The sequence below is a fragment of the Xenia sp. Carnegie-2017 genome, unplaced genomic scaffold (genome assembly GCF_021976095.1).
Source record: "Xenia sp. Carnegie-2017 unplaced genomic scaffold, XeniaSp_v1 HiC_scaffold_6, whole genome shotgun sequence".
NCBI lineage: Eukaryota > Metazoa > Cnidaria > Anthozoa > Malacalcyonacea > Xeniidae > Xenia > Xenia sp. Carnegie-2017.
In genome coordinates, this window is record NW_025813526.1 from 11,988,153 (window position 1) to 12,047,278 (window position 59,126).

General features: G+C 33.5%; 4 protein-coding genes and 1 long non-coding RNA gene across 9 annotated transcripts; 1 reads left to right on the forward strand and 4 right to left on the reverse strand.

The window, feature by feature from the left end:
- Window positions 1-6,691: 6,691 nt before the first annotated feature.
- Window positions 6,692-10,894, reverse strand: LOC124457438. 3 transcript variants are annotated; one of them, XR_006952581.1, is made up of 4 exons: window positions 10,717-10,894; window positions 10,496-10,544; window positions 7,520-7,614; window positions 6,692-7,087 (listed from the first exon to the last, which is right to left on the reverse strand). It is a non-coding gene; the product is annotated as an uncharacterized LOC124457438 (long non-coding RNA). The 3 variants fall into 3 exon arrangements; XR_006952580.1 differs by lacking the exon at window positions 6,692-7,087 and having other exon boundaries at window positions 7,364-7,614; XR_006952582.1 differs by lacking the exons at window positions 6,692-7,087; window positions 7,520-7,614 and adding an exon at window positions 9,131-9,201.
- A 656-nt stretch (window positions 10,895-11,550) lies between these two features.
- Window positions 11,551-19,999, reverse strand: LOC124457436 (sushi, von Willebrand factor type A, EGF and pentraxin domain-containing protein 1-like). Its single transcript, XM_047007699.1, has 4 exons — window positions 19,878-19,999; window positions 14,688-14,815; window positions 14,352-14,583; window positions 11,551-12,175 (listed from the first exon to the last, which is right to left on the reverse strand). Exons 1-4 carry the CDS (start codon window positions 19,940-19,942, stop codon window positions 11,788-11,790), a joined length of 813 nt encoding a protein of 270 aa, XP_046863655.1. The 5' UTR covers window positions 19,943-19,999; the 3' UTR covers window positions 11,551-11,787.
- Window positions 20,000-23,692: 3,693 nt separating this feature from the next.
- On the reverse strand, window positions 23,693-31,927 carry LOC124457435 (C-reactive protein 1.1-like). Of its 3 annotated transcripts, none has more exons than XM_047007698.1 (4): window positions 31,844-31,927; window positions 26,794-26,921; window positions 26,458-26,689; window positions 23,693-24,497 (listed from the first exon to the last, which is right to left on the reverse strand). In XM_047007698.1, exons 1-4 carry the CDS (start codon window positions 31,900-31,902, stop codon window positions 24,113-24,115), a joined length of 804 nt encoding a protein of 267 aa, XP_046863654.1. In that variant the 5' UTR covers window positions 31,903-31,927; the 3' UTR covers window positions 23,693-24,112. The 3 variants fall into 3 exon arrangements, with proteins under 3 accessions (XP_046863654.1, XP_046863652.1, XP_046863651.1); XM_047007696.1 differs by lacking the exon at window positions 31,844-31,927 and adding an exon at window positions 31,357-31,548; XM_047007695.1 differs by lacking the exon at window positions 31,844-31,927 and adding an exon at window positions 29,853-29,953.
- A 4,786-nt stretch (window positions 31,928-36,713) lies between these two features.
- Window positions 36,714-40,194, reverse strand: LOC124457629 (ADP-ribose glycohydrolase OARD1-like). The gene is made up of 3 exons (XM_047007838.1): window positions 40,105-40,194; window positions 37,704-37,947; window positions 36,714-36,944 (listed from the first exon to the last, which is right to left on the reverse strand). Exons 2-3 carry the CDS (start codon window positions 37,935-37,937, stop codon window positions 36,729-36,731), a joined length of 450 nt encoding a protein of 149 aa, XP_046863794.1. The 5' UTR covers window positions 37,938-37,947; window positions 40,105-40,194; the 3' UTR covers window positions 36,714-36,728.
- Window positions 40,195-40,282: 88 nt separating this feature from the next.
- Window positions 40,283-54,922, forward strand: LOC124457929 (arylsulfatase B-like). Its single transcript, XM_047008072.1, has 12 exons — window positions 40,283-40,344; window positions 42,084-42,189; window positions 44,575-44,887; window positions 46,707-46,822; window positions 46,954-47,113; window positions 47,988-48,100; window positions 48,565-48,711; window positions 50,136-50,349; window positions 50,594-50,824; window positions 50,984-51,301; window positions 51,990-53,422; window positions 54,301-54,922. Exons 4-11 carry the CDS (start codon window positions 46,715-46,717, stop codon window positions 52,385-52,387), a joined length of 1,689 nt encoding a protein of 562 aa, XP_046864028.1. The 5' UTR covers window positions 40,283-40,344; window positions 42,084-42,189; window positions 44,575-44,887; window positions 46,707-46,714; the 3' UTR covers window positions 52,388-53,422; window positions 54,301-54,922.
- The last annotated feature ends 4,204 nt before the right edge of the window (window positions 54,923-59,126 follow it).

Genomic DNA, 59,126 nt, shown 5'->3' on the forward strand with positions numbered 1-59,126 from the left:
TATAAACTAAGTATAATTATTTAAAACGAGCAAAATCATTTATATCATCGGTGAATTAGTTGGTTAACAACCTATAAAAAATGATGATTTATAAGATCGAATTTTACCAAAATCCGGCTCAATCTGTGTTGTATGTAAACATAATATACTTCTTTTGATATGTAACGAATTAAACTGCGTGAGCAACCGAATAAAAATCATCCTAAGAATAAATTGTTTTGGAATAATAATACTTAACAAAAATTTTTATGAGCGAGAGAAGCACTAGCGAAAAAACAAAGCAAAGCTTCAGTGTATCGATTATTGATTAATAAATATTTATAAATGATTTTGAAATAATGAAAAAGCATTTATTGATAAAGTTTGTTTCCAATACACAAAATATATAAACATTTCAAATGCAGTACTTTCCAAAAAGCGTCGTTATAAGAGGGACCTTGTCACAGCAAACGCATTTGCTTACAAAACGTCCTTAATAACAAAAAGATACAATTTTGGTATCTATTGACGGATTTCGTGTTCTGCAGTTGCCTTACAGCAGGCAATAGAGAGCTTAAGCAACAACGTTTTATCCGACAACGGCGTCGTGAGACATCGCGAAAGACTGTGACGAGCATGACGTTCCCGCGTATATTTAAAACAGTTAAGCAAAGTTCGTAATAAAAAGCGGCGGTAGAAAGTGAACTCTTTTTATGTCTTCGTTTAAAACAATACGAAACTTTTGTCTTGTGCTTATTGAAGAAGGTTACATTACAGAATATGAATTGATCATATTATACAAGGCATATAAATCAAGGAACCCAGAGCTTCCATTCAAAAATTATGAGCCATTTTGTTTAGATAATCTAAGTGAGGATGAATGTAAAGTAGAATTCCGAGCCAACAAACACGATTTGATTTTCCTCCAACAAAATCTTCGAATCCCTGAAATAGTCAAGTGTCCACAAAGGACAACATGTTCAGGACTGGAGGGGCTATGCATTCTTTTAAATCGTCTTGCTTACCCTTGTCGATTTTCAGATATGACTGGCAGATTTGGGCGACCAGTTCCTGAGTTGTGTATGATTGCAAATACCATCATTGACTTTATTTATAATTATCATAAGCAAAAAATTACAGAATGGAACCATGATCTTTTAAGCCCAGAAAATATACAAGTTTATGTCAATGCCATCCATGAAAAAGGAGCACCTTACGAAAATTGCTTTGGCTTTATTGATGGAACGGTCAGACCAATTTCACGGCCAACAAAACATCAGCGAATTGTTTACAATGGCCATAAAAGAGTTCGCTCTTTGAAGTTCCAGGGTGTGGCATTGCCAAATGGTTTGATTGCACATATTTTTGGTCCAGTTGGTAGGCTTATATAATTTAAATGAAAACATTATTGTACACACTATATTGTACAAGCAAAAATAGTCTATAACTCAGGCAAGTACTTTCTATATTACAGAAGGAAAAAAACATGATGCTGGTATGCTGGCTGACTCAAACTTCCTTCAAGACCTGGAACAAAATGCTTTTTCTGTGGATGAGAGTCCATTATGCATATATGGGGATCCAGCTTATCCACAGTGGATTCATCTACAAGCTCCTTTTCGGCATGGGGTAATCACAGACAGAATGAAAGAATTCGACAAGCAAATGAGTTCAGTTAGAGTGTCTGTGGAATGGTTATTTGGAGATGTGATCAACTCATTCCGGTTCATGGACTTCAAAAAAAAACCTCAAAATAGGTCTAAGTAGTGTTGGGAAAGCATATATTGTCTGTGCATTGTTAAGAAATTCACTCACTTGCATGTATGGAAATATAACATCCAAGTTTTTTCAGTTAGATCCTCCAACCTTGGAGAATTACTTTATAACTAATTAATGAATGCCATAATGACTCATTATTAAACACACAAACAATTAGCAAGTATGTAACTTGTTATGTAAATACTGACAAGTGTAAGTGAGAAAGTTATTATAAGTCAAATAACAAAACATTAAAAGTTCATAGTTACACAGATTGCTAAAACACAACAGTTAAGAATTTTTTCCTTGTAAGTGACAACACAATCTTACTTGGTTGTGAACCTCTGAATAATGTCAAGAAATGCTGTTGACAATTGCTGTTGTTGCTGAAGAAGTAAAGCTTGGCTGTCCATCATTTTTAGATTTTGTTGTTGCATCATTTTTAAGACTTCTGTTTGTTGTGTAGCTGCTTGGGTACTCAATTTATTTTGTATTTCTTGCTCATTTCGCTTTACTTCTAATTCTGCACGACGGATTTCAATTTCCTTCCTTGATCTTTCTCTCAAATATTCGACTAACTCACAACTTCCGCGGCGTACTCCCTTAAGCTTAACATCTGAGTTTTGCCGATCAGATTTTCTCTTGCTTGTTTCGCCCATTCGTTCCAATGCTTTTGAACTGATGCTACCTCAAGGAAGCTGTCCTCTTTTTGGCACAACTCTTCAATCAAACTTTCTTTAAAGTAAATGGTTTGAACCCGGGAGTATCGTTATATGTTTGTAATTGATGATCGTCCAGGTTTATAAAGTCCTGAGAAGGACTGTTTTTGTTGTTGTAGACTGACGTTTCGACAACCTTAGCGGTAGTCATCTTCAGAGTCAAATGAGGAGTAAACGTCAGGTTAGCCGTATTTGTTATCTGGTTCTTACGTCATTGTATTGTGTGTACAGGAAATGTGTATTGTCATTGTGGATTAGTGTGAAGTGAAATATTTTATTGTGATGTGTGATTTAGGTGTGACGTTTTTAGTTGTAATGTGTGGGTGTCAATTGTGTATTGTCATTGTGAATTAGTTTGAAGTGTAATGTTTTTAGTTGATCGTTTGTTTGTATTGTGAATAAGTCGTTTGTAAGGTGCCGGTAATTGCTGTGATCTGTTCAGGGGGGTTTGTTCCAAGTTGGTATACCAACTTTCTAATGTAAGCCGTTGTCTATAGTCAGTACTGTAAGTGATGCATTTTGCCGAGTCCCAGTCAATGTTGTGCTTAGTGATTCGGTGGTGTTCGGCAATGTGATTAGTTTTGTTTTGTTTCTTAGTAGCTCATTTGTGCTCGGTAAGTCTTATGTTTAAGTTCCTGCCAGTTTCCCCGATATAGGAGGCGTGGCAGTCGGAGCAATTTATTTTGTAAGCTGCACCTTGTCGTTCGTTGGGTTGTTCTTTGTCCTTTATGTTCGTTAGTACTTGTCGTAAAGTTGTGATTGGTTTATGTGCGACACGTATGTTGTATGGTCGTAAGATACGCGAGATAGTCTCAGACGTACCTTTGATGTAAGGTATCGTTGCTGTTGTCACTGAGTTGTTCGTTTCGTTGGGTTCGTTGGGTTTGTAAGTGTTGCGTTTGATAAAGTCAGAGTTATAGTTGTTTTTGTGAAAAACACGTTTGAGGTAGTTGTTTTCGTTTTGTAAAGCGTCCGGTGAATCACATATAATTTGTGCACGTCTTGTTAATGTTCTGATTGTGGTGGCTTTGTGTGATGTAGGGTTGTAAGATGATTGGTCAAGTAGTCGGTCAGTATGTGTTGGCTTGCGATAAACTGTTGTTCCTAGTTTTTGATTGTCATGTTTTACCAAACAGTCGAGAAAAGGAAGAGTTCCGTTTTCTTCAACATCTTTGGTAAATTGTATGTGGCTGTTCTGTTTGTTGATGTGAGTATGGAAGTCATCAATCTCGTCTGCATGTAGTGCTGTGATTGTGTCATCTACGTAGCAAAACCAAAAAGGTAGTGCATGTTTGTAAGTCAAGAGTGCCCGTTCCTCTATAGATTGCATTACAATTTCAGCAACTACAACAGAAACGGGCGAGCCCATTGCTGTCCCATGTAATTGTTTGTAGTGTGTTCCTTTGTATTGGAAGTAAGTCGAGGTGAGGCAGAGCTCTAGTAACTCCATAATGTCTTCTGTCGGTAATGGCAGTACGTCCGTGGTGTTTGTAATAAGGGTTTTTGTACAAGTAAGTGCCAGATTAAGTGGAATACTGGTGAACAGTGATTTCACATCAAACGACACTAGTATATAGTTGTCCGGTATTTGTATAGTGCACAGTTTTTTAATGAAAGTTTCAGTGGATTGTAGCTTGTGTTTTGATTTGCTTGTAAGTGGTTGCAGTAAGTTAGTCAAGTACTTTGAAAGTTCGTAAGTTTTTTGTGGTCGTGGTACTGAACATCTGAGTCGATAGTAAATACGTTCAGATATGATGTTAGATTTTCTCATAGAGAAGATCTTGCTGTTAAGTTTGCGTACTAGTGATGGTGTTGGGTCTCGTTTGAGTTGTTCGTACGTTTGTCTGTCGTTAACAAGGGTGTCCATTTTGTTAAAGTAATCATTCCTGTCCATGACCACAGTCACGCGTCCTTTGTCTGCTGGTAAAATGACGATGTTGTTGTCGTGTTTTAGTCGTTTGAGTGCTTGTTCTTCGTCTTTTGTCAAGTTGTTGTCACGTATAGAGGACGATTGTAAAGTGGAGGCTATCCTGCTTCTGATCTCGTCTTTTGTTGTCTCTGACAAGTCTCTTTGATACGCTAGGACAGCCTCGACACTTGATACTATCGTCTCAGTCGGGATTTGTCTAGGTGTTATGGATTGTTTTAGTCCGTAAGATAGACACCTTCTTAAATAACTCTTATGTAAAACCAACTTCAACCTTCTTGCTTCAAAATCATCGACACTGTAGACACCACATTCTCCCTTAGAATCAAAGAAAATCTCCACCTTAACAAGACTAACCTTGACCTCAATGTATAAGTTTTTAAATTCAAAACAATATTTAGTATTTAACACGCTCTCCATTAATTCATCTCATTTTCTTATTATTTAAGTTTGTGAAAATTTACCGATAGATGAACAATTTTGCCGAAAGAACAAAGATTGGGAGGTTCTGCTACCCCTGACCCACCAATTCACGACAACCATGCTTATAATCAATGCATGTGCTGAAGATAAACGTTTATTTTAAACATTGTTTGCAAAAACACAACATCGTCAAAACAAAGCTTTTCAAATGAAATTGAAAAAGTAAGAATAAATAGCATGGACTGTTCTCTACCACATAAAAGCATCTATACATGAAATATAAAACATGTAATAGGAATGTTAATTTCTAGAATGTGTGAACGACATTTCAGACACGTCAGGAAACTGTTTTATAACACATCTATAGCAAATTGAATGGTTTTTCGATAAAAAAAAACATTAAAAGCTGCAAAATATCTAAATGACGTCACTTTTCTGGATGCAAGCCTGTGACAAAAGTTATGCGACTTAAAATATAAGCTAGGGCATTCGAAAAATACAGAAAGGTTTGAACAATTTCTGGGTCGTATAATTTAAGAACATTTTTATATTATGATCATTAGTCTAAAGCAAGTGTTACTTAATAAGAAAGAGACGGCATTGCGTACTCGTAGGCTGCTCTTTAAGTAAATGGTCACAAAACGATAAGGGTCAGAGGGTCCCAAAAAACAAAACCTACATAAATAAATTTTTAATTTTCTGAAAACATTATACACAACAGTTTTATTCGATGGACAGTTCTGTGCAGTTTCCGTTTGTGCGGTTTCAATTTTAACTGAATGATATTATGCAGATTTCATTCAATGAAAACATACTTTTTTGCATGTGAAGGGTCTTTATTTGAGACTTATGTATATTGACTATGGTAAGAATTTTATTATTTCAGATTAACTTCAAACCTTAAAAAAACTTGAAAACTTTTAATTTTTCATCAGATTACTTTGTTTGGAGAAAATAAAGCAATAAATAAACAATGCAACAAATTACTGAACTGAACAAAATACATATGAAATAAATCGTAGTATAATTGCATTGAATATTGTTCCCCCAAACAAGCTATAATTAAAGTTTATGGTCGCATAACATAATATATGCCACCATCGTATTTTTCTGTAGCGTTTCCAACACAAAATGGCACTTTCCGAAGAGATTGTGAAAAACAAAAGAGGTTGCAAAACAATAAAACGGGGAACAAAGGACAAATTGAGTTTTAACGCAAAAGAAACTATCATGCCTTCAATCAAAAAGTGCAATATATAATTAGCACAAAGCATCTAAAACTACAGTTGGTAAACAAACTTTAAAAACTAGTCAACTGAATCTAAAATTCAAGAATTAAGAATTAAGAGAGATGATTATGATGATGGATTTGAGAAATGTATAAAATCATATAATAGTATTACGAAAATACATATCTTACCAAAGCTTTTTCAGATAACTGTGATTTCCTATCTATAAGACGTTTTTTTCTCAATTCGTATAATCATATCATGATAATGACGAAGAGTTTGAAAAGTAGGTGGGTATTTAATAATCTAGCTCCATCGACCACCTAATAGCCTACCTAGTGAAGTGCACAAAATAATAGCAGGCTGCAAAAAATGGTGTTAGCTGTAAATTGTTTCTTATTAAAAATTGAACCACGTTTTTGTGTTATGACTTACCAGAAATCTTAGATCCGCTAATACAAATTCTTTTGTCAGCATTAATTTTGTTAAAAAAAACAAACACAACGGAGCAGCGTGGAGTAGAATTAACAGCAAATTAATTTCAATTTGGGTAAAACAGTGTATCATTTGACTGAGTGAAAAAAACATGGTCATTTCACAAAAAAAGACATGATAACTACTAGAATGTAGACATAGTAAGCTGCTGTAACCAGGGGCGGATCTAGGATTTTGGATACCATAGGCAAAACATTATGACGTCATTCAGTGCTAAACCTATGACGTCATACTTTGCAAAACATACTACACTATTTATGCTTTCGATAAATTGTTTAAATCAAACAGTCTAATCATTCAGCTATGCAGAATCTTGTAGATCTCAATCGTATAAATACATAAAAACATTGTATATTTATACTTACATATCACAAGGTCGTTGATTTTCACTATTCAGAATATTGAATGCACACAAGACTGTTTCGCCCCATATCAGGGCTCATCAGCATGCCTAGGAACACTTTAACGCAAAACAAAAAATCGTGATCCGGCATGGACAGCCCTGTGAGAGCCGAATTAAGCAGACTGGTTATGGCGCCAGAAGTTCGCCTACACACCTTTGAAAAAGGAGTTTGGTTAGAAATGGGTGACTATATGGGATATTTCATGGATGTGATATTGCTCAATTTTTCACACCATCCCAGTCAATTCCAACCCTTTACCCCCCACCTAAAAATGAGCACTCTGGTTTTTGAAGGCGCCAGAAACTTATTTATGCTTAACAATTTTTGTGAAAGTAAATTTATGTCGACAACGGCCGAGTACCATACACGTACTCAGCAGTTTTAAGATTGGAATGTATATAGGGAAAAAAACCTTTATCGGGCGAGCTATTAGTTTGATGCAAATTCTATTGACGTTACTATTGTGTACAACGCACAATAAATGGTTAACATATGGACATTTCAACAAAATAAAACTAGGATATGAATAAATTCATGCAAATTTTAGCCTTGTATTTCCAACAGCAAAAGTATTAATAACCTCACCAATATCTGGTACAATTTCCTGATGAATTTGCATCAAGGCCAAACCATTTAAGCGTTCCCCAACCATGGTACTTCGCTGATAGTTTTTAAGTGTCCTAAGGGAAGAAATAGATCGTTCACATTCACAAGAGGTAATGGGGAGCGTTCCTAAAATACGTAGTAAAATTTTAATGTTTTCAAATCCGGCGAAATGAACAGATTTTAAAGTCTGGGCAATGTTATCAGGAAGGAGGCCGCAGTGGGTCTCCCAATAAGTGTACCACAACCTAAGTTCAGCATCTAAGGCCAAAGGATTTGGCAAATCATCATAATAAAAGTTAGCCACAGTTTTGAATGGCTCTTTCCAATCCACCCCATCTCTTGTCATGGACATCATTTTCGTCGGTACAATGCTAAGGCCTTTATAGACATTCACACTCAAGGTCGAATCGTGATTCTAAAGAAGATTGCAAATGATCTAGTAGAGGAAGAGTAATTGCACGTTTATAATACTCAGAAATGGTTGTGTGGGAATATTTTCCCTGGTCGTTTGTTTGCGCACTGTTCTTGGTTTCCATTCTTCAATGCCAACTTTTGCTGCCAGTTCAAGCGCTTCGTCATACCAGGTGTCATGATAAAAATCAGAGGAATTCCTCATGTTCACCACCTCAGTTTTCAAAGTTGAAATTAAATGAATACCATCCATTATATCGATACTCTTACCCTGTAATAACTGTGTTACTGGAAGAGTTGAATCAAGAATATTTCTCGTGATAACTAAAGCAACGACGAAATCAAACCTGTCAATAAGTTGAAACAAAGATGAGGCATCAGACTGAAGCGACGGTTTGAACTCACCATCTAGATTTTCAGACATATCGTTAAGGGTGGTGTATACAGGTACAAAAAGCTCTTGGAATGTATCTAAACCTTCGATACGTTCTACCCATCTAGTTTTGCAAACGTCTGTTAATCTAGTCTTTTTCGAGTTTGTTTCTGAATTACGTATATGTTTTTCAAAGGGAATATTGCGAGTTTGGGAAATTTTAATAAAATTAGTGGCATTGTTAACATGTTTCAACATATCATTGACAACACGTATACTCAAAGAATCGCAAATGGATAAGTTTAACCTATGACTATAGCAGTGTGTATAAAGAGCCTTTGGGTTAAGCTTTAAAATTTGAGCTGCTAGACCATTAGTGCAACCAGCAACTGAACCAGCCCCATCATAACCTTGCCCCCTACAATCATCTATTGATAAAGTCAGTTCCTTTAGAGCCTCTAAAAGTAGCTTGGCAAGTTGAGCACCACTTAGTCCCCACTTACAAAAAAGAAATGAAATGAATTCTTCCCTGATATTCATATCGGTATCAACAAAGCGCAAAACAAGAGACATTTGTTCTTTATGTGAAGAATCAGATGCTTCATCAGCAATAACAGAAAAAAAATTACTTTTTTTGATATCAGAAATAATCTGATTACTGATTACCTGGCCACAACATTTAATGATTTTATTTTGACTTGTTTTAGAAATATAACTTCTATTCTTACCACAATTCTTTAAATGATTTTCTAAAACTTTATCCCCTCTCCTAACTCCATAATTGAGTGTTTCAATGAAATTACCAACCCTCCAGATGAATAACAACCAACAGTAGGGTGATACTTGGAATCATCACGATGCCCACGAAGAGGTAAACCTAGACGTCCACAAAAATGACAGAATCAATAATTGGAGATAGTATTTCCTATTCTGTTCTATTTCTTTCTTGATACCAGCATCCATGATCATCTCGATAGGCTGCAGAGTACCTGATATTTGGGAACGCAAAGCATCAAAATTGGTGATGTGGATGCATGCAAACCGACTTCCTCCCTTTACTTTTTCCAGCATGTTGAGTGAAAGAGCATTTAGCATTCTTCCAATCTTGAAGAGGTTCAGTAAACAACTTTTTTACTTTACTGGCCTTGCCTGGGAATCTATTGCCAAACAACACACACGATAGACAATACGCACCATTTTGTGAAGGTGAATAGCAAAGCCATTCATGCTGGTCTAGCCAATCATGCCTAAATGATCTGCCATTAGATTTAGGAAAATGATACTTTTTATCTGGTTTATATACATTTTTTATCAAATGACATATTTCAGAATTATCCATACCCTTAACTTTCTCCCTATACAAGGAAACATCAAAATTATGGGTTAAAACAGCAGGTTGCATATCACCAGAAGTTGGAATACCAGGCAATAGTTCCTGGGATGATGTGTGAAGCAAAAGACTATTGGCTTTATTTAATGTCTGAGCAAGAGCTGCAGCAGAAGAAAACTCTCATTGGGCATCCTTTTAAAAGTTGGTTGGGCAGCAGGCCTATTAGTTGAAGTAAAAAAATTTGAAATGTCAACTGTTTTTGGTGCAATATTTGGAAAAATTTTGACAAATTTTCGTTTCTCTGTTGTTGAGCTGCTAGAATTAGACTGTGTACAGGAATTAGACAATTTTCGCTTCAACCTGTGGGCATGGAAAATGAGAGGCACAAAATGATTAGACTGAAAAGTCTCACCTGGTTGTACAGATCCTTCATGACAAAACAAAATATTAATAGCATCCAAACCTCTTTGGCTTAATAACCGGGCTGAACAATACGATTAAATAACAATTTATATCTACTTTCACCAGAATCAGGATAAAAGTATGAATTTTTCTACCTAAAACAGAAGATAGGCCCAAAATACAAAGAAAAGATGACCATTTCTGGTCATTACAATTTAAAATAGCCTCCTGTTTTACCAGTTCATCTGTTGTATATCCAGTGTCTAAACATTCTTTAGACACTGACAAAGGCAAAAGATTGTTTAAGCTTTGGGCAAAGTAATCACTGTGCTCACTTATAACAGACAAAAGCATGGGTGTTGAGCATAAAAGCAGCATGAATAAATAGCTCAAGCGATGTTAAAATTCGCAAAGTAGGGACCAATGCATTGTTACCTACCAGAACTAGGGAAGCTGAACTGTAGAGGCAATTGCCAGAAGCTTCAGATCTTAAAAAATATTCAAGAAAAGAAATTAATATTTTGTTTGGTAGATTGATTGCATTGTATGAATGAATTGCTGACTGTAGACAAAGATATAGCCTAGCGAAATTGAGATTTAACCATTTTACACGTATATATAAATACTACAATACGATATATATAATTATAATATATTTACCTTATTGCAGTACAAGTCTTTCCGTCATGAGCGTGCTTTGGCACATATATTTCAGCTCCAAAATTTCGACACAGAGTATGGTCGGGGTCATAAATTCTATCTAACAGCTGCTCGTTAGTAAACATAGGTCGAACGTCGACCAATAAACGAGAATAAAGCTCATTAAGGCATTTTAAATCGTTTTGGCCAACGCAGACTGAGCAGTCTCGTATAAATTACCACAACACAATGAAGACATTATAAAATATCACAAAACCGTAAACTGAGCACAGAGGCTGTTCAGAAACAATACGAGTGTATGTTAATTTTCAATTGCCTAATTTGCCTAGCTCAACTATGCTTATCAACAGCAATGATTGGTTGGAATTGCTCAAGTTAGGCAAAAAAAATTGACCAATGAAAGCATACGGTTGCAAAAAATTGCCCAATCAGAATACCTATACACGATGTCAAGTTAGGCAAATTCATCTTGTTTAGGCAAATTGCTAACAACCAATCAAATGGCTAGATCGCCTTCTTGACTTAGGCAAAATGGCTGCTTTGCCTAACGACACGGAGCTTTATAGATAATCATACGCATCTGGACTACGATTCATATCAAAATTACGTCATTTAATTGCACAACATTTCTAAACAAAAGTCAGATGATTTGACTGCGATAAAGTGCTATTCATAGTTTCATAATTCGATAAATTCGTATCGAATCTAAGTCGAAGTATATTTTGGTAATTTCACCATAGGCACTTGCCTATGGTGCCTACCCCTAGATCCGCCCCTGGCAGTAACCAGAAAGTCCTACGTCTTACGTTTTCGAACGAAAAATCTAGAAAATCATTCTCAGAGAAAATTATTCTAAGTGATACTCAATAAATCAATCAACGAAACAATAAGCAATTATTGGAGAGCCTGTCATAACAGGTATTTCAATGAATGCTTTAGTGTTTATTATTTTATATTGGAGTTCACTAAATTTATTCTGAATTGCAATTAACACTTCATTACTAACTAATTTTTAAATTGAAATTTTGACATGTTTTCATTATGGCTTTGTCATTGTCTTTAAATTTAAATTTATTCAAAAGTCTTTGCACATGTTGGTTTTCTGAGGTTTGTTGCTTTTGAAAACTTGAAATCATCATAGGCAATAATATACCCATCCAGTTCTGAATTGCAGTCCTTTGCCAAAAATTTAATCTCTCTAGACGTAAGTTTCTCGTTCCAAACGTACACGAAATCTATTTCACCTTTAAAAGCATTTTGATTTTGAAATCCTCCTCCAACAAAATCTTGATCTTGCCCTATTACCCATTGTCCACCTGCTTTGAGACTTTTACTTTTTCCACCAGCTTTAGTACTACGTATCATGCCGTCCTTGTACACATTTATTTGTCCACTGGATGATTCCCAAGTCACAGCCAAATGATGTGGCTTTCCATCAAGAAGGTCATTGACTCCTGTCCTTCAAAAGACAATGATAAAGTGCTTCATGAGTATATGATTCTATTTATGGATACATAGAAACACCCATTATTTGCAAATTTAGACCAAACAAACTTTTCTTATTCAAAACTTCTATTAGTTATTAACAATTAATAAACCTTCTGATGTTTATTCGTGTAATTTTAGTATTTTAAAACTAGAAAATTTTGCCAATCATTCATTTATCTAGGTCAAACAGTGTAAAACTCAAAAAAATTATTTACTTTCTATCATACTACAGGATGTGCCAAAAATACGAGCCTACACAAAAAGTAATGTTATGCGTTAACATTTGATTGTAATAATTGTGCATTAAAATGATGATTGTATTAATGTTTGCATTAAATGCAAATGAAAATGACATGTTCATTGAAACGTATGGAAACTCTGACAATATTTTTGTTGTTATAACTCAGTAAAAATCGCTTTGATTTCATAAAGCATTTGCGTAATAAATGCAAGATAAAATTTAGTGTATACAATACTTATAAATTCTTTAGCTTTAGCTTCTACATAACAAACCTTATAAAACTTTAAAAAATTCAGAACTGTCAAGTTCTTTGAACTTTTGTGAACGCAAGTTATATTTTTTTGCATAATGACTTCAGTAAATACATAACAAACTATGCGGTTTCCTTTTTTATTGTAACAGTTTGTAGATTCCCCTCACTTTCTTTACTTATAATGCACTTAGCATTCTATTCTCAATTCTGATTGGCTTAGAAATACAGTGCAAAAGAATAAAGTAAAGTGCACTTTTCTTTTTTAAAAGTGGTCCTGCTTGATTTGTTAATTAAAGAAATAGTATAAGAGTACTAAAATAGAACATATAAAGGCAGGAAATTTAAATTATCACAAACAAAACAATTACAACGCCTGGAGTGTAGTATCGAGTAGATATTTTTCGGCAAACTAGCTTTTACAAGACACTTTTGGCTAAAGCTGCAAAATCTGAGGAAGGTAGACATAAGTCTGGAAGCTGCGTTGTTCTAAAATAAATTGTCCTAGAATTAAAAAATCATGAGCTTGTTCATATCTGACATGTACCTACACTGAAAATAAAAATCAAGAGAATTCCAAGAAATTATCATGCATATACCATCTAAAATTAATTCCATGGTTTGTCTTGGAATTTAGAAAATATGGAATAATGACTTTTTCCAAGACTTCAAATTGGACTTGTCAGTGAGACAGTATTTGAAAAACTCAGGAGTCCACGTTTTCCCAATTTGCAATCGAAGCAGTGTTATAACTTAAACAAAGACATCCTTTTTTATTTGGACCAAGTGCACAGGGTGCAAGTTTAAAGCACAGATGTTTACAGAAAGATGTATAAAACAATTTGATTGCTTTAAAGACTTCGTGCAAATCATGCTTGTGTTTTTTTCAAACTTTAAACACAAGAGGATAGTCAATACTTTGTTAAACTTGTATGACCTCTTGTGCACTAAAATGCATAGATCTAAAGAGAAGAACGATATATTGATTCTGACCCTAATACATGAACACAGAAATGAAACATAAGTTATTAGGCTTACAACTATTACACTGCAGCCCGTTGCCCAATCAGCAGTGTTGCAATCCGGAGATCAGAGGGTTGCCAGAATCCCAAATCATTGTTCTCTCAGCAAAAATATTTCTCTATCAATTATTTCTAAACAATTTTTTTATTATTTCTAATAAGCACGACCATACCACGTTTCATTTGTCAGGAAATTTTAAGCCCAGACCACCTTAAAAACACAAAATTTGATACGCCCATGTGCCAAAGGTTGTATGAGTATTTAATATAAGTAAAGTCTTCATTTCTAACTTCAACCATAACAGATTGCTTTTCAAGTAACCTTCTAAAGTACATTAAAAGTTCAAGATGGAATCGAACGTTTTAGCACGCTCAGGCAGACATTGCTGGCTTTGGAGTATACACATTTTAAATTTAAATATTTAAAATGTGTATACTCCAAAGTATATATATGTGTATAGTCAATTTGGATTTTATGTTTATTTGGAGATATTAAATAGAGCTCAATGGAACATGATAAGATAGGAAACAATATATCAGAATGTTTGTCTTGTGTTAGGAAAAATTGTACTTAGAAACCGTAAACCTACAATAATATCGTTCGATCTGTGTACGCATTTGCTTTTATACTCACTGAATTATGGCACCAACTATAAAAATATCCAAAGTAGAGTGGTGAATAGTCAGAGCAAAGGCGTTATCTGTCTGCTTATCTGCATACGATACCATTGCTACATAGGCATTCTTTTTGTAGTAGTCGTCATTCCAAACGGTAATCCATAAAGAGATTGTTAAAGTGTTCAATAATGGCGATGGCCCGTAAAAGATGCCATACTGGTTTATATTATTGCCATCAAAGGAGGTCGCTAAAAATGGAATTGTTTGGTTAGTATTTTATGTTTTTATACATTTTTACATTGTTTTTGGCATAGATAACATTAATGCTAATAGAGCCATATTCTATGATTACCTTTTCTGTTTCTGCTTTTACAAACGTCATCTTTATGTAAAACTTGTCCCTGATTATCACAGTACTTGCAGCAATTGTGTAGCACCCCCTTGCATGTATTTTCTGAATTGCAGTTCACAGTCTTCATACTAAATAAATGGAGAATGTTCATTTTTTATTTCAGTTATGTTTGACAAACTGTCAATGTTGTACAATTGTGCATAAAACAAAACAAAAAATATGTATTTTGTCTATAAGAATGAATCGACGATTCGTTAAATCCAGGAAAGATTTATACAATGACACAATATATTGGAAAATTCTTTCTTTTGATTGACCAAGTTCATGAAAAATCTGGTTTTATGTATATAGAGTCCAGGTTCCAATATAGCAGTATTTTAGGCCAAGTTCAAACGTCGAACTTACAAGTGAACCGAACGCAAGATAATGAGGAAGTTCATCTTATTTTATGTCTTTTATGCTTTTTGTACATGTAAAGTTTGACGTTTGAAACAGGCCTAACGTTATTTTGAGTCTGTGATGCTTTGCAGAATATAAAGTTTGTGGACTTTGCCAAGTACGTAGTGGTTGATACAAACCACTAGTTACAAGAAGGACAAAACAAGGCTCAAATTTATGCAACAAATAGGCCGAAAAACTGAAAAATATTTTTTATAAAACATGCTATTCCACAATGGTCACCAAAAAGAGGTTCTCAATATTCACAACTAAAAATTTTTGAAGAAAACCATGTAAAAGTCTAACCAAGAAAAAGTCTAACCAAGAAAATAATACAGTCTGCCATGGTGTTTTTCCTCGTGCATCCCCTTGATGTTTGTGGAAAGCCCCTCTCTCCCATAATTAGGGACAATAAAGTGTATCAACACAAGTTTTCTATAAAACTAACTACGCGGCAAAGTTCCACAAAATGCGCTCGTCACAAAATCATTAAGCTCAGAAAATCTAAATATAGCGCTTCTAAAAATAAGAAACACATATCTCAGTAATTATTAAACAATGATTTATGTTTTGTAAAATAAAATTATTAATTTATAAATTTAGCTAAAGAGAGGAATAATTTCGGTTAGGGAGTTTTCCGGCAATTCTTAGTCTCCTACGCGGCTTCTAACAATATTAACCAATCAAAATAAATCTTGGCCGCATGTGATTTATTTCTTATCATATAATCGGCGTTCAGTGACGTACAGTAGAACCTGTCTTAAGCCACACCGTATTAAGCGGTCACCCTGTGTTAAGCGGTCATATGGCAAAGTCCCGACAATTTCATAGTATAAATACTATTAAAGTGACCTTTATCGCTTCCGCTTAAATCATAACAAATCGAAATCCAAATGAGGTTTTGGGCCTGATGAGCTCTGTTTTCTGTGCGCATGACATTCAAGAGTACTCTCTTTGGGGTAAATATTGGCAATGTGTGAAAGCACATGCTGATTTATTAAAATAGAAATAACAAGCATAACATAATCTGAATTAATTATTTTACATGATTTAATTAAAAAAATCTTTACGAATAAAGTTTTTCTGTATACCACAGAAAAGGTGGGGTGATAAAAACGCTACCCCGGAAACAAGTCTAAATACTACATGCAAATCGACAGAGAGAAAGGGAAGAAGGGGAGGGTGGATTTTCCGGTAAATTTCACCTGTCGACGGCCATCTGCTGAATGATATTTGATTTGTTTGTGCATTACCTATAAGGCTAAAGCCTGGGCCACACTATCGTCTATATTGACGAAAACGAAAACGAAACGAAAATTCGTGAACGAAATGCATGCCAGACACGACGAAAAATTTCAAGCATGTTTGCAAAGCCAAAACATTATTGGCCAATAAGCAAGCGGCATTTTTGACGGATTAGAAACAATGGCGATCTCTAAAAGAAAAAGATTACTTCTTCTTAAGAAAAAGTTACTGCTAAAATGTTTAAAAAGTAATGGAAATGAATGATTTGATATAAAAAGTTTGTCGGCGGACTATCAATAATACTCACTATCCCACGCCAAGTCCGTAATTTTATTAAATTCATCTAAAACATCTTGCCAGTGATTTCTTTTCTTGTTCCTCGAGTCCTTATAATCCGGGTGACTTTTATCATACAAAATTGGTTTTTCTCGCATCAGATTTATCAAAACCTCTTGCCACTCCGCCATGTTTGAGAACAAAGTCTGATATTATCAAGATATTTTTAGCCAATAGTATGCGTTTTCGTTGACGAAAAAGGTCAAAAGTTCAACCCTTCTAATATGAACGAAAACGAAATTTTCGTCGAGTTTTCGTTCAAAATTTTCGTTGCGGAAGTTTTCGTTCTAATTTTCGTCGATATGGACGATAGTGTGGCCTAGGCTTAACACCTGTGCGCATGAATCACACTATGTGCATGTGAACAAAATGCAAATAACTGTAGCAAACAGCCTGTTTGCTCATGCAGCGTCCGCAATGAACCTTGGACTCCATGACCTTAGCACGCGGACAACTTTGAGTAAATAGTAACAAATTTTCCCAGTACTTGTGTGTCCCACCCTCTCTTCGTTTCCCCCTGATTAACATATCTCCTATTTACAATTTAAACTACAAAATAACCCGCGGAAGCAATAAAATTATTATTCGCTTATGCAAATAACTCCTTTATTAAACGGTCACCTCTATGACCCGCGGACGCGGTCATCTTTTTCAATGTCCCAAACTTAATTTTTCATTGTTTTGAAACTGTATTAAACGGTCAGTTTAAGTAAACACCTCATAATGAAATATGTAATTAAATATTTTTTCAGGACCATGTCACTTATATTGTATTAATGTCATTTATATTGTATTAATGTCTTTATATTGTATTTATCTTCTGTAATTACTCAAGAGAGCGAACAATATTTTCTGCTTGTGTGGACGAATTACAACAGAAATTTAAACTTTTCTTACGTCCCTTCCGCCATTGACAAGAAAACATATCTCCAAGAAAGGGATATATATATGCACTGAATTTATAAGTCATAACCACCTCTTCTGTTGACACGCTTGCCATTGATTACTTTTCAGTAGTTTGAGCAGTGACATTTTTATGTATTCTATTTTTAATTTCTAGTTCAAACAAAGATAAAAAGTGTTTTCTTTTGTGTTGTTATTTGGCATGTAAGCTGAAGTACAATACCGATTGGTTCAACTTTAGTGGCATGAAATATTACACGTAGCCTGTCTGGTGATTTTCCTGAAGACCTGTATTAAACGGTCAACCTGTATCAAACGGTCACCCGAAAAATCCCCAAGGATGACCGCTTAATACAGGTTTTATTGTATTTATACAACTTTCGGCATCTTTATACTAACTTTTGTTTCTCATTTGGCTCTTTGCACGTGGATGGTTGCGAGGACCATTCAATGTCAAGCGTTTGATTGCAAAGAAGTACAATATATTTGTGTTTCATGCATACTTTATTATTCGTTAAGTAATACGCACTTGATCAAAACCTAACGATTGAATACGTATTTTGTCTAGTCGATCAAAACATTAGCTTAGCATTCGCTCAATTAGAAGAAATTTGATAAAAATTTCTGATAAAATTTGTAGTAATGGAAGGAATAGATATAGTTCAATAGATATAATTGTACTTAAATTGACTTTAAATTATATTACCACTGCTAACTGCATAAATAATAGTTAATATTATATAATTGTATAAAAATTAGTTTCCTCCTTACCTTTGGAAAGCAGAGAGTACAAATACGACAAATATTGATCTAATTGTTAAGTAAACGCCATCTTTCCAAAAGCAGTGTGTCAGTTATAATGGAATTAAACATCTACACCGACTTTTATGTAGTGCGCATTACAAGACAACTAACAAGAAATTTCCTGTTAAATCAGGTGTGCTGTCAAGAAAATTGCTCTTACGGAGAAAGTAATTAAGTAAAGCAGACATTTTTTATTGTACTCCGTCGCGGTTTGCTAATTGTTGATAACGTGTCAAATTTAAACGTATATACATAGCATATGTAAATAAAACGACATACTTTAAAACATTTATTTGAAAGATTACAAAATACCAAAACGGTCACCCGAAAAATCTCCAAGGATGACCGCTTAATACAGGTTCTACTGTATTTAACTTTCGGCGTCTTTATACTAACTTTTGTTGCTCATTTGGCTTTTTGCACGTGGATGGTTGCGAGGCCATTCAATGTCAAACGTTTGATTGCAAAGAAGTACAATATATTTGCGTTTTCATGCATACTTTATTAATTGTTAAGTAATACGCACTTGAACAAAACCTAACGATTGAATACGTATTTCGTCTAGTCGATCGAAACAAAGTTAAAGGGCTGTGCGCATATTTTTTGTAATTGGCATAGTTCATATCTTTAAAATTTCGACCACATGTGTATATGAAACCATTAATTAAACAAAATTTCTTCCAAATCGAAAAATGTGTACAACAATAATGAAGAGAAAGCGAATTTTATGAATACGAGCTAACACGGCATGTTCTGAGAAAGCAGGAATGGTTGCCATATTTATATTCAGTCGCCAACGCAATCAAGCAGTGAGTTTAGCGAGTAACAAAATGTTAAAAAGCTCAGAAACTGTTCATATATGCAAATAAAAATAAAAGTACGACCAGCGACATCTTCACAGAAACACCTCACATCCATTGCTTTGTTTATGCATGAGCCGAAACGAGTGAAAGAACCGGAAAGAACATTCCTTTAGCTCACAAGAAATTATGTTTATACAGCAGATTATTCGAAAACTAAATTTCGACCACATGTACAATAACTCTTGTTTTTAATTAATTTGCTTTCTGTTTTATGACTTTGCTTGAAAATGAGCATAAACACTCTAAAGACAAAAAAACACCTCAATTTTCGTGGTCAACATCCTTACAAAACTTTGTGACAATTATTGTAATCCTGTGTTCTATCACAAAACATACAAATAATAAAATTAATATGAACGGTAAAGGTGAATGTTAAAAACTTAAAATTGCTAGCTATCTTATGGAACGATATTTGTTTTAACATTAGCTTAATTAGAAGAAATTTAAATTAATTTCGGATAAAATTTATGGTAATGGAAGAAACAGATAGAGTTCAATAGATATAATTGTACTTAAATTGACTTTAAATTTAATACCGCTGCTAGCTGCATAAATATTAGTTAATATAGTATAATTGTATAAAAATTAGTTTACTCCTTACCTTTGGAAAGCAGAGAGTACAAATACGACAAATATTGATCTAATTGCAAAGTAAGTAAACGCCATCTTTCCAAAAAGCAGTGTGTCAGTTATAATGGTTTGAACACCTACACCGACTTTTATGAAGTGCGCATTACATTAACACCGGATTATGTTACTGTTTATTTAATATGGAATTCGAGCTTTGTCCATGTGAACTGTTTAGCATGCATCCAAACAAAAATGAGCAGGAATATTCAGTTGATTAATCTATGATAAACCTTTCACCTTTTAAATCTGCTATACCAATCACAAGCCCGGGCCTTGTATCGTATAGGGCTCTCTGCTTTTGAGTAGACTTGTCTCGTTTACAAAGAAGAAGGTTAATTTCTCAAATATTTTTAGATAAGGTCGTTATTGTTTGTAGTTGTTGGTTATAGCATTATGCTATCATTCTTTTTGTTTAATAACATTCCAACTATTTCACCTTGTGGTTATACTTATACATATGGGCAAGGGGGATGCTTGAAACAATCTATGTTTAACATCGATATTAGATTCATTCTTTTCCAGTGGAAAGCGGTATGCTTTCACTGAAGGGCAATGATGTATTATCTAACATTAACACAGGATTAAGTTACTGTTTATTTAATATGGAATTCGAGCTTTGTCCATATGAGCTGTTTAGCATGCTTCGAAACAAATTCAGTTGATTAATCTATGATAAACCTTTCACCTTTTAACTCTCCTATACCAATCACAACCCCGGGACTTGTAGCGTATAAGGCTCTCTGCTTTTGAATAGACTTGTCTCGTTTACAAGGAACAGGAGTGGAAGGTTAATTTCTCAAATGTTGTTAGATAAGGTCGTTATTGTTTGTAGTTGTTGGTTATAGCATTATGCTATATCATTCTTTTTGTTTAATAACATTCCAACTATTTCACCTTGAAATTATTTTTAAAATAGTGAAAAGGCATTTATTCATAAAGTTTGTATTCAATACACAAAATTTATAAACGTTGCAAATGTAGTACTTTCCAAAAATCGTCGTTTCAAGGGGGACCTTGACACAGTAAACGCATTTGCTTACGAAACGTCCTTTATAACAAAAAGATGCAATTTTGGTATCTATTGACGGATTTCGTGTTCTGCAGTAGCCTTACAGAAGGCAATATTCAACCGTTTACCTTTGTATGATGACGATTCGAAAATTGCTGAAAGTAGACAGCGATAGATTTCTGCGATACGACCAATGGCTTTCAAAGAGACATAAAAAACATCACATCTATTCTTTTACGAAACTTCTTCCCACTAAATTTTATCAACGCAACCATAAAACGACATCTCGACAACAAAAATAACAATAACCTCAAACTGGGCACTTAAGCTCCTGATACGACGACCACCACTAACGCAAACGAAAATGACAACTCAATACTTTAAACTACCATGCATCGGACATTACTTACGACACACACAGCGCAGACTTACGAACATTATGAAACGTTTCTGTACAGATATTGACATTCGACTAATTTTCACATCATTTAAAATCAAAAACTTCTTCTCATTCATAAACCCAATCACTGATTCAATTAAATGATGGTGGTATATGAATTCAATTGCGTGGGATGTAATTCCCGATATATGGCAAAACTTCCCCTCATTTATCCACCAGAATCAGGGAACATACACAACAGACACAAACTCTCATATCTACCAACACCTTCTTAAATATCACTCATGTAAAACCAACTATTCACCTTCTTGCTTCAAAATCATCGACACTGTAGACGCCACATTCTCCCTTAAAATCAAAGAAGCACTCCACCTTAACAAAACTAACCTTGACCTCAATGTATAAGTTTTTAAATTCAAAACAATATTTAGTATTTAACACGCTCTCCATTAATTCATCTCATTTTCTTATTATTTAATTTTGTGAAAATTTACCGATAGATGAACAATATTTGCCGAAAGAACGAAGATTGGGAGGTTCTGATACCCCCTGACCCACCAATTCAAGACGAGCTTGCTTATAATCAATGCACGTGCTGAAGATAAACGTTTATTTTTCAACATTGTTTGCAAAAAAACACAACATCGTCAAAAACAAAGCTTGTTCAAATGAAATTGAAAAAAGTAAGAATAAATAGCATGGACTGTTCTCTACCACATAAAAGCATCTATGCATGAAATATAAAACATGTAATAGGCATGATAATTTCTAAGTTGTGTGAACGACATCTCAGACACGTCAGGAAACTGTTTTATGACACATGTATAGCAAATTGAATGGTTTTTCGATGACAAAAAAACAACATTAACAGCTGCAAAATATCTAAATGACGTCACTTTTCTTGATGCAAAGCCTGTGACAAAAGTTACGCGACTTAAAATATAAGCTAGGGCATTCGAAAAATACACAGAGGTTTAAACAATTTCTGGGTCGTATAATTTAAGAACTTATTTTATATTATGATCTTAGTCTTAAACAAGTGTTACTTAATAAAAAGATACGTAATGCGTACTCAAGGGCTGCTCTTCGATTAAATGGTCACAAAATGATAGGGGTCAGAGGGTCCCAAAAAACAAAACCTACATAAATAAATTTTTAATTTTCTGAAAGCAATATACACAACAGTTTTATCAGATGGACAGTCCTGTGCTTCTGGATTTGTACTGTATTAGTTAAACCAAAATAAGTTAAATGTGCTGTCGTACATTGATTTTTATCTCAAAGTTTTGACACAAAGTTTGCAAAAACAAAGTGACAATAGCAACTACTAAAACGTAACTAGTTTCCTTAATTTGAAAAAACATGGAAAAATTAACGTGCAATTAAATTAACCTAACTATTACAAATAGCTATTAACTGAATGATATTATGCAGATTTCATTCAATGAAAACATACTTTTTTGCATGTGAAGGGTCTTTATTTGAGACTAATGAATATTGACTATGGTAAGAATTCTATTATTTCAGATTAACTTCAAACCTTAAAAAAACTTGAGAACTTTTAATTTTCCATCAGATTACTTTGATTGGAGGAAAGAAAGCAATTAATAAACAATGCAACAAATTACTGAAATTAACTAAATACAAGTAAAATAAATCGTAGTATAATTGCATTGATTATTGTTCACCCAAACAAGCTATAATTAAAGTTTATGGTCACATAACATAATATATGCCACCATCGTATTTTTTCTGTTGCGTTTCTAAAACAAAAATGGCACTTTTCGAAGAGATTGTGAAAAATGAAAGAGGTTGTAAAACAATAAAATTGGAACAAAGGACAAATTGAGATTTAACGCAAGAGAAACTATCATGCGTTCAATCAAGAAGTTCAATATATGACTAGCACAGAACATCTAAAACTACAGTTGATAAATTAACTTTAAAAATTAGTCAACTGAATCTAAAAATTCAAGACATAGGAATTAAGACAGATGATAATGATGATGGAATTGAGAAATGTATAAAATCATATAATGGTATAACGAAACTACATATCTTATCAAAGCTTTTTCAGATAACTGTGATTTCTTATATATAAGACGTTTTTTTCTCAATTCGTATAATTGTATCAAGATAATGACTAAGTGTTTGAAAAGTAGGCGGGTATTTAATAATCTAGCTCCATCGACCTACCTAGTGAAGTGCACAAAATAATAGCATGCAGCAAAAAATGGTGTTAGCTGTAAATTGTTTCTTATTAAAAATTGAATCACGTTTTTGTGTTATGACTTACCAGAAATTTTAGATCCGCTAATACAAATTCTTTTGTCGGCATTAATTTTGATAAAAAAAAACACAACGGAGCAGCGTGGAGTAGAATTAACAGCAAATTTAATTTCAATTTGGGTAAAACAGTGTATCATTTGACTGACTTAAAAAAACATGGTCATTTCACAAAAAAAGACATGGTAACTACTAGAATGTAGACATAGTAAGCTGCTGTAACCAGAAAGTCTTACGTCTTACGTTTTCGAACGAAAAATCTAGAAAATCATTCTCAGAGAAAATTATTCTAAGTGATACTCAATAAATCAACAATGAAACAATAAGCAATTATTGGAGAGCCTGTCATAACAGGTATTTCAATGAATGCTTTAGTGTTCATTATTTTATATTGGAGTTCACTAAATTTATTCTGAATTGCAATTAACACTTCATTACTAACTAATTTTTAAATTGAAATTTTGACATGTTTTCATTATGGCTTTGTCATTGTCTTTAAATTTAAATTTATTCAGAAAGTCTTTGCACATGTTGGTTTTCTGAGGTTTGTTGCTTTTGAAAACTTGAAATCATCATAGGCAATAATATACCCATCCAATTCTGAATTGCAGTTCTTTGCCAAAAACTTAATCTCTCTAGACGTAAGTTTCTCGTTCCAAACGTACACGAAATCAATTTCACCTTTAAAAGCATCATTTTTTTCAAATCCTCCTCCAACAAAATCTTGATCTTGCCCTATCACCCATTGTCCACCAGCTTTGAGACTTTTACTCTTTCCACCAACTTTAGTACTACGTATCATGCCGTCCTTGTACACATTTATTTGTCCACTGGATGATTCCCAAGTAACAGCCAAATGATGTGGCTTTCCATCAAGGAGGTCATTGACTCCTGTCCTTTAAAGAACAATGTTAAAGTGCTTCATGAGAATATGATTCTATTTTTGGATACATAAAAGAACCCATTATTTGCAAATTTAGACAGGGCAAACTTTTCTTATTCCAAACTTCTATTAGTTATTAACAATTAATAAACCTTCTGATGTTTATTCGTGTAATTTTAGTATTTTAAAACTAGAAAATTTATCAATAATTCATTTATCTAGGTTAAACAGTTTAAACTCAAAAAAATTATTTACGTTCTACCATACTACAGGTTGTGCCGAAAATTCGAGCCTGCACGAAAAGTATTGTTTTGCGTTTACATTTGATTGTAATAATTTGTGCATCAAAATGATGATCGTATTAATGTTTGCATTAAATGTAAATGAAAATGACATGTTCATTGAAACGTATGGAAACTCTGACTATATTTTTGTTGTTATAACTCAGTAAAAATCGCTTTGATTTCATAAAACATTTGCGTAATAAATGCAAGATAAAATTTAGTGTGTACAACACTTATAAATTCTTTACCTTTAGCCGATAATTAATAAACCCTATGAAACTATAAAAAATGCAGAACTGTCAAGTTCTTTGAACTTTTGTGAACGCAAGTTATATTATTTTGCATAATGACTTCAGTAAATACATAATAAACTATGCGGTTTCCGTTTCTATTGTAACAGTTTGTAGATTCCCCTCACTTTCTTAACTTATAATGCACTTAACATTCTATTTTCAGTTATGATTGGCTTAGACCAGTGAAAAAAAGAAATACAGTGCAAAAAAATAAAGTTAAGTGCACATTTCTTTTTTAAAAGTGGTCCTGCTTGATTTGTTAAATAAAGAAATAGTATAAGAGTACTAAAATAGAACATATAAAGACGAGAAACTTAAATTATCGCAAATAAAAGCAATTACAACGCTTGGAGTGTAGTATTGAGTAGATCTTTTTTGGCAACCTAGCATTTGCAAGATACTTCTGGCAAAAAATGCAAAATCTGATAAAGGTAGACATAAGTCTGGAAGATGTGTTGTTGTAAAATAAATTGTCTTAGAATTAAGAACCATGAGCTTGTTGATATCTATAAGTTACAGGCTGACATGTACCTACACTGAAAATAAAAATCAAGAGAATTGAAAGAAATTATCATGCATCTATTATTTAAAATTAGTTGCATGGTTGGTTTAAAGCACAGATGCTTACAGAATGAAGTATAAAACAATTTGATTGCTTTAAGGACTTAGAGCAAATCATGCTTGAATTTTTTTCAAACTTTAAACACAAGAGGATAGTCAATACTTGTATGACCTCTTGTGCACAAAAACGCATAGATCTAAAAAGAAGAACGAGAAATAAATTGATTCTGACCTTAATACATAACTGAAACATAAGTTACTAGGCTCACAACTATTACACTGCAGCCCGTTTCCCAAGCAGGAGCGCTGCAATCCGGAGATCAGAGGGTTGCCAGACCTCCCAAATCATTGTTCTCTCAGCAAAAATATTTCTCTATCAATTATTTCTAAGCAACTTTTTATTACTTTTAATAAGCACGACCATACCACGTTTCATTTGTCGTGAAATTTCAAACCCAGACCACCTTAAAAACATGGAATTTGATTCCCCCATGTGCCCAAGCTTGTATGACTATTTAATATAAACAAAGTCTTCATTTCTAACTTCAACCACAATAGATTGCTTTTCAAATAACCTTTTAAAGTGCATGAAGAATTTAAGGTGGAATCGATTGTGTTAGCACGCTCAGGCAGAAATTGCTGGCTTTGGAGTATACACATTTTAATATTGAATATTTCAATTTATTTGGAGATATTAAATAGAGCTTAATGCAATATGATAAGATAGGAAACAATATTTCAGAATGTTTGTGTTGTGTTAGTGAAAATTGTTCTTGGAAACCGTAACCAACAATAATATCGTTCAATCTGTGTACGCATTTGCTTTTATACTCACTGAATTTTGACACCAACTATATAAATATCCAAAGAGGAGTTGCGAATAATCAGAACAAAGGCGTTATGTGTCTGACTATCTGCATACGATACCATTGCTACAAAGGCATTGTTTTTGTAGTAGTCGTCATACCAAACGGTAGTCCATAAAGAGATTGTTAAAGTGTTCAATGATGGCGATGGCCCGTAAAAAATACCGTACTGGTTTATATTATTGCCGTCAAAGAAGGTCGCTAAAAATGGAATTGTTTGGTTAGTATTTTATGTTTTTATATATTTTTACATTGTTTTTGGCATAGATAACATTAATGCTAATAGAGCCATATTCTATGATTACCTTTTCTGTTTCTGCTTTTACAAACGTCATCTTTATGTAAAACTTGTCCCTGATTATCACAGTACTTGCAGCAATTGTCTAGCACCCCCTTGCATGTATCTTCTGAATTGCAGTTCACAGTCTTTATACTAAATAAATGGAGAATGTTCATTTTTTATTTCAGTTATGTTTGACAAACTGTCAATGTTGTACAATTGTGCATAAAACAAAACAAAGAATATGTATTTTGTCTATAAGAATGAATCGATGAATCGTTAAATCCAGGAAAGATTTATACAATGACACAATATATTGGAAAATTCTCTCTTTTGATTGACCAAGTTCATGAAAAATCTGGTTTATGTATATAGAGTCCAGGTTCCAATATAGCAGTATTTTAGGCCAAGTTCAAACGTCGAACTTACAAGTGAACCGAACGCAAGATAATGAGGAAGTTCATCTTATTTTATGTCTTTTATGCTTTTTGTACATGTAAAGTTTGACGTTTGAAACAGGCCTAACGTTATTTTGAATCTGTGATGCTTTGCACAATATAAAGTTTGTGGACTTTGCCAAGTACGTAGTGGTTGATAGAAACCACTAGTTACAAGAAGGACAAAACAAGGCTCAAATTTATGCAACAAATAGGCCGAAAAACTGAAAAAGATTTTTTATAAAACATGCTATTCCACAATGGTCACCAAAAGGAGGTTCTCAATATTCACAACTATAAATTTTTGAAGAAAACCATGTAAAAGTCTAACCAAGAAAAAGTCTAACCAAGAAAATAATACAGTCTCCCATGGTGTTTTTGTTTCCCCTCATGCATCCCCTTGATGTTTGCGGAAAGCCCTCTCTCCCATAATTAGGGACTATAAAGTGTATCAACACAAGTTTTCTAAAAAACTAACTACGCGGCAAAGTTCCACAAAATGCGCTCGTCACAAAATCATTAAGCTCAGAAAATCTAAATATAGCGCTTCTAAAAAGAAGAAACACATATCTCAGTAATTTTTAAACTATGATTTATGTTTTGTAACATAAAATTATTAATTTATAAATTTAGCTAAAGCGAGGAATGAATTTGGTTAGGGAGTTTTCCGGCAATTCTTAGTCTCCTACGCGGCTTCTAACAATATTAACCAATCAAAATAAATCTTGGCCGCATGTGATTTATTTCTTATCATATAATCGGCGTTCAGTGACGTACAGTAGAACCTGTATTAAGCCACACCGTATTAAGCGGTCACCCTGTGTTAAGCGGTCATATGGCAAAGTCCCGACAATTTCATAGTATAAATACTATTAAAGTGACCTTTATCGCTTCCGCTTAAATCATAATAAATCGAAATCCAACTGAGGTTTTGGGCCTGTTGAGCTCTGTTTTCTATGCGCATGACATTAAAGAGTACTCTCTTTGGGGTAAATATTGGCAATGTGTGAAAGCACATGCTGATTTATTAAAATAGAAATAACAAGCATAACATAATCTAAATTAATTATTTTACATGATTTAAACAAAAAATCTTTACGAATAAAGTTTTTCTGTATACCACAGAAAAGGTGGGGTGATAAAAACGCTACCCCGGAAACAAGTCTAAATACTACATGCAAATCGACAGAGAGAAAGGGAAGAAGGGGAGGGTGGATTTTCCGATAAATTTCACCTGGCGACGGCCACCTGCTGAATGATATGTGATTTGTTTGTGCATTACCTATAGGGCTAACACCTGTGCGCGTGAATCACACTATGTGCATGTGAACAAAATGCAAATAACTGTAGCAAACAGCAAACAGCCTGTTTGCTCATGCAGCTTCCGCAATGAACCTTGGACTCCATGACCTTAGCACGCGGACTGCTTTGAGTAAATAGTAACAAACTTTCCCAGTACTTGTGTGTCCCACCCTCTCTTCGTTTCCCCCTGATTAACATATCTCCTATTTACAATTTAAACTACAAAATAACCCGCGGAAGCAATAAAATTATTATTCGCTTATGCAAATAACTCCTTTATTAAACGGTCACCTTTATGACCCGCCGACGCGGTCATCTCTTTCAATGTCCCAGACTTAATTTTTCATTGTTTTGAAACTGTATTAAACGGTCAGTTTAAGTAAACACCTCATAATGAAATATGTAATTAAATATTTTTTCAGGACCATGTCACTTATATTGTATTAATGTCATTTATATTGTATTAATGTCTTTATATTGTATTTATCTTCTGTAATTACTCAAGAGAGCGAACAATATTTTCTGCTTGTGTGGACGAATTACAACAGAAATTTAAACTTTTCTTACGTCCCTTCGGCCATTGACAAGAAAACATATCTCCAAGAAAGGGATATATATATGCACTGAATTTATAAGTCATAACCACCTCTTCTGTTGACACGCTTGCCATTGATTACTTTTCAGTAGTTTGAGCAGTGACATTTTTATGTATTCTATTTTTAATTTCTAGTTCAAACTAAGAAAAAAACTGTTTTATATAGTGTTGTTATTTGGCATGTAAGCTGAAGAACAATACCGATTGGTTCAACTTTAGTGGTATGAAACATTACACGTAGCCTGTCTGGTGATTTTCCTGAAGACCTGTATTAAGCGGTCAGCCTGTATCAAACGGTCACACGAGAAATCCCCAAGGGTGACCGCTTAATACAGGTTCTATTGTATTTATACAACTTTCACCATCTTTATACTAACTTTTGTTTCTCATTTGGCTTTTAGCACTTGGGATGGTTGCGAGGACCATTCAATGTCAAGCGTTTGATTGCAAAGAAGTACAATATATTTGTGTTTCATGCATACTTCATTATTCGTTAAGTAATACGCACTTGATCAAAACCTAACGATTGAATATATATTTTGTCTAGTCGATCAAAACATTAGCTTAGCATTCGCTTAATTAGAAGAAATTTGATAAAAATTTCTGATAAAATTTGTAGTAATGGAAGGAATAGATATAGTTCAATAGATATAATTGTACTTAAATTGACTTTAAATTATATTACCACTGCTAACTGCATAAATATTAGTTAATATTATATAATTGTATAAAAATTAGTTTCCTCCTTACCTTTGGAAAGCAGAGAGTACAAATACGACAAATATTGATCTAATTGTTAAGTAAGTAAACGCCATCTTTCCAAAAAGCAGTGTGTCAGTTATAATGGAATTAAACATCTACACCGACTTTTATATAGTGCGCATTACAAGACAACTAACAAGAAATTTCCTGTTAAATCAGGTGTGCTGTCAAGAAAATTGCTCTTACGGACAAAGTAATTAAGTAAAGCAGACATTTTTTATTGTACTCCGTCGCGGTTTGCTAATTGTTGATAACGTGTCAAATTTAAACGTATATACATAACATATGTAAATAAAACGACATACTTTAAAACATTTATTTGAGAGATTACAAAATACCAAAACGGTCACCCGAAAAATCCCCAAGGATGACCGCTTAATACAGGTTCTACTGTATTTAACTTTCGGCGTCTTTATACTAACTTTTGTTGCTCATTTGGCTTTTTGCACGTGGATGGTTGCGAGGACCATTCAATGTCAAACGTTTGATTGCAAAGAAGTACAATATATTTGCGTTTTCATGCATACTTTATTAATTGTTAAGTAATACGCACTTGAACAAAACCTAACGATTGAATACGTATTTCGTCTAGTCGATCGAAACAAAGTTAAAGGGCTGTACGCATATTTTTTGTAATTGGCATAGTTCATATCTTTAAAATTTCGACCACATGTGTATATGAAACTATTAATCAAACAAAATTTCTTCCAAATCGAAAAATGTGTACAACAATAATGAAGAGAAAGCGAATTTTATGAATACGAGCTAACACGGCATACTCTGAGAAAGCAGGAATGGTTGCCATACTTATATTCAGTCACCAACGCAATCGAGCAGTGAGTTTAGCGAGTAACAAAATGTTAAAAAGCTCAGAAACTGTTCATATATGCAAATAAAAATAAAAGTACGACCAGCGACATCTTCACAGAAACACCTCACATCCATTGCTTTGTTTATACATGAGCCGAAACGAGTGAAAGAACCAGAAAGAACATTCCTTTAGCTCACAAGAAATTATGTTTATACAGCAGATTATTCGAAAACTAAATTTCGACCACATGTACAATAACTCTTGTTTTTAATTAACTTGCTTTCTGTTTTATGACTTTGCTTAAAAATGAGCATAAACACTCTAAAGACAAAAAAACACCTCAACTTTCGTGGTCAACATCCTTACAAAACTTTGTGACAATTATTGTAATCCTGTGTTCTATCACAAAACATACAAATAATAAAATTAATATGAACGGTAAAGGTGAATGTTAAAAACTTAAAATTGCTAGCTATCTTATGGAATGATGTTTGTCTTCACATTAGCTTAATTAGAAGAAAATTAAATTAATTTCGGATAAAATTTATAGTAATGGAAGAAACAGATAGAGTTCAATAGATATAATTGTACTTAAATTGACTTTAAATTTCATTACCACTGCTAACTGCATAAAAATTAGTTAATATAGTATAATCGTATAAAAATTAGTTTACTCCTTACCTTTGGAAAGCAGAGAGTACAAATACGACAAATATTGATCTAATTGCGAAGTAATTAAACGCCATCTTTCTAAAAAGCAGTGTGTCAGTTATAATGGTTTGAACGCCAACACCGACTTTTATTTAGTGCGCATTACATTAACACCGGATTATGTTACTGTTTATTTAATATCGAATTCGAGCTTTGTCCATGTGAACTGTTTAGCATGCTTCCAAACTAAAATGAGAAGCAATATTCAGTTGATTAATCTATGATAAACCTTTCACCTTTTAAATCTGCTATACCAATCACAAGCCCGGGCCTTGTATCGTATAAGGCTCTCTGCTTTTGAGTAGACTTGTCTCGTTTACAAAGAGGTGTGGAAGGTTAATTTCTCAAATGTTTTTAGATAAGGTCGTTATTGTTTGTAGTTGTTGGTTATAGCATTATGCTATCATTCTTTTTGTTTAATAACATTCCAACTATTTCACCTTGTGATTATACTTACACATATCGGCAAGCGGGATCCTTACAACAATCTATGTTTAACATCCATATTAGATTCATTCTTTTCCTTTGGAAAGCGGGATGCTTTCACTGAAGGGCAATGAATGATGTATTGTCTAACATTAACACCGGATTATGTTACTGTTTATTCAATATGGAATTCGAGCTTTGTCCATATGAACTGTTTAGCATGCTTCCAAACAAAAATGAGCAGCAATATTCAGTTGATAAATCTATGATAATCTTTTCATCTTTTAACTCTCCTATACCAATCACAAGCCCGGGACTTGTACCGTATAAGGCTCTCTGCTTTTGAGTAGACTTGTCTCGTTTACAAAGAAGAGGTGTGGAAGGTTAATTTCTCAAATGTTGTTAGATAAGGTCGTTATTGTTTGTAGTTGTTGGTTATAGCATTATGCTATATAATTTTTTTTTGAAATATGATAAAAAATTTTGAACCATTTATTTAAGATTTCACATTTGCAAGGTTCACCTAAATTTTTTTAAAGATTTCAGGCATCAAGTCAACAATTTAAATCTTAATTTGCAAATTTGAAGGTGTTAACAAAGTACATGATACATAGAGGTGTAATCATTCTGCTTCTTTAAACCCGTGCTATGCAAAGCAATTGTATTAATTTATATATACACGCAATTTGTAGCCAAGATATTTTTGTTGTATTTCGTGAATGCTCATGATTTATAAACTAAGTATAATTATTTAAAACGAGCAAAATCATTTATATCATCGGTGAATTAATTGGTTAACAACCTAAAAAAAATAAAAAAACGAATGATGTTTGGGCCTTATATTACGAACCTGTTATCAATGATGATTTATAAGATCGAATTTTACTAAACTCCGACACAATCTGTGTTGTACGTAAACAAGATATACTTCTTTTGATGTGTGACAAATTAAACTGCGTGAGCAACGGAATAAAAATCATCCTAAGAATAAATTGTTTTGGAATAATAACATTTAACCAAAATTTTTGAGGAAAAGAAGCACAAACGATAAAACAAAGCAAACCTCCAGTGTATCGATTATTTCTTTATAAATATTTATAAAGGATTTTCATAGATTAATCAACTGAATATTCCTGAATATTTTGTTTGGAAGCATGCTAAACCACAAATCTCATGCTAAACAGGATGCTAAACAGGATGCTTGTAACAATCTATATTTAACATCGATATTAGATTCATTCTTTTCCTTTGGAAAGCGGGATGCTTTACTGAAGGGCAATGAATAATGTAATGTCTAACATTAACACCGGATTATGTTACTGTTTATTAACATATGGAATTCGAGCTTTTTCTATATGAACTGTTTAGCATGCTTCCAAACAAAAATAAGCAGGAATATTCAGTTGATTAATCTATGATAAACCTTTCTCCTTTTAACTCTCCTATACCAATCACAAGCCCGGGACTTGTAGCGTATAAGGCACTCTGCTTTTGAGTAGACTTGTCTCGTTTACAAGGAAGAGGAGTGGAAGGCTAATTTCCTCAAATGTTGTTAGATAAGGTCGTAATTGTTTGTAGCTGTTGGTTAAAGCATTATGCTATCATTCCTTTTGTTTGATAACATTCCAACTATTTAACCTTGAAATGATTTTTAAAAAAGTGAAAAGGCATTTATTCATAAAGTTTGTTTCCAATACACAAAATTTATAACGTTGCAAATGCAGTACTTTCCAAAAATCGTCGTTTTAAGGGGGACCTTGACACAGTAAACGCATTTGCTTACGAAATGTCCTTTATAACAAAAAGATACAATTTGGTATCTGATGACGGATTTCGTGTTCTGCAGTAGCCTTACAGAAGGCAATTTTCAACCGTTTACCTTTGTATGATGACAATTCGAGAATTGCTGAAAGTAGACAGCGATAGATTTCTGGAAATTAAGTTTTCTCCATAGCCGTACAAGTCATGCTGGCAGTGAGGGGTGGTTGAAAACTTAAAATCCAAGCTTCCAATGGATTGAAAGTGAATCTTAAAGTAGATACAGACCACAATAACTGATGGTTGGACTTTTCATACAAATTTTCTTTGCTTAATATGGCGCGGAGGCAAATGAAATACTTCTGTGTCCTAAATAAAAACCACTAGGAGGGTGCAGGTCGATACTAACAATTAAAAGAAAGAGTGTAAAAGTAAATGTTTTATCAGAGCATTGTACCACAACTTTACGAAAGTCAATAAAAAATAGGAAGTGTGATAGAAAACAATGCATGACCATGAAGGATGATCTGAGAAAAAGGCACAATATTCATTTTCAGTTGGCGAAAAATTGAGTAAAAAGTTCTCTAAGTAGACCAAAAGATAAAAGAAGTGCACGGTTGTTGATGGGATTAGTCTTTTACGTATCCGAGGGCCTAATATGCCTCAAGTTTAGAGAATCAAGGCACAAGAATCTTCAAATGAAGATATGATTCTTTCAGCACAAGAATCTTTTAGTTAAATTGAATAACATTCTTTCAGCACAAGAATGTTATTGGTTAAATTGGCCACCCCCCTGCATTCTTTGCTGCTTATATAATTTTTCCAATATCTTAATAATACAAAACAGTATTCAAATGTTAGAGTCAAAACCCAAAATCAACAAAAATCATAAAAATACATAACTATTCAGAAGTATGTAACTTAACACTGCGTTCGCGTTCCATTTGCGTTTCAAACGCTTTAATTCCAAGAAAATTCGGGGACATGTTCTGAACGCGCTCCAGATTGTTTAAATAAACTCGGTATAACATTGAAGCTTCCGAAATTGAGCACTTGAACTGCAAATTCATCAAAACTTATTTCAAGAGAAAAAATACTAGTTTTACGTAAATTTTTCCTTAAAACAAGAAATATTATCTTGTCCCTATTATAAGAAAATTATCTTACTAAATTTCTTAAAACAAGAAAATGTTCTAAGCAAGAAAATTTATCTTAAGTAAATTTTTCCTTAAAACAAGAAACATCAAATTCCTAATTTAACCACTGAGTTTTGTTTGCATGATGTAATTCTTTATCTCAACATTTACCATGTGGTTGAACTAAATTCTGGGTTCTACATAGGTATTAAGTATGATCTAAAAGAAATTATGGAGCAGCACGTGATAAGGGAAAACCTTTTCAATTTTTAACTGTATGTGGAGACTTAAAGCTACGTATGACTCTATAAATTGAGTTCAATTTACAAAATCTTACATAAAGCAATTACATTGTTCTAAAAGGTTTGAGTGCTTGATAAGATGTAAGATTTACGTTCATTAAATCACTTAATCAAGGCTTGATACAAATATTTACTAGAAAATGAGTTTATTTTTATCAAATTAATAAACCTATGTTCAACAAAGTAATGTTTTTTTTTGGAGGTCTAGATTAGTTTTCTTATTTACCTTACTTGTATTAAAATTCGAGTCGTACTCATTTTCGCTCAGCTTTAAATTCGCGCGATTTAATTTCGCGCACTTTGTTGACAATTATTCGCGCAGCTTTAAATTCGCGCAAGTAGTTTTGTGTGCTCGTTCTTTTTGGTTTGTTCAAAAGAACTAATAATAATTAACGCATTTATATTGAGCTTTCTTTATTAAGAAATACCTCAATATTCATCAAAAAAGCGATTGGGTGGCCTCAAAAATGACTTCAAAATAAAGCGTGAGTTCACTATCCCGATTTTGCAAGTTCTTTTTTGAATATAGAAGCATGTGTGTGTGACATCAAATTTTGTCGATCCCCATTACCACAAGGAGGCTTGGAGATTCCTATTACCCTAATAGTCATGCAGAACAATGCAAGTTTTAGGATATACAGCAAAATGCAGGCATTCGTGACGGAATACTACGTAGAACCTGAGAATATCCCGACTGAAATTGTACAGGATGAAAATGAAGACATTTTTGATTTTTAATGTTACCAGGACAACTAAAAACATATGTCAATATGTATATGCGTTAATAAAACAACTGATTTGCATAACCAACAATGAATGTCTCATGTAACACTACGAAGCTTTTCGCGCGGATTATATTTCGCGCAGTACTAAAATTCGCGCACTCAACGCTGCGCGAATTCTAGTACTGCGCGAATTTTAATACAAGTAAGGTATGCCAATTAAGTGACTTCCTATTTGGGAAATAGAATCTCGAAACAAGATTTTTATCTGTGAAATTAAAGATAATGCCATGTTTAAGAAATAAAATCTTGTTGCATGCTACATCACTTTTTAAACCAAGTTTAACTTTCTGGCTAAGATAAATTATCTTGTTTTTAGGAATAAAATCTTAAAGCAATGTTTTCAATGCTTCATTGGCCAAATATAGATGACCTAGTGTGTTAAAGAAAATATCTTAAAACTAGTCATTTTGTCTTATTGGTAAGATCATAAGATAAATAATCTCACATATAAGAAATAATTTCTTAATACAAGATATATCACTCATCGCACCGAGATAAGTATTCTTGCTAAGATAAATTTTCCTGTTATTAAGAAGTGAAATCCAAAATCAAGAAATTTTTTCTTATTACTAGAATTTTTTTCTTAAAATGAGGAAAAAATACCTGGAGAAGTTTTGAAGAATTTGCAGTGTGTATAGCGAGTATAAATGATGATTTACAGATCAATGAAAGGAAGCGGCAAACAACGCTTTTGATACGCGTTCCAGCTTAAGCCGAACTTGGAACACCGCAATTGGGACGCAACTGGAACGCATTTTGGAACGAGTTCGGAACGTGTTTTCTGTAAATTTACATCTGAGCAGTACTGCATATTACATTTGCACTATACCGCCAAATGGTAACTTCTCAGTAGAGCACTTGCTATTGATTGCTAATACTAAATTCTTTAAATCTTGGAGAAATAATGAAAATGCTACATGTATAGGTAATTTCAATCATAATGAATATATTACAATATTGACGTTAATATCTTTAAATATCTCTTTGACAATATTTCGTACTATAATCCAGTCCAGTTGATCTAAACCACAACCTATACGAGGCATGGCCAATTTCCGTACATTGTTTTCTTGACAATGTTTAGCCATTGCTTTCAACGAGTTTCTCAATGTTTCGTAGGTTGGTTTATAATAATATTTTTCTTTGGTAATCTGCAAAAATTAAGAAGTATAATTAGTTAACTTGAAACAATTAAAAATCTTGATTGTAGGGGTTTGAGTATATTTTGTGGGTGTACAATAAGGAATAAGGTGCGGTACCACTTTAATGTACAACATGACAAATTAAGCCCCTATAAATTTTTGTTCGTAAAAATACACATCAAAAAAGGCACAAGACAACATGTTTTCTATTTCTATTAAAAAACAGCATGAAAATAGTAAATTTAGCAATTTTCATATTGAATTCAGCGTTATTAAAATTTCTGTTGAAAACTAGGCAACCTGCAAGATTTTTGCGTACGTAAATAAAGTTGTCGTGTATTATAGAGTTTCTTTCGAGCATTCTAACAATCAGCGTCCGTGGTTTTAAAGGGTTATTTTAGAACGTATAAATACAATTCATCTCGAGAAAAAAAATAACTTTGTGATTAAATAGCTCAAGTAAACTCCTACAAATGTGTGCTTTACATTATCATATTAAGGTCAGATTCTTTTTTCATAACACGCACTTTCCAGCGCAACTTCAACGAAATTGAGATTAAAATCAGCTGACCATCTAAAAAAGCAGTAAACCAAACAACCTAGCTTGTACTTAAGTACATTTGATATTTTATTCCGATAAAAACAACACTTAATTGCAGTTGAAAAGTGTGAAAGAGCCAGATGTACAATTAAAAGTCGTTACAAAATTAAAGTTGCTAGATACGTAAAACTGTTGGAATACTTCTCAGTACTATAGGTAAAACTCACCAAATAATAAATAAATCTTTCATCTCTCTTAAGGATCGAGACACCTCCTTGTTTCCCACCTTGTCTGCGCAACTCGTCAATGCCCCCAAACATTTTTTTAAATACCGTTGCAATTCCTTTTCCCATATGCATATCAGCACTCACACAATGTGCGAGGGAGAAGTCTTTGTCACACTTAAACAAATCACCTTTTACTTCACGAAATTCACAACCATTCCCAACATGTTCGGCCATTAAATGTTTTCTGCAATATATTATGAGCATTAAAACAATATAAAACAACAGATAAAATCTAGTAAAATTATCTAAACTTCACAGCTGAAGTTTCTCCGTTCCCACACATTCACGCCTAGGTGCTGGAAGGCGTAAGGGGGAAGAAGGGGGGGGGGATTGACTGATTGTCAAAGCCTTGAAACAAATAATTTTTTACCTCTTTAGCAGAACAGAGAGTTTAATAATTCTTATTTTCGAAGATGGTAGCCTTAAAAAACAAAACCACTAAAAACAAAAAACTACATTCTTCTTCATCAGAAAAAATTGACAATGGTGTTAAGACACACTTGAAGCCAAGATCTTCTCTACGGGACATAAAGAATAGGTCTTGCTTTCATATGCGAGTTACGTGTGCTACATATCCAGAGTTATAACAATCGAAGTATGAGTTACAAAGTGCACTTTATGCAATGATGTAAATTAACAGAGGTCAGCAAATAAAAAATTCCTTTTAAAACATTGTGCTACAAAGAAAGGACTTAATAGGAAAAATTTATAAGTTATATAGTATGGGTGGATCAATTAAGTACCTTGCATATGTGACAAAAAACAATATTTCTGTGAGACAAGTAAATCAATGAGGGGGAGGTTTATTATAACTATACAGCAAATTTGTTTTTTGAAAAATTAAATAATAGTTTGTGTCTTTTTTATGGATATCTCACTTCAGCTGTTACTCTTTAATGCACATGCTGCACGCATAAGGTTATTTAGTTGTGCATTTAATATACACGATGATATTTTTTAGAATACATGTTTCGACATCTCATGATGCCATCTTCAGTATGAGTGAGATAATAAATGATACAAGGTTTATATACAAGTAATATGATACAGAAATTATAACAATAAAAAGGAAATAAGATAAAATAATGGATAGTGTCGGAGCGTATTATAAACTAAATATTGTATTAAATTTAAAAACTTGAACATACTGAAGATGGCATCATGAAATGTCGAAACATGTCTATTCTAAAAAAAGTTGTTGTGTATATTAAATGCGCATTAGCAATACTGCTTTTACGAAGTTATTTAGTTGTGCTGGATTCATTCTTATCCCCACATCAATGCTTAATAAAGGACATTTAAATGTCATTTGCTTGCTAAGAAAATACTCTAGCAAGAAATTTTGGTCATACAAAATACTTATTTGCACTAATTTATGTTAAAATTTTAAGAATTGGCCTCCTTCAAGAGTTAAGGCATATAAAAATATAAGGTTGCCAGTTGTAAATATACTAGCTATGCAAGGAGTCACCAGGTATAAATGACATCAGCTTAGAAGGCTTTAAGACTTTAAAACATAAAGAAAATAAACACATAAATGAACATGAAAACTTCTATGTGATATATTTTACAACTAAAGCAAGTACTTTACAGAAAAATCTTCTAACATACGACAGTAAGCTATTGAATAATTCAAAGTTACAGATTTATACATAAAATAAATGGTTTGAACCCGGGAGTATTGTTACATGTTTGTAAATGTAGATCGTCCAGGTTGGTATAGTCCTGAGAAGGACTGTTTTGACTGACATTTCGACAACCTTAGCTGAGTCATCTTCAGAGTCTCTCATTCTGAAGACGACTACCGTAAGGTTGTCAAACGTCAGTCAACAACAACAAAACAGTCCTTCTCAGGACTATACCAACCTGGACGATATCAATACATCTTAATTAATGAACAATAAAATCTAAAGACCAAATGATTAGTACATTAAATATCAAACAACTCTAGATTGTACTTACGGTAATTTAATTAAATACATTATACTTCGATAGAAAAAACCTCTTAAAAAGTATGGCAACAAGGTACAAAATGTTAAGGTTGAAATATATACATATATTGTTTTTAGCTTTCATTTTGTCTTCTTTGACATAATATCATTGATAACTTTGATAATTAAATTATTTAATACCTCATTTCATTGTTTAAATTTCACGCTTTTTTAATTTTGTAATAATAAAAATATTAAGTGCTATGGTCCTATGGACAATTAAATTGTAATTGCACTTTCTGCAAATTTTAAAGAAAGAGTTTTAAAAAACTATTTTCTACTCAAAACACAAATTAAAACTACAATATGGATAATATAATTGTAAAATAAAAACCCGAACTCCTTCTCACCTTAGTCACCTATTATTCCAGGGAATAGCAAAATAAAGAAAGAACAGAAATCACACAACACCGATTATCTTCAGGATATGCAAAACAGCAAAACTTGTTACCGACCTTACATGAAGTATACCCTGCTGGATATTACTAAAACGCGAATTTTCGGAGTTTGTTTGTTAAAATGTTGCTAATTAAAATTTGCTAATTACGTTTATCTGCAACACTAGTCAGAAACAGAATGTATCAATTTAGGTAAGTATGCTAAACTTGACTTTTTGCAAAACCAGTAGTTACAAAATACGTAATGCGTAATCGGATGTAAAATTAGGTAGATCTTGTTCACTTCAACGAATCGATTCTGCTTTGCCATTTTCGAACATGTCCTCGATGTTTACACTTCACAATGTTACATATAACATGGCAAAAACATAAAAAAGACCAAATGAGCATTAAGGGAAGACTGCATTAAGGCACAATAATGATATGAATCAAAGATTAATTGATTAATTGAAGATGTTTGGTTTACTTTAGACTCGAGTCTCCCCAGCTCTCTATATTACTTTTTTCAATAGAAACTATACATCTACGTATATAATTATACATGTACATAAAGACATTGCAAACTTATTTGTCAAAATTAAACTACATAGACCACTATTGGGTTTTTAAGGCTGGAATACATTTCAATGTAAAACCAATGTGGTAATTATATACATACATCAATAAATATTAATAGTACATATTATACAGTGTATTTGAAGACTTTTATTCACTTTAAATAATAACAGATAAACCCTTAAAACCCGATAAAATTTCTGATAAGAAAGTAATCTCTATACAATCTCTTGTGGTCATTGATACTATTTCTATTAATATGGAGCTAAATAGTTCATAAAATTTGAACTGAAATGAGCAGCATGTATGAAATTTTACAAAACAAGCCTTTTCTTATGTAAAACCAGTGTGGAAATGTATGTACATAAATATACGTATATTAATAACAATACAGGGTGTTTGTTTCACTCTTTTCATCGATTTTAACCGAGATAGGACGACTTCTTTTGGAACTAGAAATCAATTTGAACTTTCTAGTTCCTTCGGGATCGTTCACTTTAAAGTCTTCTTAAGGTGTTTCAGCAATTACTTTATGTTCCTGTGTGAAATACTGTGATAGACAGCACTTTTTATGGCACATGGAATTATACTCTTTGGGTTTTTTTCTTAATTTTTGAACTGTAAGGTGTATGTATCTATTGAATTTATAATAAAATTTTAAAAAAATTAAATTTAAATAATATAATAATGTCTTAATTTAATTTTCAAAATGATGTTTCTAAAACATTTTTCATTAGTGTGATCCATTGTTTCATTCTAGAGTTTTGAAAGTCGATTAAACTTAATAATAAGGTTTTCTACCATATTAATAACTGAATGATAATTTGAGCACTAAAAGCTAATGAAAATGTACTAAAAATTGCTCCTTTGCACATAATTTTCCTTAATTTTTTAAGGACCACATCTTCAGCCCTTTGCTGCTTTTGTCTTCGTACTTTCTTTATGGCCTGTCTTGCTGTTGTGGTAACAAAATTCACTAAAAAAATTTTGAAGTGTTGAATGGCTCTTTAGACTAAAAATTGATTGAGCAATCATTATCTCTTAAATTAACAAACATAAATGAAACAGAATCTTTGTATACCCAAACCTTAAATGGTGCGAAATTTGCATCACATGCATTGTTAGAGCCAGGCCAAACTTTTAATCCTATGGTGCAAAATTTTCACCCAAATGCAAACTTGACAAAATATTTGCACTGTAGGAGTAAAAAATGGGCTCCAGAGCAATACATATGTACATAAGATTTTTGCGGGTAATTTTTGATTATGTCCATGTCATATGTCAGACTTTTTTTATTCTGTTTGTTTTATACTTTTACTGGGAAACACATTACTCATTCGACACAAGTTACAATTGCTTTTTCTTATATCCTGCAGGTCCTTTACCAAGTTTGGAAGAGCTACCCCTTGCATACCTCAGTTTACTTTAGTTCACTTTCATAGAACTAAAAAACAACGTTGTGTTAACGTTGGTGCTAGCTGGGTACGTAGCTTTGACTTAAAATTTTTTCTCTTAGCCACGTATTTTTACTAAAGATTATGCGCAGACTACGAAAAATGTGACAGTTTTTAATCCAGTCAAGTGAATCAGTTGATCACTTTAAAGTGCCAGTTTCGGCAAAAATTTTTAATTGCGATGTTAAATTTAGATGTAATTTCCAACGTATCAGTGAAAAATATTTTTAATTTGTCGAATCGTACCAATTTTATGGCTATTTAAAGTTGGCAAAAATGTTCATTTCTATGAACCTTTCCCATCGTTTGAAAAGTCTGGTGCAACTTACTTTGTGATGGCACGCACGAGATTCTATAATCTATACGTACCAACTACCTTGGATAACGTCAGAATCTGGTTTGATCCAGAGTTCATGCCACGAAGATCCATTAAAAAAGGCAACTTCAAACATCCATTAACAAGAAGATGATTTGATCAAATTAAAAAATTTTTACCAATACGTTTTGCAATACTCCTAGTTTTATATGGCAAATAAGTTTTTCCTGACAGGGGTACATTATGTAAGGAGTCATAATTTTACGTAAAGGGCTAATTGTTTCTAACCCCCTGTATATTATGAAGTCTTGTCTTCTTGAGTTTGTTTGAAAATTTTTGCGGTGTTTTCCCGCTATAATACTGACTTCAAAGTCTTAATGTTAATTTGCTGTCAGCAAGATCTGCATGATTTTTAAAAGTCATGGTGCAGTGCCACTTGTCCAGATTACATGAAGTGCAGAAATAAAATACAGAAATATTTTTACACTCGCAAATTACCACATAGAGCTCATGAAATCTAGTTGATAAACAGAACATCATATGATGATTACCGACGAAACGTCATTACATACTGAAGCCGTTCTTTTCTGGACAGCATGCACTAAAATAGACAATTTATACATGTTTTGGCATGTATATTTACACTTGTATCGTTCAAAATGAAATTGATGAAAAGTTCGTTACAAGGTGTTGTTATTGTAAGTGTACATTGCTACCATTTATAGTGCGAATGACAACTTCCTTTAAATCTTAAGTCTATACGTAGTTTTCATACATTGCCACAACGTCGTAAACCATCGCCGACGGCTTGTCACCGATAATATGTATTTGTTGCAAAAAAACTTATTTGTTTCTTGCAATTTTAATGCCGATGATTTCTATAACGAAAAATTGTTAACAAAACACAATTTTCAATGCGTTTTCATTAATTTATAAGATGTCGTTAATGGGGGTATCGCCGACTTTTTATGATGAATGAGAACTATACTTTATGAACGTCATTTTCTTTACGGAAATTTCTCATTGAAGGACCTAATTTAGCTCATACTGTCACACTTAGCTTCCTTTTTAAAGAAAGAAATATAAAATCACCCAGGTTATTCATTTAAAATGTTTGGTTATCCTATTTAGTATTTTTTGTTTTGTTTTGCGACTTTCATCTCAGCGGGTAAAACATTTGAAATTTGTAAACCTACTTTACGGTTCACTGAAATCGTGGCTGGTGTTATTTCGTCAGTCACTCACTTATCGTCACCGACAGCTGGTCAATTAATCCAACCTTAAAATTATACTTTCTAAAACACTGTGTACACAAGATGGCTGAACGATCATTTTTATGTGTTCACCCTTTGTTAAATGAAGTGTAATTTTTGTTGTTCGTAACGCTAATTTGTTTTTTGTGTTTTAGGATATTTTCACTGTAATAATGGGAAATCTTTGCAAAATTTGTAAAATGCGAAACGACATAGGTTAATTGTTTCAACATTTAATTGGGGCCAAATTACTTAAGGATTTTGATTGTTATAGTGAACATCTGTTATTACTGTACAATTGTCTGACATGTTAACGCAAATTTTGAAGTTAAATTGACAAAACACGACTTTTTATACGAATTCACGAAACTTTTGGGAGTTGGTTGCAACTTGCTTGTGCATCAAGGCTATTCGATCAACCCTTGTTAACAGAGTCCGTTTGATTTGTATTTACTTTTCCCATGCATAATATTCGTCAAAAGGTCTTCTTTTTCCAACAAGTTTGTTATCCAAACTAGCGCCAAAAAGCATATTGAAGCTGGCAATAGCAACGGGCTGTGCTACCCTTGTCTTTTACAGATTGTTTTTGTACAAAATGCTTTTGTATACATGCATCACCATTATAGCATCGCTTTTATTAAAGGCGTTAGAATAGTGTAAATATGATGTAGCTATTTGCATGGTTTTCAAGTTACCAATCCAATCAAGAAATTCCTCAACTGTGCTTAATTTTTCATTTTTCAAATATTGCCAAAAATGTACTTGCTTTGTTGAAGTGCTTTCATTAATTTTTAGCTCAAATCTTAACGCGATGTGTTTTTTTTTATTTGTATTCTTCGTGTAGGTAGATCCCGGTTCTTGGGACTCCGACGAAATTATGTACAAGGTCGAACAGTTCCGCTTCATTTGGCATATTTTGTGCGAAATCTAACAGCGTTCATACTACCTGTTGAATTCGCTCTCTCAAGCAAAACCCACCACCTGTTAATTTAGTGATCGTACTAAACAGAATTGAAATTGCTTTTCGTTTGTTTCATAAATCCTGCAACCATAGAAGCGTGAAGACTACGTGGCCGGTGATTTAAGTCTGACTCATTGGGAAAATATGAAAACGTAAATGCGAAAACGTCTATAAAACTCTGGTAATTTCACGAAAGGTAACTATTGCAAGTGACTTGGCCTATTTGCATGCAACAAGCAGTTTTCATAATTACTTTTGTTGATCGCGCCTTGATAACTTTTCTTTTTATAAGGATTGAATTAATAAGCGGTTTTACTACTGAATTAATAAGCAGTTTTACTACTGAATTAATAAGCGGTTTTACTAAAGAATGTTGAAACCAGTCTTTATATAGTTTAATGATAAAATCTGTTAACAAAATCTTAGGCATAAGTCGCAAACTAACTCTTTAACTAAACAACATGTACATAATAACATTAGTTGTTGCGTCGTATCGGTCAGTTCAAATACATAGACATGTTAGTTATAATTTAAGCTGGTTTTGTTTTAGGTTTGATTAGCACATCGCATGAACTTACTTATGATATGTACATGAATGTACGTGAAATGTTCATTGTATTTATTTACGATTTGTGATATTTGTAGTTATCAGATTGTATTTCCACTCTTGAATTGCGCTAATCAAGTTTTTTGGAAACATCAAAGTACATCTGATTGTCATAAAAAGATATTTTATCGCATTACTAGTAGAAGGAAGTTTCTACATAGCCTGTTGCTCTGTAAATAATACTACCTGCTATTTGGTTAATAATTAATATTAGCCAACAAAGAAGATTTTGTAGTTTGCAGCTCTCGTCGTTGTAAAGTGTAATAGGTTTAACGCAAAAATTGCAAGTAGCAACAAAGTGTGTATGCATAATTTTTTCAGGCAATAGCTAGGTATATGTTATGAAGATACTTTTTTGTTTTTAGTACTTTTTTTGGAAGGCTTGCTTTTGTCTTTTTTTACTTCTCTTTTAACTCTAATAGCACGTGCAACATTCAAATGCAACTTTAAACAGCCCAATATCTTTTACAACTTTTACTAGAGTTGCACGATCATCTCTGAAAATTGGGATGTCTTCAATGTGTACTTCTAAATTTCATTTATTTTCTCTTCAACCAAAAAATTTCGAAGTGTCAGTTTAGGTTTCAACTCGGTGAACAACATTCGTTTAATGTCGCAATTGCATTCGATGATTCACTATGGCGGAGTTTTCCGCATGTCTTGCCATGTGTTTCATTACAGGCATCTTTATAACATAGAAGCGAATCACCTTAGTCTATTAGTTACATGCACATTTCTTACCATTTTTGAAGTCCACAAAAATCCGTGCAACTATTTAGAGGAATAAAGCAGGAAAAAATACGATTGCTTTCGTTAAAAAAGTTCAACAATAGTGCAGTAATATGTAATAAGAGTTTTTCATTGCCATTTTGAATGCTCCGAAGCCCACCAATAATACTAGTGCTTCATGTCCTGCTAAATCAATTTAGCTAGCATTGGACGGCACGCTTGTGTACAGATATCTTTGAATAAAGATATATTCACTTATGTCTGCATCTAAGCCCATATCAACTTATATTATCTATATTCTTTATTGGATTTCTTTGTTAGAAAGTTTGTACGTGCATTAGTTACTGGTTTGGATAAGAAGTATCAATATCGTTGCCTTTCCTTACACTTCAATAACACATTAAAAAGACGCAAAACAACTTTATGTAGGTTTTTGCTCCACCCTAGTTTGTTAACCTCTATCGTAAACTAATTTAAAACTGTTTCTAAAGAAATATTAAAGTATTTTTCTAAAACATTCAGAGTCGCGCTTTAAAAAAGGTCTCTTTTAGTGACCAGTTGTTTCAGAATCTTCGAAGAGGAGTTTATCATATATAGCTCTTGGAAACCTGTGCTTTAAAACGAAACGTCATTTAAGACAGATTCATGCTGGTCGACTACAGTAATGTTTTTTTTCTAGTACACACCATGACGATGATGGGACAAGTATTTTGTGTTTTTGTGTCACTTTTGTTATCATTTGTTCATTCAACTAATACCAAACCACATATTATCATGGTGGTCGCAGATGATCTTGTAAGTAACGAACATTTCCATCATATACACCAATTTAACTAAACAATCCCTCCCTTCCCCTCCTCACTAACAAAATAAACCTTCCTCGTATGTATCATTTCATCATTTATGTTTTACATATTATTGTTTAGGGTTGGGATGATGTCAGTTTTCATGGATCTAATCAAATACTAACTCCAACACTAGATAAGCTAGCTAGAGAGGGTGTTATTCTCAATAATTACTACGTCTCGCCGCTCTCCACTCCAAGTCGAGCAGCGTTCATGACTGGAAAATATGCAAGTCATCTGGGTAAGTTTGTTACGTCGGAAATTTTTGAAACAAATTGATAACTGTCCTTTTTATGTACCTTGTGCAATTTTTGCAAATATAGTCAAGGATGACACATGTTTCAAGTGGCGTTTTGCGACTTTATTGCTGTTTCCGATCATCAATTACGCGCATGAATAACCCATATGTTGGACTCTTTCTTTTTAAATCAAATAATTAATGAATTATCTCAGTAGTCGAAACATCAATACTGCTTTATCATCTATTATACAGTTGATAATCTTATTGTAATCATTCAAAGTATTGAGACGCTTTCCAAAAATTACAATTAACACGAGAAAATATAGACTCTGGATGTGAACTTTACTAAAGACATCTGCATAATGTCGACTAATCCGACAGTTGTTAAACCTTCTTGTGTTATTTGGTAAACGTACTTTCATCATCAACTTTTTTATCGTGTTTTAGTAATCTGTGCATTGTAGCGCCTCCCCCCCCTTTTTTTTTTATTTATTAATTGTTTTAAGTCCTTGTACGTTGGCATTGCTGAAGAGATTCCTAAATCAGATTTCCGTGTCCAAATTTGTGTGACGTTTGGACAATCTCTAAAATTTGCTGAGAAAATTCTTGTATTACAATTTTATAAGGCACTCCCCCATTCAAAATAATTCATTTTACTTTTTATTAGAATAGCGACCAAGAGCCAAAATCACTTTTAATCGATCATATTAGACGTTAAACGTTGTCTTTAAAACCTTAGTTTTGTGACAAGATAAAAATGCCCTAATTTTCTCGCACGTTAAAATGCACCTACTTGGCGTCTCCATTTCAACATTAGATGCGTCCTGTCAGAGTTCTAAATTAAATCATTTTCTTATTTTTTTTCTCGAATTAGGATTACAACATGATGATTTTCACAACCTACAACCAAGTGGCTTACCACTTAGCGAGACACTACTGCCTAATCGACTACGGGAACTGGGTTACCGCGCTCATGGAGTAGGCAAGGTACGTCATCAATTGTTCACAACAAATAACCTCGTTCTTTTCCAAACAAAAGCTATTCAATTCAAAATGTTGCGCAAGATTATGCCTGCGCTTAATTTTGTTTCTTAATTTTATTCATTTTTTGATTGATCTTGAAGATATATTTTATACCCATGCTTGAGTGGGTATAACATCAAAATGCAATAGGACATAGTATTTTTACTTATAATTACAACTAAAGATACTTTAAAGTTTAAAACCACTTGTGCTTACATGCTGGTTTTCGATAATTGCTAATGAAGAGGATTGTATGAAGGCACCTGTTTTTGAAATGCGGATTATGTACAAATTTGACTAAGAACGGCTATTCAAAGCGACAGTTCAATCATTTTCCTCAAAGTTAAAACTTTTTTGTTTGTCATTGGTTAATGTTGTTATACATACGTATGGTTTTGTAATTTGCTAATTTTTTTTTCAACTTACAGTGGCATTTAGGTTTCTTTGCAAAAGAGTACACGCCGACGTTTAGAGGTTTTGATTCTTATTTTGGGTTTTGGTCGGACACCGAGGATTATTACTCTCATGTTTCCTATGATAAAGGATACGGGTTGGATCTACGAAGGAATTTAGAGGTAGCTATAACTTGGGCATTTTTAAGAATTGCTCCTTAAATAATATAAGTAAAATATATTTCATCAGCATTTATGCTACGCGAAAACTCCTCTACTAAAAAAATATTTTCATTGTTTACATATTTATGTCGTACATTTTAACTTTCAAGTTGATCTCTACTCTATAACGGGCGCTATTTTGTATTTGGCATTTTGCTTCTGGCAATCTGGTCGATAATTAATCCGTGCTCAGTATACAGTATTTATGCGTTTTGGTTTAGATACAAAAAGGTTTAGCTGTAATTTCTTTTTTTCAGTATTGTTTCTAGGGAATTGCAAATAGGCTAGTAACTTTTAATTGTAACTTATGTATGTGTTTGACATAACTTTTTCTTATGTTTCTGGTGCATTATTTGCGTCCAAAATTTAAATATATTTACTTCAAACACGGTACTTGCTGTCTTGTTTATATTTTAAATTGCTTTGTCATTCTTAAATTTCACACGAATGCAATAACGGAAATTTTTGTTTACAATCACCTGCCGCCGTATTTGTTTGTTTGTTTTTTATTTTCTTTTTTTTTTATTGAAAATAAGCATGTTTGGCTTTCTCACCCTACTGCCTATTTACCAGGTTACAGTATTACAGTATTGACCACTATGCAATTATCATTTTCGCAGTGCAATTGCAGCTTTTCTACTGCTCAATGAAACTTGCAATAACACATAAACTTTATTGCAATAAACCAATCATTGTCTAGAACTATTTTAAGTATATTCTTACAACAGTTTACTTTTAAAATTAATTTGCTTCTACCAACATACAACAATTTTTTTGGTCGTAAGTATTTAATCAAACACATTTCGGAGCATTCAATTCTAGCACATGCGTTAAATCATACAGAGATTTTCATTGCATCTAACACGCACTATAGCACTAAAACTAAAAGACTGCTTACTAAAAGTCTACTTACTGCGATATAATTACTGTCTACAAACCTTGTTATTCTCTCTAAATAAAGAAAAAACGGGAGAAACTATACATACACTACATATTCTTAAATGAAGGAGAGACATTATCATATTTTGCCTAACCCAGTTGGACCATTGCATTATCTGATGTCAAAAGCCACCACGACTGCTATTTGAAGTAGAAATTTCTTGTTTATTGTATCATCTGAGCGTATGTGTTATAATCATAAGAATTTATATCTATGTGGTAGTTTGAGATACGTGTGTAAACGGGAAATGCTGTTACTTTTTTTTTGTCGTAAGCCATACCCGTCAGAAAAATCCGGTACACGTTTAGCAACAAAATTGGACAATGTATTGGAAATTGACATTATTGTGCGTGAACAAAATGGACTTCAAAAGCTTTGTAACATATTTTCTGAAAACAAGTCGCATGTGAATATCTTTTGAACTTTATTTATTTGCTATTTGTAGTTAGTTTACAATGAAAGCGGTACCTACAGCACGGAATTATTTACTAGAGAAGCAAGAAATATAGTGAATAATCACGACACCACGAAGCCGTTGTTTCTTTATCTTGCTCATCAAGCGGTGCATGTTGGGAACGGTGACGATCCACTTCAAGTTCCCGAAAAATATGAGAAACAATTTACTAAAATCAAAGATCATTCACGACGAAAATTTGCCGGTAGGAAAAGATTGGTTCTTTCTTTAAGCAAAGTTTCTAATTTTTAGGCTAAAGTTTTTTTTAATTTGAGGGTTATGGAAGGAGGGGGGTATGGAGGAGAGAATGAATGTTCATATCTTCAGCTATTCCTTTTTGATCTCTTATTTTGAACTTACTTTCATAAGAAGTCGGTCAGTCTGATGTAATATTCGTTTTATATTGTAACCATTTATAATGCCTTGTCTTAATTGTCGACTTTCTTTAGGAATGGTGGCCTCTTTAGATGAATCTCTAAAACAGTTGACTGAGACTCTTGCACAAAAAGGCATGATAGACAATACAATCATTGTTTTTACCACTGACAATGGAGGGGCTGCTGGTGGATATGATGACAGTGCTGGGTCAAATTATCCATTGAGAGGAGGGAAGAACACGTTCTGGGAAGGTGGTGTACGTGGTGTAGGCTTTGTGTCTAGCCCATTATTAAGAGATAAAGGTGTGTTTCTTCGACTAATTTTTATTCCAACTTGTTGTTCTTCCTTTCTTGAGCATTTCGCGAATGATACAATTTATCTATTTTCGTGCATTGATGTGTAGTCATTACTTTTTACATATTTCAAATAAACGTCGATTTACAAAATTATTTTAATTACAGGTCGCATTTGTGAAGAGCTATTGCATGCCTCAGATTGGTTGCCAACGCTCTACGCGGCTGCTGGCGGCCATGTCGAAACCCTTGGTAAAATTGACGGATACAATATATGGAACTCGCTTTCCAAATCTGAGCCTTCTCCTCGATTTGAAATACTTCATGGTGTGGACACATTCAGTGTGTTGTCCGGTGCATTACGTGTTGGAGACTACAAATTGATTGTAAATCAAGATGACTCTTATTATGGAGACTGGTATCCAAGGCCCGACGTTCCAGTGCCTAAGGGTTGGAATAAGCGAAAAAAGCGCCAAATAATTGAAGGTGGTGTTTTTGTTAAACAATGTGTGCCAACCAAGATGCACTTTGCGCTTTTGTCTATGTTTCTATGTTAACATTCGGAACCTGTTGCAACGTGAATGCGACAAACGTCTTGTAATTTTCCTGAAATTTCACTTAACCCCCTAGCAATTGGCCTTGCTCGCTTAGCTAAAGAAGCCTTTTGAAATCATAAGCTTTTGAAACAACTTAAAAACAATGTTTTACATTCATAACAAACTCCTGCCTCGACCACTTAATGAATAAATACTTCGACAATTTATACAGCGTCGAGCAATTACAAAATCCGCCTTTACGTCGTGATTTGCGCGAAATGCTTCATGGTTGATACACATTCTATATGTGTTGCTAAATGTTTTTTCAATCATAACGAGCTAGCAATTAATGACGGATCCATGATAGGTCAGAATACATTACTGAAAATACGTTTCTATTTGCATTTGAAATACTTGATAGAAAATCCTGTTGCAGGTATTTTAGTTTTAGGTCTGCTCTAGAAGTTTCTAACCAACAGCATTGTAAAAAAATTCTTTTATGATTTTTTTTTCACCTTCTCTGGATCCCGGCGAATTATTTGTGTGTTAGTTAATGTGTTCACTAAAGGCACAATTCATTGCTGCGATTCCTGCGAATGCATAAGGCTCGTTTTGTAATTTTCTCTATCCATGTTTAGGTACAACAGTTGATTGCACAATACGTGAACCACATCCCCTCTTGTTTACTCATGCACCTGTTTGCAAGCCCAAAGAACGACCTTGTTTGTTTAACATCAAGTGGGATCCTTGCGAGTATCACAATATTGCGGAAATTATGCCTAACACAATGAAAGTAATGCTGGAACGATTTTATCATTTTGCTAACGCCTCGACATCTCCAATTTATCCTCCTTTGGACAATTCTTCACTTCCCGACAACCATGGTGGTAGTTGGACGTTTTGGCGCGATGATCCGCGTATAGACGCTACTGATCCAAATCTTATTTATCCGGATCCTATGGTTTATCTCAAGATGAACATCCATGGAGGAAGCTCCGTCCCTTTGAAAGCACCAGACAACGAGAAGATTTTATAGATAAGGCCAAGAAATTTGAGAACTTCACGAGGAATCATAATCCAATCTCCAAATCTACGAGCCTCATTCCATCAATGCCAAATCGTACATCTTCTGGGGGAAAGCAACCACAAACCACATCGCCCTTTTTCAAACAAGTAGCACATATGCTTGGAGTTCCAATCCATCATCACCATAAATCACATAAGCTGTTTCATCCTAAAGTAACTTCGGTAGAACCAAATGTGGTCATCGAAGGAATTGGGAATCTCATTGAGCCTAAACAATTCCCGAAAATTTCCACCGATATACCATATGTCCCTGCTACTACTGAAAGAGCTACAATTTCTCCACAACCTAGCAAATCACCAGTCATTGATATCGAAAACGTACTCATGAGTGATAGCGGTAGCGATCTGGCTTCTACAATTTTACCGACCTCTAACTATGTTTCCTCGACAAAACCTCCCTCTCAAACTTTTAAAGCAGACACTGTCGGTGAGGTGATAACTGAACCCTCTCATGAAGAACCGTCAAACAACAAACAAACTTTCAAAGTAGACACTGTTGGTAAGGTGATAACGGAAACCTCTCATAAAAAAACATCGAACAAGAATCTCACTACAACTCTTCAGTCGAATGAAATGAAGATTGACTTACCACAAGTTTATGACGTTATCGATGAAACAGAGAATCCACCCGCTAGTCAAGCACCGAAAATACAGAATATTCCTAAAGTTTATGACGTTATTGATATTACCAATGAGCTGACAAAAGCAACTAGCAATTCACCTAATGTCGCATCTGTTGGGCCTGCCTCCCCGGACAGCAAAACTGCTCAGCCCACGTCTACCCAACTCCCACCAACATTGATCCTTCCCACAATGCCAACATCTTCTCCTCTTTCAAAGTTCTTCAAGCCCAAAACAACAGTTTCTGCCAATGTTCACCGCCCTCCACACAGGTTTGTCGGTGATATCATTTTGGGTCACAAGTTCCACATTGAAGGAATTGAGACAGGGGATAATGACTGGCTCATGAAAGATTACGCTTCAAGTAAGTCTTTGTTACTTTTAATTTTATTTTTTTCATCTAAACTCATGTATGTTTGTAAATGTAGATCTTCCAGGTTGGAATAGACCTGAGAAGGACTGTTTGTGTTGTTGGACGATCTACAGTTACAAACATTTAGCGATACTCCCGGGTTCAAACCATTTACTTTAAAGCTGAATGTTTTTTGCTTTATTGCACGTTTCCTTTTATGATTTAAGAGAAGTTTTGCACCACCCCCCACCCGCAATCCCATCAGACTCTAGTTAGTACACAATATTTTTATTATAACTGCACGCTTTCTGTTTTGTTGATCGTAATATCTGGCGAACCAAAAAGTGTTGAAGAACCTAATAATTATTTTTGTCCTCTACCCAAATGAAGTAAAAAAAGCTATGATACAAGCACTTAAACAGTTTTCTAGCGAAATGATCATCCATTGCGTGACCAGTCCGCAAGTTAAGGTCTTTCTATATAAATTTAAACGTACAAGCGTCATTCGTTTCTGTAGAAGTCTATTTTGTTTTACCGGGCAGGGTTTGAACACAGAAGTTTTGCATGGAGCACTAAATGGGTGTGCTTGCCTCGATACTAGAGGCATGTTTACCACGTGATAAATGTGAGAAGGACTTTATTTCATCGTCTCTTTTATGACAGTCTTACATTCGTAGTATTTAAATTAATTTTATGGTTTTACATCATTTTTTTGATACTGTATCTTCTTTTAGCAAAAGCGTGCAAACCCATAGTATGTTCACAAAATCTTTAATGAATTTAGCTAAAGCAATTCTTATCATAATGAAATGAACTATAAATAAATAATTATAGAAAGTATATGGGTAACTCTTTACATCTTTTTAACGACAGTTTATTTGTGTCCTCAGGTCCGAGTAACAATATTTTGAAGCATAGAGTGAGCTCAGAGCAACCCCGACTTACTCAAAAGTCTCATACTTCACTCGAAGATAGCCGCAACAAAGAGCCATCGGTTTACCCAAAAGTTACTGATGTCATTGTTGAATCACAAAAAGAAAAGTCTTTCGAAAAGTCTTCGGCGAAATCAAGCAGCGCTTACGTGGATTTAAATAATGTATTAGCATTGAAAAGTCAACCTGAAGTAACACATGTGACCACACACCTTGCCATGAAAGAAAACGTCACGAAGCAGAATGATACACACTGCGATAAAAATGTTCAACTTCAATCTTCAGAAAACGCCGTAGTCGTGTCTTCAGTAGTTATTGTTGTGATTGCGTCGGCTATGGTTGTTGGCGTTGCACTTGTCGCTATGATAGCAGTTGTGGCGAGGCATTTTCAAAAATCCAGAAATTCAAATGGTGGGGAAGCTTCTTAAAATAGAATTTTCATTATAGACTTCGAACTGAAACTTTATTGCTTTATGTGAAAGTTTTAACCATTTATAATTAACGAGTAATTTGTGACTATAAGACAACTTTGTAATCTTGTTATGGCTTGGTTTATGAAGGAATTTACTTTTCAATAACAGACTGCGCCTGTTCATATTTTTTCTCGGCAAAATTACTATTTAGCTACCGAAGATAATCAAGGATTTAAAATTCTTATTTTACTTACTACGAGATGACACAAATCACGAGCGACTCACAAGCAATCCCTGAACCAATGAAACGCATATTGCTGCAAATCTTGTTGCGCTATTTTTGATACTATTACAATACGCAAATATGACCAAACAATGCTCCCGAGTGAACACCTTATAAGCGTCTCGTCTAAATATAGATATGCACATTTTTACACTTTCACTATCTGTTCCCTAAAGATTACCTAAATCCATCATTTAAACATGACGACCATGTCTTTAAAAACGCGCCTCTCTCCTCATTTATGAAGTTGTATGATGTTCAGTTTTATTAAACAGTTCTCATAATTTTGAGTTACACAAAGACTCCATTACTGTGACTAATTAAATCGTAATATTAAATAGGCAACTTAGCAGGGTTGTGGTTTAGTATATTATTATCCCTATTAGCAATTGATTTCCATTGAAACTAATAAAGTAGAGAGTGCTTATATGAATACACTGTTTTGAAAAGAACGTAACCTGCATAAATAATTATTCATGCTTTTAAATTATGTATGTATGAAAACTGACGTTTGACCCAAAAATCAAAGTCGTACACTTTATACATAAGATTTTGCTGATCGTATGTAATTTTATATAATTAAGCGTGCTAATTCTGTACAGGATTGGGAAGACTATTTCACTCTGTTTTGTGCAAAAATTGGACCTCTAATTTAATATTTCTAAGCACAAAACATGCATGCATAAATTAAAGAAGTGACTACTGGTGTATCCGATATATGAGAGGGTTTACATTTTTAGAAAGTGACCAGTTTTTTTCTAACCATAAAAACAAAAAATGGCTTAAAAGGTTAACATTTAACTGGCAAAGAAATTTAAAGAAGCATTTGACATTGACGAAGAGTACCAGACTTTAGGAGAACGTCATAAATTTCTACGAAATAGATTGTTGAAGTGTTATGCCGAATAATTAGGGTACATAGTAGCTAGTCTTCTTGCTAAAGATTTTACGGTTGCAGTGTTAATCACCCTTTGCAAAGAAAACATGAATGTTTAATGATGCTCAAAAAAGAGAGAACCCTGATTTACTTTTATTGTGCTACATTGGAACTTGATAAAGAAGATGTATACTGAAAACGTTCTTCGACAGTTAAAGGGATCTTAGGCCGTATTCTGTAGCCGATTATCGCACAGTTTTGTGCCCCCATCGGGCACTACATTTTAACACTATTAATAAGTAGAATATATCGTAGAAAGTATAATTTCACTTGTTTCCACTTAAATCTTAATAATTTGGTGTCTTTCGCCATCCATCAACGCCATTTTGATTACGTAATTTTAGGGATACTTGATTTAAGATACGACATAAAATGCAGATTCTGCAGTTTTACACTCATTTCTAAATAAAGTTTCCTCACATTCCTCTGTTCAAACAAGTTCAACCAGGAAGCTTTGGGTGGCGTTTGACAGTGTTTTTGAGCAAGAATTTTAAATTTTCGAACTGGACCAAAAAGAAAGCACGCATTTAAACACATTTAAGATGTTTTAGACTATTTCTGCTTTAGAATGAATATTTTTGGGGGAAATGTGGAACGTATAGTCTACCTTTTTACGGGAACGCCTTCCGGAGTAAAGCGGACACTTGTGCTAGTTCTGAACACTATAATTCTGAAATTCTTCGAGCCATTTATTTTTGTGTTTATTTTAGCTGAAAAAGATGCAAAACTTGGCACACAACAAAGTATGAAATGTTACAACAAAAAAGAATTGTGATTTCTTTTGAAAGTTAATATAGTTTAAAAGGAATCGGTGGATAAAACTGGATAAATGAGTATACACCCCACCCCCTCCCCAAATAACGTTCTGGTTTTGCCATGGTTTCATTTTTGACCAAAAATATTGCATGCATTCGCCCTGAATAAAAAATAATCCGTCTGGTTCAAAATGCCAAACGGTTAAATGCATCTTTAGAATTTTATCTACTAGTTAAGTACAACTGTCTTCAAAGTAGTAGTGGATTATGAATGTTTTGAAAATTGAGTATATACAACATACGCATTCATATGTTATGAGTCAGTACACTGACTTAATTACAATATGCAAGCGGCAAGAAATATTTTAAATGCAAACGCAATAACATATATATATTTCTGGTTCACACCTGTTTAGTACTCATAAATGTATAAATATCAATGGCCAACAGCTAAAACGCAGAAGTGTTGAAATTCTTTCTTTGGAAAGCAATTTTGAAAAAATGCAAAGCTATTACTTGTGGTACAATACTATAATCCTGTTCATCATTCGTAATTTCGTGTTTCAGTTTGTTGGCGTGTCCCTCAACGCAGTCATCATTAATGTGTATTCATGCGTCCCTGCTTGTCCTTTTCGTCATTAATCGCGATCACATTCCAGAATGAAACTCGATTTGTGTTTACATGAGATTAAAACTCTATTTCGATTTTTATTGAAATTTCGATCAGGTTTAAAAATAGGAATGAACTCGGTCCGGATCGAACTGTAACTCATTCAAATTTATGCAAACATGCACTAGGATTTCTTTTAAAACTCAACGAGTTTATTGCAAATCGAATGTCATTCCGGAATATATAACAATCACTCAGACTGCAGCGCAGCTCAGACCGGGAAACGGGAATCAAACAAAAACAATGAATTTCAAAATTCAATACAGGCCATTTCATACAACATTTAGTTCCAATTCAACGTCACAATAACAACAGCGGTGAAACATCGAAAATACTTTATGTTATACCAACTTTAAGGCAAAAAATCCACAAAGCTGAGACTTTTGAATTACAAGATGTTTTAAAAAATTGCTTAAAATCGTCTAAACTCTATAAATTGCCTGATTCCAAAAACATGATGGAGGGGATCCCCTGTAATCGCTATGTGACGTAGCTAATACATGCGTAACGAGAAACTCTCGCCGCTTTTTATTAAGAGTATAGCTAAAAGATTTAAAATAAAAATGTGAAAACAGCAAATTTTTGTGTTTTGTGGTCATATATTGTTTGAAATATTTGTGTTTCTTAAAAACGACTAGCCCAAAAAGTTTTCCATAGAAATATGTCACAAAAACTTATTAACAGTTTTCCGCCAGATGTGGTTTTGAAGTTATTTTTAGCGATATTACCTAATTTTATCGTGTATACATTATCTTTATCACTAAATTGACAATCCTTCATCAGTTTTGTCGAGAGAAGATAGTAATTTAAAGGAGATCAACAAATGTTTGTGTCTGCTCGGTGAGCTCTCAATCTTTTCATTCAAATATGCAACAACTTATCGGTGTTAGCTATATTTGTTAAAAAAACACAATAAAAGCGTATGGTATGAATGGTAACTAACCGTGTTTGCTTTACCCTGTGAAAACTTATCTCAGCCCTACCAATGAAATCAATCAATCAATCCAACAAATTACGTGTTCATAATTGCTAATGACATTTTTACAATTTTTTCTAAATACAAGAAGCAGAATACGTGACCAATTAGCAGAAAAATTAAGTTTAGCTATTTCTTCAAGTTAAAATGTCAAAAAACTTGGAAAGTTCTATCAACTTTTATCAGTGTGCTTGTATCATGGCAAAGGAAGTCGGTGGTGACAGATTTCATGGTTGGGAAACAAACATCGTAAAATTAATGGAGTATATGTGAGCAAGATAATTTTCTGATTTTCAATGTACGCCGCCGTCTTGAAAATGACGATTGACCGCTATCTTGCATTAACACCACAGCTGTTTCATTTCGCACATGTGAATAAACGACGCCCTGTGCTCATGATGCGAAAATTTCTGTTAATCAATCTTACTTTAAGAGTTTTCAGGTTCATTAAATGTCTCATTGTTGTACATTATGTTACAAATGTTGTGTTGACGATAATAATAGCAATTTTTCTAGCTTGCCCGAATATAACTATGTTTAGAATCGCAGCTCGCGCACGTGAAAGTCATAGTCAAACAGGAAAATCGTTATTTAAAAAAAAACACACTTGCATTTTAACTGTCACACTGAGCTCCATTCCCTATTTGATGCATTTAATTTTAAGGGTAACTCTTCCATAATCCATCAATCAAGAACTCTTAGTATATATCAGAAAATGGAGTGGAGTGTTTTTTCTCATCAACTGCACTA

Coding starts and splice junctions, on each gene's coding strand:
- LOC124457436 (XM_047007699.1), bottom strand. CDS start 19,942: ATGGCGTTTACTTACTTTGCAATTAGATCAATATTTGTCGTATTTGTA. Junction 14,584..14,687: donor TAAAAGCAGAAACAGAAAAG/GTAATCATAGAA, acceptor TTCCATTTTTAG/CGACCTCCTTTGATGGCAAT. Junction 12,176..14,351: donor ATAGTTGGTGCCATAATTCA/GTGAGTATAAAA, acceptor TGTCTTTTGAAG/GACAGGAGTCAATGACCTTC.
- LOC124457435 (XM_047007696.1), bottom strand. CDS start 31,421: ATGGCGTTTAATTACTTCGCAATTAGATCAATATTTGTCGTATTTGTA. Junction 26,690..26,793: donor TAAAAGCAGAAACAGAAAAG/GTAATCATAGAA, acceptor TTCCATTTTTAG/CGACCTTCTTTGACGGCAAT. Junction 24,498..26,457: donor ATAGTTGGTGTCAAAATTCA/GTGAGTATAAAA, acceptor TGTTCTTTAAAG/GACAGGAGTCAATGACCTCC.
- LOC124457629 (XM_047007838.1), bottom strand. CDS start 37,937: ATGGCCGAACATGTTGGGAATGGTTGTGAATTTCGTGAAGTAAAAGGT. Junction 36,945..37,703: donor AAAGATTTATTTATTATTTG/GTGAGTTTTACC, acceptor TAATTTTTGCAG/ATTACCAAAGAAAAATATTA.
- LOC124457929 (XM_047008072.1), top strand. CDS start 46,715: ATGACGATGATGGGACAAGTATTTTGTGTTTTTGTGTCACTTTTGTTA. Junction 48,101..48,564: donor GCGCTCATGGAGTAGGCAAG/GTACGTCATCAA, acceptor TTCAACTTACAG/TGGCATTTAGGTTTCTTTGC. Junction 51,302..51,989: donor AAAGCGCCAAATAATTGAAG/GTGGTGTTTTTG, acceptor ATCCATGTTTAG/GTACAACAGTTGATTGCACA.